Source organism: Chenopodium album, chromosome 13 (genome assembly GCF_948465745.1).
Source record: "Chenopodium album chromosome 13, dcCheAlbu1.1, whole genome shotgun sequence".
Taxonomy (NCBI): Eukaryota; Viridiplantae; Streptophyta; class Magnoliopsida; order Caryophyllales; family Amaranthaceae; genus Chenopodium; species Chenopodium album.
In genome coordinates this window covers 48,138,165-48,196,926 of record NC_137846.1, presented here as the reverse complement: position 1 = coordinate 48,196,926, position 58,762 = coordinate 48,138,165, and the positions used below count along the sequence as shown (strand labels likewise).

The window sequence follows — 58,762 nt, the reverse complement described above, 5'->3', positions numbered from 1 at the left end:
AAAAAAAGAAAAAATCGATAATAAACTTCTAACATTGAAATGTTTTGATCTAATAATATTATATCTATAATGAAGCTAATAAAAATCTTCCTAGCTCTTCAATAATTGAATTTCGGGCCACAGCAATTTTAAACAACATTTCTATATATACTAAGTAAAGGCAGCCCAAGGGTATAATGATTGATAATTTTAACTTATCCTAATGAATCGATCAATATAATAATTAATGAATAATTTACATTATGTAATTTTAGTTGTAATATAAGCTAGAATAATTTTTTTTCTTCTTCCTTTTTCCACTAATAATATTAATAATTGCCAACTAGAATTCTTTGTTTGTTTGTTTTATTTTTTATATTTATATATAAATTAAAAAAAAACAATGGTCGTTCTTTTTCTAAAACCCACTAAATCCCTTTGACACGTCAACATCTCCTACTTACAAGCTCTTTTGCTGTTTCTTCATTGCTTGTAACCTCATCAAATAAAAAAAAAAAAGAAAAAAAAAATAAAAATAAAAAACACCTCCTATTTACCATTACAGCTATTTTAGGAAAAATTCACTTTCCACCATTTTTATTACTTCTTCAAGAAAACAACTTAAAACAGAAATTAAAAATTATAACTCGTGACTAGTGAGCTAAATCAATAATGTAATGATCAAATATGGTTAAAAAAAACACAATAGGGTATATGTATGATAAGAAAAAAATAAAAATAAAATACTTCTCTCTATTGTTCATACTCATTTTCTCAACTCACATTAATGGCGTACAAGTCTAAAAATATAATCATTCAAGGAAATGCAATAAAGATGCTTGTAATTCATACACATAATAACAATAATAGATATATATAAACATTATCATACATATATTTGGAAGGGGTTGCAGGTTATTACCTCGTTCGTTCGCCGTTTGTTGTTCTTGAGCTACGAGGTATATATAACCTTCTGTAATTCAACAAATGTGAATTGGATAAGTGAATATATATACTTGGTAGATTACCGATATGATCTTATCACCAAATTTCTTTTGCGATGCCAAGAAAGACTAGTAGAAGTAAACAGTCCTGGTTCAAGGAGCTGTTTACTGATGGTTAGCAGCAGTTTTTTTTGTCTGTTTTCTGTCTTTTCTGTTTAGTGCTGTTTATGTTTCTTGGTTGTATTTTCTGAGGGCTGGTTTTGCCTTGTGCTGTACTTACTTTCTTTGGTGATTAACAAAATTTTTTAACTTTTTTCAAAAAAAAAAAAAAAAAAAAAATATTACTGGTATGATCGACTTGTGGAAGATGTGTACTGTTTCTGATACTGGACTACGAATATGCCGCCTTTATCTATGGAAGCTGTGTTTATGATGGACGTGGCAGAAAGGTAAACGATTGCGATTTTAATTAACTCATCATGTGACTATTGTACCGTAGAGTAGAGGCGAGAAAACAACTCAACATCTTTTTAGTTTTTGTAATATTGTCTAGTAATAATGGTAGTAATTTGGCTAAAGCTTGAACTTGAATCATGATATTCCATTTAACTATTTAAGGAATGTAATGAATTCAAAGGCAAATTCTTGTACTAAAATTGTAGTTAATAATTGTGGTTTGTATTTGTAAAATGATACTTGAATGTTACGAACGGTTGTAGTAGTTAGATATATTGACATCTAATGCTTTTCAAAAAAAAAAAAAAAAAATAAAAATTATTAACATCTAAATAATGTGCAATTATACAAAGTTGATGATCAAAAGCTTGAATAAGTTGTATGAATATATTTATTTATTTATTTTTGACGAAAAGAAAAAGGATTTCATTAATGAAATATAGCCAAACGGCACTTACAAACAATTTGTAAGTATATTAACACATCATTCAAAATTTGTATGGTATAAGATAATTTATAAAGCTGATTGTAACTTTAAGGAAAATTTGTGAAAAAGGTCCTTTTAATTAGGTCTTTTTGTTGTAAAGGTCCTTTTATAAGAAAGGTGTCACAAAAGAACCTTTTATTGCTCTTAGGTTGTGGCAAGGGTCCTTTGACCAAATTCCGACAATTGACTTTTTTTTTTCCCTGACAAAAAAAGTCACGTGCCTTGCACAAAAAATCTATTTTCCCCCCTTTTCCCTTTATTAAACCCTAATATCTTAATCATCAACCTCAACACGAACCCTATTTTGAGAGAAAAAAAATCATCAAACTTCGATTCTAGTTCCTCATATTAAAATTGAAGGCAATCGAAGACAAATTGAGCAAGGTAAAGGGGAAAAGTGGGGAAAGGAAAAAAAAAATTTAAGTGATCATGTGCAACAAACGTGACTATTTTTAGCTAATGATCGAAATTCGGTTAAAGGACCCTCGCCAGGTCACAACCTAGGTGCGATAAAAGGACCTTTTATGCCATCTTTTTTTTTTTATTATTATTTTTTTATATAAAAAAGGACTTTTACAACAAAAAGACCTACTTAGAAGGACCTTTCTCACAAATAATTATTCTAACTTTAAAAATTAAAAGAGATTATTGTGATGAAGTAGAAATTTAAACCAAAATGTAGAAATTGGACCTATAAATTATGAAGAACATTTTCTTGATTATATAGAATTTATGGACCACCACTTATCTTGTTTTATTCTGATTGTAGAAAATGAGTGAAAAACTACTTAAGAGTTAAGACATTAAACATCTAAAAGAATAGAAAGTAACAAATAAATTATGTACGTTCATAAATATTCCGTACCATTTTCATGCAATATTAGGTTACATCAACATGATTAGGCTTTTTTTTGTAAAGGACTATTTTAGGAGGCTAGCTAGGTTGCTTTGTATTTTTTTCAATGAGCTTTTTATGTGGCCCCCTTAATAATAAGCAAGTTATTAGTCTACTTCACTAATAATATTGTAACAATAACGGTCTAGGTCTCACACACCAAATTATTAGACAATATACAAAGTTTAAGGAAGTTCCACAATAAAACAAACTACTTATAGGGATAAATTGAGGTCAGTGACATTAATTTTTGGTTTATTATGCTTCCAATTTTGCATCTCATCTATGTTTATAGTATTTATAATTAAAAAAAAAATGGTTGTATGATAAGCAAGTCCATACTAGATGTTTCACTCACCCTCTGTCATTAGCTATTATTTCATGTGATCATACATACACTAAAAAGTTTAATACTTTTTAAAAGTTTTTACAAAAATTCATCTTATTAAATTTATATTTAATAAAAAAATTTCGTACAATGATAAACAATATATCACCCTCTTATAGTGTCCAAGTCCAACACTCTCTACTGGTCTTATGCTTGGAGAAAGTCAGACTGAAGCCAAAGTTCATATCATCAAATACTACTTGAATTATTGTTCAAATAATTGAGTATTTTAAGTCTTAAGAGCCTTTTATTAAATTAAATCCATCCTTTTTTTTTTCATTTTATTTGTTTGTTTTATCTTGACAGAAAGCATTTGCCAACTTTATGTGCCTAGCTAATTTAACTTTTGGCCAATCAAGGTAATTCAATCATAAAGTAAAGAGGCGAATGACAAACTATAAGGTGGGAAAGAAAGAACGTGATCAGAGTATATTTAAGACAAGTTTCTAAAAAATTGATTAACAATCAATTACAAATTAGTATTATTATTCACTATATAGAATTAATTAGTCAATAGGTTTTCAAAAAAAAAAAAAAAAATAATTAGTCAATAATAAACTTCTAATTACTTTGAAATGTTTCAATCTAATAACATTATATCAATTATTGAGCATGCATATTTACATACGTACTTACCCCTAGTTGGATTGGTGCGTAACGGGTTGAAATAGGAGCCAATTCTACCGCCGAAAGCTTAGCGCATGCACCGAGTTCATAACCCCCTTCATCTGGCTTCAAAACTAGCTACTTGTATTCTACAGATGAAAGAATGTAATTGATATGTTCTCGATTTGCCTCAGCTCTTACGATCACAGGGGTCGTCGATGCTGCGTCTAGTTAATTAACCATCCAGCAAAGATCGATCGATCACTGAAGCTGAAGGGAGAGAATGCACCAAGAATGTCTACTGATCAAGTTACAAACCACTCAGTAAAAATTCTCTTCGATGTATGGGGCTTGGAAGAAAATAATTAATAAAGGATAAAAAAGTAACCTAAGATTTTGATATATACAAGCTTAGCTTAATTACGCTCATTTGTATTTAAAAAAAAATGATAGATACTTGTAGTAGTAGTAGTATGTAGTTAGATATTATTAACCGTCGTCCAAATAATTTGAAACGAGGAGTAAGATCAAACTAACACAAGTAAGTGATAGGAAGACTTAAAAAAAAAAAAAAAAAAAATAGGAAGACAAGTTTCTTCAAGATTTTGTATGAAAGTTGTTTGATGATAGACTTGTATATAAATAGAGGGTAGAATAATAGACGTGTATGATATTGCATGCATTTAAGGTAACATTGTTGTTGCAACTTGGAGTACAGTAGTACAAATTTGGCTACAAGTTTGAATTCAATTCAAATAATTGTTGTTTATTAGTGATACTTAGCCACTAGACTCATTTGTAAAATGATAGTACGTAGTAGTTTTAGATATTGACATCCAAGTAATTTGCAATCACACATATACAAAGTTCAATTAGTGGTGTGTACTTTTTTTTTTTTTTTTTTTTTTTTTTTTTTGAGGAAACTTAGTGGTGTGTACTTAGCTAAGTAGTAAAAATTCTCTTTGATGGGGCTAAGTTACTGACCACCAAGATTATTACGGAGTAGTTCACAATTTTTGTTCCCTTTTTTTTTTATTTTTTTTATTTTGTACTTTTTTTTAGCTACATAACAGTTTTCCGTCAAACAAATATAAAAAAAAAAAAAAAAAACCTAAATATCAGTTTTTAAATCATGATGATAAAATTTAATGATTAATAATTTTTTATTCTTACTTATTTTTTAGGATCATGAGTGATAAGTTTGATCAACTTATTTTGATCATATAAAGTATATCCTATGACTTTCAAAACTAAAAAGTACACTTTTGAGAACTACAAAGATACAAAACGGGCCCAATTATTGCCTTTTGTTTTACTGTATTTACATGCATGAGTTAGTTTAATTTCCTCAAGTAAATCGGTGAATGCATGCAGTAAGCAAATATTTATTCGGATCCTATTTATTATTAGTCCTTCATTTATCTAAATTAACCACTCTATCTTTTTTCCTATATACTAAAATAAACAATTATAAATTTTCACATGCATCTAGTGCAATAGTGCATGCAATTTATATTACATCTTTATTATAATGTATTTAAAAGTGCATGTGATTTATATTGTTAAAAAGAAAGTTCATCCAAACCTGAATCAAGCTACTCTCCCAACAGCCTAATAAGAGTATATAATAATGTTATTAATGTATGCAAAGTAATGCATGCATGTGATTTATTTCACATGATTACCTTAATTAGAAACTTAAACTTTTAGATGAGCTAGCTCATTATAGTAAACTTTAAACTTTTATGTGAGTCATTATACAATTTTCTAGCTAGGACATAGGTAGCCTTTAATTTCTTTGTTCCGATCCACTAAATATATCAACTCCTTATTCCATCTAATTATGACAACATAAGTAATTTTTGTTGTTGTAATTAAACTAATTAATTATGATCTTAATGTTTTTTAAAAAATTGTATATGAGATGTCCCTAAATGAAAGAAGATGTATGACTAATAAGCTAGACTTATATTAACACCATCAATATGCCAATACGTATAACAGTATAAGTAATTTAAGTGGAAACGCATTAAGATATTGATCCTTTTTTAGATAGTAAAAGTTCTTTGTTATTAATTCAGATAGGTTGGGTTATAATCTTGAGAAAAGACTGACCTAACTTCTAATTGTATCTTTCCTTTAAAAAAAAAAATTAAATAATGGGTAATTTAAATCAAGTTGGTTGTTACTTGTTAGTATGTACACCTATTAGGTTATATTATCAAATATCAATTGGCATGGTTGTGAAATTGTTATTCTACAAGGATGTTGTCTTATATTTCCTCATAAGTAAGAATATAAATGTAAATATCTAACAAATCCCACATTGATCTCTACACTCCACCTTAATTATAAACAATAAAAATATATATAGTTGAAAGTAAGTGTATTTAATAGTTTCAAAATTGAAATAATGTATATGTCAACTAAAGTAAACTTGATGAATGTATAATCGTAATTCTTATAGATCGATTTTAAGTCATTATATAGTAGTTTGATCTTTTATGGATGATTTTTTTTGTAAAACAAGATACACTTTAAATGACAGAGAAAGTACAATGACTACGAAATATAGTGTGATGAAATGTGTCTACATTAGTCACTCTCGACAACAGAATTTAGAAAACTACAAATTACAAAGTAAACATATTCTTGACAAGGTAGGGGACAAATTATATGGAATTTGATTCTAATTGGCTAGGGAAACTTGATTTGTTTTATTCTTTTCATTGAAAAGAGGGGAATAAGTCATATTCATTTATTTACATCCATAAATTATATACTTATTCCATGCATAAAAGTACTAGGTTACATCAAAATTTAGATTTTTTTTTCAAAGTACTCCATTAGAATTTAGGAAGTTTACAAGTACTTCTTACACATGTGGTCCCTTTGTTTAATAAGTGCATACAAATAAAGTGTACCTATGTGTTTTTTAGTTCTTTTTTTTTTTTTTTTTTTTTTTTTGAAAACTCTTTTAGTTCTAATTTAATGTACATTATTTATTTAATCATCAACTTGTAAAGTGTAAAAGAAATTTTTAAAAAGAGTATACTTTGATTCATATTGGGTTAATCTTGAAATTATTATTGTTAGGATAATTAGAACTCCATTTGTTTATAAGGAAAAAGTCGATAATAATGCAGCTAAATGGAACAAGGCAATAGGAGCCTAGGAGGTAATTAATTTTCTTATTTGCCAAACCAAAAATTGATTATTTATGAAGACACTAAATACATATGCATCTTAAAGTGAATGCATAAAAATCCCGTAAATAAATTTAATGTTACAAGTAATAAATTGAGAACCCACATTAAACATTAGAATAGATAAATTCCCATTTTATATTTTATAATCTATTTTAGGAAGGTTAGTTTATTGTTAATCTTTGATGGTAATGCTTAAGATTATAAAGAATAGAGAAGTCCACTATAAAGAATGTCTACAATCATAACTGATATAAAATAAGAACTTGCACAAGAATATTTAATATTATTTAGGCTTGGCTATTCAAAGAAAAAAAATTATTGTTCAAAAAAAAGTGTTTGATAACATTTTTTTCTTTGTTTTTGGTGGAAATGAAAAGCTTAATTAACCAGTACTCCATGTTTCCAATATATAGCTGCTAGTAGTCACGCAAGAATATGTTGCATTTGGAAAATAAAGTGATGTACAAGCTTTACTCATATTACCCAATAATGTCACTTTTTTTTTCCTTACGAAACCCTAACGTTAGAATGTGAAAATATTTATGACTAAAAACCAAAGGACAAGTTGTCAAGTTAATATTGATTTTCTCTTAGAATTTTTTGGTAGTACTATATCGTCAACTTGTAAAGACTAAAGAGTACGTACTTGTTAATTTTGCAAGGACATTTGATGATTTTTAAACTCCCATAAAAAAAAAGGAGGGGCGCTTTTTTAAAATAACTTTTTTTTTTTATGGCTTTTTTAAAAAAACTAATCAAACATAAAAGGTTTGGAATAATAAATTTGGGCCTTTTTAAAAAAAAAAAACCAATCAAACTTAAAGGGCTTGGAATAATAAAGAAAGGATTCATATATTCTTCAATTTTCTTAATATTTTTTTTTTTTTTTTTTTTTTTTTTTTTTTTTTTTTTTTTTTTTCCTGATTTTTCTTCTAACCAAGGTTTCCTCTTCTATTTAATTCAAGAAATTAAATTGGGGTCTTATAAATTTAAATGATAAATATATTTAACTACTAATATATATAACTTACAATCATTAAAAGTTGATGATTAAAAGCTAAATTGAAACTTATTTTACTTACCTTAAATGAAAAGCTACTAGACAAGGGAGCGAAGAGCGCAGGAGATGGTGCTAGCTTACGACGCTGGGTTCGTGCAATGTGATCGAGCTGCTCCGGCACCGAAGATGAGTTCGGTAGTGTGGTAATATATATACTACGTAAAATTCCGCATTTGAAGTTGGATATATGACTTATATCGAATGATTGTTGTTCATAGTGATCAACAATGCAAGTAACTAGGGATGAATTGAATAATACATACACTATATGAATAATCGTACTATATATTTCGATATAATAAGATTGAAAAAGTTGAATGGGTGTTATAAATTTATAATAATTAGCTTATAGCTTGTATGAATCCATGCAAGTAAATAGAAAGTAAATGGAGTTGTAAAGGTTTTAAAATAGAGTTGGAAATTGGGGGAAAAAGAACTATGTTGCAACTAGACAAGAGTCCAAGGCGTACTCTTCTATTTATATGGCTAATAGGCCGGGAAACAAAAGTAGAGATAAAGAGAAAAGAAAAGGAAAAGGTTAGGCCAATGATTTATAATAAGATTGAAAAATATTGTCTCACAAAATTAAATGGTCAAAAAGAAGTACTATGTAAAACAAGCTAAGGATTTAATAAAATACACATTTGGAGTTTGAGATGCTTGAAATAAATTATACTCCGAATTTTTAAGAAAAATACTATAAGATGAATTAATTTTAAATAAAAAAAAGAAGATTATATATATTAACAACGTTTTATAAAGGGACAAAAATATGGGTTGCACTTTAAATTTTTTTGAAATGGCTCGGAATCGGACGTTTGTAACTTTATTGTTAAATATTTATTTTATAATGATGCACTCAACTAACTCAATATTAGGCCCCGTTCACTTTACGTTATTTTTGATGAACTGAAATTAATTTTACTGAATTGAAATTATTTTTGCTAAACTTAAATTATTTTAATTTACTAAACTGAAATTATTTTTACTGAACTGAAATTAGTTATGCTGAATTGATATTATTTTTACCGATTCTCTATTATATTTCTTCTTTAGAATTACTGATTTTTAGTGAACTGAAATTAATTTTACTGAACTGAAATTATTTTTACTGAAAATTATTGTGTTAAGGTGAATAGAATAGAGCCTTAGTCTTTGTTCTTTGTTAGATGATTAAACTAACAACAATCATAATAAGTGGAGGAGTTCCAACATCTTCCCTTTTCTTATCTTTGCTTTTCTATGTATATAAAAAAAAGAAGCCCAATATTCCAAAAAAAAAAAAAAAAAAAAAAAAAAAACCAATGCGGTGGATTACCTTCAAAATAGAAAATAATATTGTGACGAGGGAAGTTAGTTGAAAATAATGTCGTGACCAGGAGGTAACTTGTTGGAATTTTTTACATCTCATTCTATTCTCTAACACTCTACTTAGCTTTCACCACATGAGACTCTTACTTTTATCTCCTACGGAATACTAATTAATGTGCTTCAACTCATGCTTGATTTTTTTATAATATGTTCTACATTCGTACGTTGTTCGATTAATATAATCCGTATTTGAAGTTATATTGAAATGAATTGTATTAGAGCAAACAATATTGATTTATCCATGTAAATTATTAATGCATGTAAACATATTTAAAGAAGGAAGTATGTATTTTGATTATCAATAGAAATCACACTTCACATAGTCACATGTTACCCATAACACCCATATAACTCTTTAAAATTTGTAATTAACAACTAATTGAGTAATAATTCCAAATAATATGATGTAAATCACTTTCTTCCCATTCTTGTCTTTCACATGGTGACCAAATGTCTTTTCCCCAAAATAAACATACTCTCTTTGTTTTACATTTTCACCAAATTGGTATATGCATTATTCCATAATTATTTGTTCCACTTGAAAATTTGATATTAATTAAATGATAGTTGTGAATTGAAGGATGTGTATTTGAATTATTTACCGTTGCACATTATTTCTTGATTTTGAAGGAATTTTTTCTTCTATTGGATTTTTCTATACTCAACTCAAATCAATTGTGTTTTATGGAAATGTTTTTTTAATAAAAAAAAAAAAAGAGAACTAGAAAAATGTGGTATGAAAATACCCTAATTTAGCTCATTTGAGAAAAAAACGCCATTTTTTTCTTTCTATACAACGATTACTGTTACCAAAAAAAAATGCAAAAGTACAGTGATAAACTAGGTTAGTTCTTGCATCAAATTAAAATATCTTTTTCACGAAATGAACCTTCATTTTACATTTTCACCATTCTTCAATAAAAGCTAAACTTTGAAAAAAAATACACCCATAAATCTTAAAGCAAAATAGGTGAGTATGTAAACCATAATTGTAAAATTTTGACAGATTATGTTACTAAATTTAGCACCCAATAATTCTTCACTTATTCAATATGTTGACATATTTAGTGAGTATTTTGTCTTTTGTTAATAGTTGCTTTTCAATTTCATGTCCTTTAATTTAATGATTCAATAAACTGTTAATGATATTATGCTTGCTATTCTAATCATTGTAGAATAGGTTGGTAGTTGGATGAAAGATTAAGACAAATAATACAGAGCAGTGCTTTTCGGTTTTGAATTTCCAAAAAAAGTAAATAGTGCTTTTAGGTCTAACTAATTGTAGAATAGCCTCCGTTCAAAAAAAAAAAAAAAAAAAAAAAAAAAAAAACAATTGTAGAGTAGCCTGACATTATGTGTAGTAGTAATAATAATAATTTATAAGGGTTTTTTTTTTTTTTTTTTTTTTTTTTTTTGTTTGGTTGCATGTTGAAAGGATGATAATTTATCATGTTTAAGTTGAAGAGAATTCTATAGGGATTATGTGTGTTTCTGATTGACAAAGCAATTAACTAATTAGCACGCTATGATTAGAGTATAGGTTGTCTTTCAAGAAACTGATAGAGCCAACTGATCTGACGTAGTAGACGAAAATATATTAATTGTACAAAAGTTTTATTTTATTTTTTGCTAAATGGTTTGAATTGGAGGTATAATTTCTTAATTAAGTAAAATCACTCACACTTAATTGTGTTTGTTTATCATGTTATCATCTTAGACTCATTCATATAGATAACTCCATATGCTTAGATCTTTATACACTTTAACCCTCTAATACATCGTAAAATAAATATGAATTCTCGACTTCCTGTGATAAAATGCCTAAAAGTCGTCATTCTCTTGAACTTGATTAGTGTAAATGAATTACTGTTGTATCTTAATTAGGATGAATTTATTTAATTTTGGTATCATCTTGCTTATATCAATATACATCGTTCTTAATATCGTATTCTTCTTTTTATCGATAAGGTATTTTAGGATGTGATCAGCTGCGTAAGACTAGAAAATGAAGAGGTATAATCTATTGATTATGTATCAAAGGGCATAGAGTTTGATGTTTTGTGTGTTGATCACTTGATGATTATAAATTGGTTGTATTCACTTTGTATATCACAAGTTGCTCCAAAAAACAAAATGTTATGGCTCAAGAGCAATATTTTTGCAAATGAAATGCTTCATGTCATTATTGGGTAATGACTGCTATTTTTTTTTTAAGTATATGATTATATTGATCTTTTTTTCCAGCATTAAGAAAAGAAACTACCTACTTGAAGTAGGCTACTTATATTATCCCTCCCTTAGATTGGTTCATTCCAAATTTCTAGTCATCCACTTTTTTTAAGGTGGATAACGATTTCGCACATTATTATTCATGGATACAAATACAACAATGCAATTACCTTTTGTATGACAAAATTCGTTTTTTTAGTACAATATTAACAAAAAAAAAAAAAAAAAAACATTCGGCCTGACACGATTCAAAACCGACCTGAAAAATATCCAATTCAAATTTAGACTCGCGTAAACACAATTATTTAGTGTGACTCAACTTTAAAAATTGACCCGACCCTACCCGACCTTCTTAGACCCAATCTGATCATCCGAATTGATACCTCTAGTTGTATTAAATAGTGATAAATAAAGTAAAACATGTACAAGGACGGTAGAAGTAGTTGTGGCATTGAACTGTATATGATTTAATTCCTTCAACTGATCGGGAAAACAAGAATTAATAATGCAGACCATGATGATAGATAGATAGATAGATAGATACTCTTATTTTGATAAATGAGAAACGGAAATTCAAACTATAGATTACAAGGTTCAAACTCTTAGTCACCAATTGTTGGGCCCGTATTATAACACGACCCATTACGTTTAGGGCATCAGTCCAAGATCAACGATTCAATAAAAATAAGCAAACGGCTTGATTGGAACAAACAAGGAAAGCAGCGTCAAGGATATCAATCAAGGAGATACTTGCCAAAGATACACCTACAGAACAGGGAAGAAGATAAATCAAAAAGATCTTCCTCATTTTGAATATATTATGAAGATATTTGTAAACCCTAGAGATCCCTAGGTATAAATAAGTGTAATTAGACATTTTCAGCATTCATGTGCGCACATATACTCAAAATATAATAGAACTACTCTATATTTACCTACGAAGCTTCATCCCTACTGAAGAAGGAGGCTTGTCCTTACTCAGTATTGTATCTCTAAACTTATTCTCTTTTTATAATCGAATTCATTCTGTTTACTTATTGCTTGTTCATTGCTTATCTATTGCTTTGTTATTCATTTATAATTAATTAGTATGCCTTTGGTAGTATGATTGTTATTACCCCTCAAACCTAGCAGATTCTCATATGTCCTTGTTGAGATTTGCCTAAACAATTTGGCGCCCACCGTGGGGCTGATAATCAATTAACCTACCAATTCGCCAAAAAACCAATACAAACACCATGTCTGGGCACCAAGTACCCTTACCATGGCCGAAATCAATGAGGGAATGAACGCATTCCGTCAAAACTTAGACCAACAAAAGAGCCAGATTGAAACACTGTTGGCCCAAAAGGTTCAAATCGAAGCCAAACTTACCAGTCTCACCAAACAAAATGAAGCCCTCCGTAGCCAAATACAATCAGTCGCTTCTAAAACCGTTAATACCAGAAAGAACACTGAAAGTATAGCCATGCAGCTTGATATGTCAGGTACTTTTCATACCCCTAACGGGGAAAAAGGATCTAACACTAGGGAGACAACCCTAGATCTAGACTCTTTGAATGCAGGAACCCCTAAGCAGAATAGCCAAGAAGGATCTGAGGAAGGAAAGATAGAGAAGGTAGTCAAAGAGTACCTCAAAGCAATCGAAGCCAAGATCGCCAAGATCCCTGGAATGCCAAAGCCCATGGAGGAAGAGGCGTCAGATGGCTATATAGAGTCTCCTTTCTCAGAAGAGATCGCCATGGTAGAAGTGCCAAAGAGGTTCAGCACACCCAACATGGCCATGTATGATGGAACAACAGACCCTGATGAGCACGTGTCCCTCTACAAGCAGAAGATGATGACAAGCTCAATCCCTAGAGACATCAGAGAGGCTATCATGTGCAAAGGCTTTGGAGCCACATTATCAGGTCCAGCTTTAACTTGGTTCATTAATTTAGATAATGGGATAATTCGATCTTTTGCAGGAATGGTAAACCTATTCAAGGTCCAGTTCGCCAGCAGCAGGAAAATAGAGAAGCAGTCATCGAATTTATACCGTGTTGTGCAGAGGCATGGAGAATCCTTGAGGGATTATCTCAACAGGTTCAACAGGGAAAAGATTGGAATACACAAGTGTGATGCTCCTACAACCATTGAAGCGTTCAGAAGAGGGTTGCTAGATCACAGCGAGCTCTACAAGGAATTAACCAAATACCCCTGTACGACCTTTGAAGATGTACAAGCTAAAGCAATGGCCCAGGTCAGATTTGAGGAAGATGCATATGCAAGAAAGACTCCAGAGCTCAGAAAGGATGAAGATCGTCCGTCAAGAAGGAATAACAACTTCCCCAGGAGAGATCATCGATTCAAGCCGTATCAGCGTTCACGCTTTGATGAAGGATCAGTCAATGCTGTCGAAGGAGAGTTTTCTGATTGGAGGGAAGATCCTGAACTTCCACCCAAGTTGCATGAGTATTGCTTCAATGTCAACCCTGCAGGAGTAATAAGGACCTTAAACAAGATGGGAGATACTGTTCAATGGCCCAGAAGGAGTGATAAGCCTGGGGAGAAGAAAGATCCATCCAGATGGTGTGATTTCCATTCAGATATCGGTCACACTACTGATGAATGTGTCGCGCTCAGAAAGGAAGTTGCATACTTGCTAAAGAAGGGCTACCTCAAAGAACTCTTGTCAGATAGATCTAAGGCTTCAGGGAAGGATAGAGAGTCCAAGCAAGGAGGTCCTCCACCTCCACCTCCAATTGTCAAAACCATCTATTTCATATCTGGAGGGTCAGAAGTATGCGGTCTAACATATTCAGCAGCGAAGCGACATGCAAAAGAAAGAAACAAAGAGCAACCAGATAAGAGGGAAAATCCAAGATAGACATCCCTATCATGTTTGAAGAGAGTGATGCAGTTGAAGGTCATGACGACGGTCTAGTGATCTCACTCCCGGTTGGAAATTGCATGATCAAGCGAATCCTAGTTGACAATGGAAGCTCTGCAAATATCATCATGCTAGACACCCTGAGGCATATGAATATAGATGAGAAAAATATCGTCAACAAATCAACAATGCTAGTAGGATTCAGCGGGGAAACCAAAAGGACAAGTGGGGAGATTACATTGGCAACGTACGCAAAAGGGAACAACCTACAAGTCAAGTTCCTAGTAATCGACACTCTGCCTTCATACAACATGATTTTGGGAAGACCCTGGATACATGAGATGAAAGTCATCCCTTCTACATACCATCAAGTCATTAAGTTTCCTACTAGGTGGGGAATTCAAGAAATCAGAGGAGATCCTAGGGAAGCTAAAGAATGTTACAAGATAGCACTGAAGGCAACATCTGCAGAAAAGAGTTCAGCATAGCAATCAGAGGGTCAGCTGGGCCAAGAGAAATTGAGCATATCAGAGGAGCAAGAAGCTACAGAAGTCCAGCTGAACCCCATACATCCAGATCAGAAAGTCAGAATAGGATCAGAGCTGAAAGCAGAACTTAGACAACAAATTTACGATTTCCTAGAAGAAGAGAAAGATGTGTTCGCTTGGACCCATGAAGACATGAAAGACATTTCCCTAGAAGTTATCACCCACAAGCTAAACGTTGATCCAATGTATACACCAGTAAAGCAAAAAAGAAGGAAATTTGCGCCAAAAAGGAACAAGATCATCAATGAAGAACCTACTGAAGACTGGGAAGATCAGAGAAGTAAAGTACCCAGAATGGCTCGCCAACGTGGTGGTAGTCAGGAAGAAAAACGGAAAATGGCGAATCTGCATAGACTTTACAGACATCAACAAAGCTTGTCCAAAAGACCCATTCCCTTTACCTCATATCGACGCCATGGTAGACGCCACAGCAGGACACGAGTTGCTATCTTTTATGGACGCCTACAGTGGCTACAACCAGATCCTCATGCACATGGATGATCAAAAGAAAACCGCCTTCATTACCAGTCAAGGAATATACTGCTACAAGGTGATGCCTTTTAGATTGAAGAATGCAGGAGCAACGTACCAGAGGTTGGTAAACAAGATGTTTGAAGAACAGATTGGAAACACAATGGAAGTTTACATAGACGATATGGTAGTTAAATCCAAGAAGGCAGAAGACCACGTCAGAGACCTTAAAGAAGCATTCGCCATACTGAAACAATACGGCATGAAGCTAAATCCCACAAAGAGCACATTTGGAGTACAATCAGGAAAATTCCTGGGATACATGGTTACACAAAGAGGAATAGAAGCCAGTCCAGAACAAGTCAAAGCCATCCTAGATCTAGAGCGACCAAAATCCAAGAAGGATGTACAAAGCTTAACAGGAAAAATCGCGGCACTAAACAGGTTCATCTCAAAGTCTTCAGAAAAGAACAGAGCTTTCTACGAGGTACTGAAAAAGAACAAGGAGTTCAAGTGGGAACAAGAGCACGATGAAGCATTCCAGAAGCTGAAAGAATACCTAGCCAACCCGTTGATTCTCTCCAAGCCCAAAGAAGGAGAGCCACTCCAGCTATACCTTGCAGTATCTGAAGGGACGGTCAGTGCAGTTCTCACAAGAGAGGAAGAAAAGGAACAACTTCCAATTTACTATGTAAGCAAGACCCTGCTCAGTGCGGAAACAAGGTATGCATCACTAGAGAAAATCATTTTAGCTTTGTTCACTGCTTCAGTAAAGTTGTGTCCATACTTCGAGAGCCATTCCATACAAGTACGAACCAACTATCCCATCAGAGCTATCATGAGAAAGCCAGAAATGTTAGGAAGGATGGAGAAATGGGCCCTACATCTGAGCAGGTACGATATACAGTATGAGCCCAGGACGACAGTCAAGTCACAAGCCTTGGCAGACTTCGTGGCAGACTTCAGCCCTACCCTTGAAGAAGAAGCGCAGAAGGAAGTATTGGCACTACAAGAACCAAAAGCTGCGCAGAAATGGACACTCCATACAGATGGCGCAGCAAACATACGCGGAGTAGGCTTAGGAGTGGTACTGACATCACCTTAGGGAGACAAGATAGCACAGGCAATAAGGTGTAACTTCAAGGCCACCAATAATGAAGCTGAATACGAAGCACTAATTACAGGACTGACCGTTGCAAAAGACATGAAGATACAACACCTGGAAGTAATTTCTGATTCTTTACTCATGGTAAACCAAGTCAACGGGCAATATGCAGCAAAAGACACAAGGATGATAGCTTACCTAGAAGTCACAAAGAAGCTCATCAAAGAGTTCAAGGAATTCAAGATAGAACAAGTACCCAGAAACTTGAACACCGAAGCAGACGCACTGGCAAACTTAGGATCAAACATCAATCCAGAGGAATTTGGAGCTATCCCACTAGTACACGTACTTTCACCAGCCATAGAGAAAGAGTCAACCATGAGCGTCTACGAGATTCAAGCAAGCCCTACAGAAGGAGAAGGCAATAGTTGGACAACGCCTTTGAAGGAGTACCTCTTAGGCAACACGAAACTAACAGGGAAAGTAACAGCTCAAGCATTCGCTCAGAAAGCCTCCAAGTATTGTCTGATAAGCAACGTACTCTTCAAGAGATCTGCAGCAAGACCTTTCTTACGATGTCTGGAAAGAAAAGAAGCTAAGCAAGTCTTACAATCCCTACACAGCGGAGAATGCGGAAATCATTCCGGAGGAAGGAATCTAGCCAACAGAGCACTTAGAATGGGATACTACTGGCCCAGCATGAGGAAGGACACAGCAGAGTTCGCCAAGAAATGCCTAGCATGCCAAAAACATGCACCCTTGACACACAAGCCATCAGAAGAATTACACCCAACGTTGACACCTTGGCCATTCATGAAGTGGGGAATGGATATAGTAAAGCTGCCCCCGTCATCAGGACAGAGAGTGTACTTCCTAGCATGCCAAAAACATGCACCCTTGACACACAAGCCATCAGAAGAATTACACCCAACGTTGACACCTTGGCCATTCATGAAGTGGGGAATGGATATAGTAAAGCTGCCCCCGTCATCAGGACAGAGAGTGTACTTCTTAGCACTTCTCCAAATGGATTGAAGCAGAAGCATACAAGGAAATCAAGGATAAGCACGTCATCTCATTTATAAAGAGGAACATTCTAAGCAGGTTCGGGGTACCAGCAGAGATCATTACAGACAATGGGTCCCAGTTCATCAGCAACAAAACCACCAAGTTCTGTAAGGAATGGAACATCTCCCTTATCACATCTACACCAAGGTACCCACAGGCAAACGGGCAGGCAGAATCAAGCAACAAAGTTCTTATAGGCAACATGAAGAAAAGGCTGGAAGGAGCCAAAGGAAAATGGGCAGATGAGCTACCCAACATACTATGGGCAGACAGAACAACTCCTAAAGGCGCTACAGGTCATACCCTTTTCTCATTGGTATACGGATGTGAAGCAGTAATCCCAACAGAGGTAGAAGTACCTACAGCAAGGTACGGGTTAATGACAGAAGAAAAGAACCAAGCAGAACTAATTCACAACCTAGACACAGTGGAGGAACTCAGGGAAGACACACAAATGTGAATGGCAGCATATCAGCAGGAAGTAGCAAGATCCTTTAACAAGAATGTTAGAATCAAAGTCTTCAAGCTAGGAGATTGGGTTCTCAGGAAGGTATACGAAAACACCAGGGAAGTCAATGCAGGAAAGCTAGCACCCAACTGGGAAGGACCCTATGAAATCACTAAGGTAGTAGGTAATGGAGCATACAGACTCAGGAATGCAGAAGGAAAAGACGTGCAGCGAAGCTGGAACACATCACATTTAAAACTATATCATTTCTGAAGAAAGGTACGTAGTTATTATTTCAATTTTGCCTTTTAATTTACAAAAAGAAAAAACAAAAAAACAGGAAAACAAGCAAAAATACAAAAAAAAGAAGAAAACACAAAAACACAAAAAATCTCCAACAGCCAAAATTAGCAAGAAAGGTACTCATCTCTCCCTATTCTTTGTCAATTTGATTTATGATCATTACGAGTACTGACTTTGGCATCGGAGGGCCGTTGGGGAAACCCACGGCCACCCCTCACCTTCTTCTGTTTTGCAAGGAGCATTACTGACATCGCAACAATGAAACAAGTCCCTTCACCGCAGAACGATGATCAGTCATTCTTGAACAGAACAGACCTACTATCCTTACAAGGCATGCAAACACATGTAAGTAGCAGTACAACTGTAATACAACTGTAATACAATCGTAATACAACTGCAATACAATCACAACACACTATATAGAAACAAAATCAACACAGCAAGAAGGACAGAAATACTTAGTTGCATTGCAACAAAATTAAACAAATTATCCAGCTACAGAAGTGTAGCACAAAAGACAAATTATCCAACTGCACTAAGGCAGTAAACATAAACATCATTCAAAAGCTTTACATTTTTTTAAAAGGTGACGCAACACCAGCTAAACTAATTCTCCCCCATGTTGTCAGCAGGGACCACTTCTTCAGCAACAGGCTTCATTACTTCTGGAGCATCCTTGACTTCTTCATTATGAGGAGAGTTCACTTCCTCATCAGCAAAGCTTAACAGCAGTGAGCCAGGAGCAGCAGTCCCTTCAGGAAACGCCTTCTCGAAGGAAGCCTTATCACCATCATAATCCCAAGCATCATGCTGTCCTTGCTGAAACTCCTCCATCGTCAATGGCTTCGTTAGCAGCAGTAGTAGTACGTAGCAGTAGTAGTACGTAGCAGAATCAATGGCTTCGTTAGCAGCTTCCTTCAGGGTACCCTTCAGCCCATCCCGCTCAGCAATGCAGTCCCTATGCTTAGTCCGTTCAGCCTTCAGAGCCTCAGTAGCAGCCTTGTACTTGTCAGATAGAGCATCACGTTCCTTCTTCATAGCCTCATACACCCGAGTGAATTCTGACACCTTGCCTAAAACACCAAGGCAGGATTGAAGGCTCTACAAAACAAAGATGAAGTGTAAGAAGCATAATTCAATAATGTTGATTTTATTAAAAAAATTTTGGAGTATACTATACCTGGAAAGACTGTACGGCCGCCTCTTGTGAAAGGTCAGCAAAGGTCATCGAGGATTGACGATCCTTGAAAGAAGGAAACAGCAGGGTATCCACATGCGGAGCCAGAGAATCAAAAGAAAACTCAGCAGCGTCAACATCAATAGGCATCTCCAACTTCCTATTGAGACTAGCACAAGGCGGAGGTGGAGGAGGGGCACCCTTGGGAGCAACCATCTTGATAGGAACAGTTTCAGAAGTCTGGGGGGACGAGCGAGACTTGAGACGACCCAAGATGGAAGATGAACTAAGAAGATCATGAGACCTTAGTGACCTCGATGTATCTACAAGGAACATAGAGGAATTCAAAAGTAGCACAACAAGGAACGCAACAAGTGTATACAGCAAGGATGCTAATTGAATCAAATAGATTAACAATTGTATGCAAGTACATTCAGCAAGGATACAACTGATTTAAAACAAATTAAAACCCACAAATTAAGTCAATCAAAAGCGAAACAAATTGGCATCAACCACACATCCACAAAATTACTAGTACAGCAAAACATCAAAACGCACAAGAAAGAAAGAAAACAAACCTTGAGACATAGTTGGGGCAACTTTCTGTTCAGAATCGGATTCGTCCAAAGACTTAATTTGAATAACTGCTTCAGGCTGAGTCAACTTGATGAAAGATCTCTCGTCTGCACTCAACTCATACAACTTGTCTATCAAGGATGGAGACTAAGAGTGCTGCTTCAGTTTACTCACTGCAACTAACAAGCAAATAAGCCCAAATCAACAAAGAAGGAGAGAAGAACATAAAAGAATAAGAAAACAAAATACCTTCAGCCTCAACAGTGTCAATCAAAAAATCACAGTCATCACCCAACGAGTCAATCCTCACAAAGAAGAACTTGTGATACCACTTCTTGTCAAACGCCTTCTCCAAGTCAGTCACCAAAGGACCAACACCATCCTTCAGGCGAAGACCAACTCGACCCTTACCACTGGTCCTAATAGTATAAGGGTAACACAAATCCCTCACATCAAGTTCTATACCCAATTTTGCACTCAGCAAATCCAGAATTCTCAACACCCTCCAAGTTTGGGGCAGTAATTGACAAGGTGAAACCCTAACTCTAGAAAGAAATTGGCGAACAAGAGCAGAAAAAGGGAAAGTATGCCCAATTACAAAGGGATACTCAAAGAAACACACCCAACCAAGAGCAGTCCAGTCAGCCCTTTCCCTAGAAGATGGAATTTTCACCAGAACCCCATTAGGAAATCGCGCAATAGCAGCGATGTTCTGAACCTCCTTCTTCGTAATTGTGGAAGGATAGACATCTTTGGCAGGAAAGACGTTCTGCGCCACCAAGTTTGGCCTTTTCACACCCTCATCCACCCCAGCAAACATCACTCTCACATGATCATCCATCTCAAAAACAAGAGAAAAACACAAAGTGAAAAACAGAGCAAACAGAGAGGAGAGAGAAAATACCTGATGAAATTGAAATTGGGGCAAAGCAATTGAAGTGATTAGACAAGAGCCTGCACACCCAATAAATACCAAAGACGGAAATAAACCGCCTTTCACAGTTATCGAAGAAGTTGCCTTAAAACCGCCACCACTTTCTATTTTGCTAACCGTTGGAACAATTTCTGAAATTCAAAATATTTTCTAGGCATTTTCTTTAGGTAATTTTCACTTCCAATACTTGGAAATAAAAATTAGGAGCAATTGTTGGGCCCGTATTATAATACGACCCATTACATTTAGGGCATCAGTCCAAGATCAACGATTCAGCAAAAATAAGCAAACGGCTTGATTGGAACAAACAAGGAAAGCAGCGTCAAGGATATCAATCAAGGAGATACTTGCCAAAGATACACCTACAGAACAGGGAAGAAGATAATAAAAAAGATCTTCCTCATTTTGAATATATTCTGAAGATATTTGTAAACCCTAGAGATCCCTAGGTATAAATAAGTGTAATTAGACATTTTCAGCATTCATGTGCGCACATATACTCAAAATATAATAGAACTACTCTATATTTACCTACGAAGCTTCATCCCTACTGAAGAAGGAGGCTTGTCCTTACTCAGTATTGTATCTCTAAACTTATTCTCTTTTTATAATCGAATTCATTCTGTTTACTTATTGCTTGTTCATTGCTTATCTATTGCTTTGTTATTCATTTATAATTAATTAGTTTGCCTTTGGTAGTATGATTGTTATTACCCCTTAAACCTAGCAGATTCTCATATGTCCTTGTTGAGATTTTCCTAAACACCAATAAGTTGCAACTAAAATAAATTACAGACATCACATTAAACTAAAAAAACAGTACATGGGAAAAATGAAGACAGATTATTGCAATTACTTATTTTGGATGGTGGTCTAAAGAAGCTCTAATCCTCATTGGCAACTAAGTGAATCTTATTCATCAATCAACCAAAGAATCAGTGCTGACTCCATGATGAATATTATCAACTGTGTAATCGTTTCTAAAAACCTGATACCCTGGGCCATTAATAGGATGAGGCCTATAATAGGGAGGTCTGTGTTTGAAGGGCAAGTCCATGAAGCTTATTTGAGCATTGGCACGAGCTGGGCAGTGCCATTTAAGCCAAGGTGGTGGCGGGAAGAATATAGAGTTATACTCATCATCTGATAATTGAACGAAATGGTGACAGACACGATAGGATTTACCTTCCTGTTTGATCAGTTGACACTTGTTTAAGCATGTAAAATAGAGAGGGTAGCCCATGCTGTCCAGCGCCTCAAGACCTTGGGTAGAGCTTGGTGTAGCAATAATCTGGACAATGACTTGCATAACAAACCCAACCCCCACTGCCACCCCCAAAACCCAAGTCAGACGTGGGAGCAGAGAAAGGTGGTCCGTTGAGGATGAAAAACGCTTGGTCTTCCAACTCAATGCATTTGTCGTCCACGCGATCCCAGCAGTAGTGATTGTCCTTGTCCTCATTAAGGACAAATGTGCCAGTCCCATAATCGCTAGAATTAGGGACATCCATGGAAGGCCATTCATCAATGACATAATACAATTGTCCTTTACACTCCACCAAGAACCTATACCATGGTCGTCCATCATAGGGTTCTTTCTGGAGATGCGGCGGGGGCAGCGGCAAATTCAATTTTAAATAGATCTCATTGATGTCTTCCTCTTCATGGACTTGGGGCAGCGGCATAATAATACTAGGCTTAAATATCATAGGATCAGAGGCTGCTGCTGCTAGCATGTGAGGTTCGATTACACATACTATACCACTAGTACAATCGATGACGTAGAATCTACCCTTGTGGGTGGTAATGTGAAGCCATTTGGTTTGAGTGGAATTATCTCCATAAGGAAAAGGAGCAAAATACCAATAATTAGAATCACTGGGCCAGGTAAGTGTATCATAAGTAGGGGTATAACATGAAGAATCAACAGATTCAATCCTTAACTTGGTCCACTTGGTGTCACCAAGCTTCCAAACCAGTAGCTGGCCTTGATTATTTATAAGCAGAACAGTTAATTGCTGATGATTATTGTTGAGCAATTAGGTTTTGATGATTATAAACTAATGATGATTATCTATCTAACGTGTATGTTAAGTTGTGCATAGAAAGAGCAAGTTATGTTTGGAACAGGATACAAGGAACCTAAGCAATGACAAGTATATATATAAGGAACTTGAGCAATATAGGATAAGCAATAGAGGAACAAGAACAATGATAAGTGTTATGGTTGATAAGCATGATGATGGCTAAGGAACCATGAAGGTAACTATGTAAATAGGTGTTTACATATGTTAGCTTCACGAGGTAAGTATCCTATACATATATATGTCATGTATGTGTAGAAGTCTTTTAATTTAGTTTAGTTTTCTTTATTGTTTTTATAAATGAAAAAACTAACCTTCTGAGTTACTTTGTTATCCTCAAAAGTTTGCTCAGTTTGTCATCATTAAAAAGGGGCAACTTGTTGACCCTTATGAGGTTTTGATGATGATGTTAAGAATTGAGCAAACTTCCATTTAATAAGGATTTTCTAGTGTTGTGATGTTTGCAGGTTCAGTAAGCGTTGAGGGCTGAAGTAGGAACTGAAACAGAGGAACTTTAGAAGATCCATGAGGATACAAGTAAAGTTAGAAGAAGAGTTCCAGAAATGGAACTTCCAGAAGTTTCTTAACAGGAACTTCAAAACGGGTTGTAACGACCTGGTTCCGGTGTAATGCTGGGGCAAACCCTAAGATCCAGAATATATCAAGACTACAGGATTCCAGAACTAGAGTTTCAGAGAAGCAACATGAAGACAGAGAAATAGAAGTATATTGCTCTAGGATTCATGTAAGTATGTTGGACATAAAATTCGGTCTAGAACAAGTCTTTATAGAACCAAGGTGAACACCAAACAGTCAATGAAATTAGAGTAATTGACTTGTCAGGAACTCGGAGACTGTCAGAGTTCAGGAACCTAATAGGAACTTAAGTGTGCACGTTGTTAAAAGTCGGTTTTAATGATATATATATTTACCTTATACGTGCATATCTTTTAGGGATTTGGTTTTACTAAATAAAGATATTTATCTTCTAATAAATCCCTTTTGGAAAAAGATAAATTTTGTTTAAAAAGTATTTTTAAACTAAAAGATAAGATTGAAATAAAATCTGATTTTATGTTAAATTTATCTTATTATTATTGACAGATTTTATTCTTAACAAAAAGATATATTTTCGGAAAACTTGTTTTTAGAAAATTTCTTTTAAACTTATCTTTTCAGAAAATCTATCTTTTTCAAGATGAAATAAATAATTCGAGTGTACTATAAATATGCTCATATGTATTCATTCAAAGTTGAGGCTGACGAAGTGAGGTGGTCGTGCTTAATAGTTTTATCCTTCACCACGAAGCTAAGTCAGTTCTCCTGGTCAAAGTTCCTACCAGGTTTTGGTCACAGTACGTCCAGTGAGTTCCAGACAGGTCTCGAGTGTCCAACATATTAGTTTTATCTCTTTATTCATAGATATGTATTTAGGGATATAATGAGATCTTGTAATGGGAAAAAGGGTTTTGAGTGTTTTGTATTTTGGGGTGAGATTGTGAATTCTCTTAAATTCACGCAAGTGATGAGTTTGAAATCTCGTAAAATTCGAGTGGTAGCTGTGAGTGCACAGTGAGTGAAAGGAACCTGAGAGGTGTCTTGGGTCACCTAGCAAGTGTCCTGGGTTAAGGGAGAAAAAGGGTCCTGAGAGGTGTCTTAGGTCTGGTAGGAGGTGTCCTATCATATAGTCAAGTGTCCGTTGTGGAACTTGCGAAGCAAATGTCTGTGTAATAGGTTGTACTAGGAGAGTTGCCTATTATAGTGGAATTTGTTTATAAGTCCCAATAGGGCCGAGGTTTTACTTCCAGTTGGGCACTGGATGGTTTCCTCGTAAAACTTGCTATGTGCTTTAAGTTCCTTTACGTTTTAATTGTTTATTTCCGCTTAAGTTTCGCGATTGGAACCTACTACCATTCACTCCCCTCTTATAGTAGTTCATCTACACTAACAATTATACGAGGCAGACACAACCACATCCCTACAAAGCCTCCTCTTGTTACTGTAAGTTCCGTCTCCGGATACACTTGCTAAATCATATGACCGCATGACTTGACGGATTTGATAATCCAACAAATTATTGATTTCGCACCTGATAGGTGGAGTACATTCAAACAATTTGTCTGTGCTCGACATGGGTCGTAGCAGGCGCCATGTGTTGGGCTTGATTTCTGTCACATGAATTAGTCATCCCTTGTTATTCAAATTCAAATTCAAATCCAAAGGAGACATAATATAGTAGCTACTTTCAAACAGCATCACTTGTTCTTCATCATCTTCACTAAAGCTAGGGACTCGAACAGGAAGTAGCCCAATGGGTAGGGGAACAACAGATCGCCACCAACTACAGACTGCTCGGACCCGACGCCGGAAATCACTCTGCAATTCACCTTCTACATGTTGTTCGCAAATTTTAACTAAGATGTCACTGTTAATCTTATTCCACTGGCTATGGCTTCTTGACTCCTCCTCTTCCATTATTTCCTCTATCAATAATTCAATAATATAAAACTACTTTGTATTTCTCTATCTATCTATGAATGAATTAATTATATCATGCGAAAATAAATAAATAAATACCTGGAGATAGGATCTACTTTCACCGGCATAGATACATCTACCCAACTACTTCTCTGACAAGTGAAACAGCATCGGAGTACTTTTTATGGAACTCTGACACAAATTTATTTTCTTTTTAATTAAAGGGTAGATGAGAGCTGCTTGTATATCTTAACCTACCGCAACAGGGGCGGCCCAAATTATAAGAGCTTGCAAATTTAGTCTCTCCGTGGGATCGACTCTTTTTTAATCATTTTATTACTTATTAATATTTTTGAGGGTTTATAATAGGTTTTTAATTTAAAACGATAAATGACTCATATCAATTTTGGTGTTGTTGTCGGGGACTCAGATTTTATCTATTTTTCTGTTTTTCTATATTATCATTAAAAGTGTCTTATTTACTGTACTAAGCTTAACTGCTTAGCTAAATTCTAAACAACCACATTTTTAGTTCATTATTCCTCCCTTATATTAGTTCATTACATTACCGTTGCCCAAACTTCCAGTCTTTCACCTTTTTCTCAAGATGGCTAATAATTGGCACATGATTTTTCGACCCTTGCACTGTGATTCTAATTGACACATATACAACAATATATGGAGTACAAATTTTGTATGATAATTTGTTTTTACTATGTTAATACATAAACAGTGAATAAACTAACATGTAAATTACGTACAATTACTTCTCGAGGCTATTTATAGAATACGGAAACCCCTAAGGTTTTAGATGTGCAATGGACTTTGAAATTTGGGCTTGACAATGATAACCCAAAAAGAGTTTAACCCATCTTGTTGGGTTTTTAACACACAATTTTTTAGATGGACATAACCCAAATCTCACTTTTGAACTATTCTCATTCCCTCAAATGTCAAACCAGTTCAAGGATACAAGTTTGAACACTATTCCAAAGTTCAATTCTTTTATCCAATTTTTTTAGTCACCAACCCATCGTACTTCCGATACTAGCCAATTTCAAGTTCCACTACTATTTTTCATTAATCAAGCCATTAATGGAAACTTAACACCCTTACTGATGAGGAGGTTCCAGAGAAAGTGGTTTGAACTCAGGTCCCTTGCGATCGAGTGTCCCCTGCCACAACCAAATAAAACTGATTGCTTTAGAACAATAATGCTCTGTTTTTGTTCCACAACCAAATAAAACAATTTTTTTAACATATATATAAGAAACGATAATAATAATGATAATATCTAAACAATTCATATTATAAGAAACAATTCATATATATAAGAAAACCGAAAAAATATATACAAATTATACAAGGTCTGGGTTTTGATTCCTCGGTTCAAAGGAACATATGATCACTTTCTTTGTTATTTTATTTTTTTAAAAAAAATAACTTTGTATAGTTAAGGTATACATCTACTCGTACTATAAATGCTAGATGTTTTCGTTCGTAGGTTTCTCTAAAGACAATATATGCCCTTTGTTTCGGGTAAAAACTTTATATCATCGTCTATAGTTAGTCACCGGATTGCTTTGTCAATTTGTGTGGGAGTTTTATTGAAAAGAAAAAAAAAAAACAAATAAATTATGTGGGGTTTAGCTTTTAGAGAATATTTTCTAGTTTCTACATATCAAGAAAAGAAAATTGGTGGAGTTCAAGTAAATGGTGGCCTTGGTGGGGATGGGTCCTTTCAAACTAAAGTTTAGTATTGTTGGAACTTTGGGTTTTCTGTGGCTCTTCAATCTTTGTATTGATAGATAAGAGTGAGATTATTATTATTATTACTACCTTTATTTGATCCCATCATATTGTAGTTGCGTTCTTTATTAGAGTTCTAAGTTTTTATGCATGCTTTTTTAATAATAAGTTTTGTATAAGATATTTCTTTTATAATTCTATTAAAATACGATCAAGGGTAAATTTTACGGTTATTCTAATTCATATAAAGGTAACATTTGATTTGTAAGGAACTTAATTGTTTCTTAGGGTAAAAATTATAGTAAAAACAATGGTAACTTATTAAAAAAAAAAATTTTAAAAAATCAACATATATCTTCAAATATGTTATTCTGAAGCAATCATTATTATGCATGCCATGAACTTACACGTGACCCTATCTAGGATTCTAGGTTAAAAGAAAAGGCATCCATCTCAACATGACAACAGACAATCAGAAATGAGTTGGACAATGTAGGATTGTAGTCCAAATAAGAAAAAAAGCATCCAAGCACATTAGTAGATAAAGTAGTCATATTAACAATTAACAAGTCTTTGTCAAAAAAAAAAAAAAAAAAAAAAAAAAAAAAACAATTAACAAGTAAAATGAAACACTGATCGTTGAAAGAATATAAAAGAAACACTGATCGACTTTATTGTTTTTAAAATGTGGTGGAAATTACTCCTATTGTAATTCTTATAAAGCATTGAAACAAATGTTACGTTAAAAAGGGTATCATTTATGTGAAAGTTTTGATAACATATTTTTCTTTGTTTTTGGTGGAAATGAGAAGCTTAATTAACTAGTACTCCATCTATATAGCTGCTAGTAGTCACGTACTCACGCAAGAATATGTTGCATTTGGAAAATAAAGTGATGTACAAGCTTTACTCGTATTACCTAATAATGTCACTTTTTTTTTTTCCTTACGAAACCCTAACATTAGAATGTGAAAATATTTATGGCTAAAAACCAAAGGACAAGTTCACATATTGATATTAATTTTCTTTTAGGATTTTTTGGTTACTATATCGTCAACTTGTAAAGAGTACTTGTTAGTTTCATAAGGACATCTTATTGTTTTTAAACTCCCCTAAAAAAATGGCCTCTTTTTTTAAAACCAATCAAACATAAAAGGTTTGGAATAAAAAACATGGTTTTATTTATTTTTTTTAAGCCAATCAAACTTAAAAGGCTTGGAATAATAAAAGAAAGTGTTGGAATATAGAGTTTAGCTCTAAGTTTTACTAGTAAGCCTTATAATTAGTACAGTAGTATAAAAGCTAATTTGTAATTCATTTGGAATAATAATACACTACTTCCTTTTCTCTCTCCTCTCTTTCACTCTTTCTTCCTCATCTCTCTATACTGACCAAAACTCAAGCTCTACTTTAATGGCTTCCCTCTCTCTCTTCTCTTTTCTTCCTCCTTAGATTCACAAAATTAACATGATATCAGAGCCCAGGTTACGGGTCTCTTCTAAACTGGGTATTTAATCGCTACTGGATAAGGATTTACCTCGACAGGATGTCCAGCCCCTAAGAGGATTATTGATCTGGCCTTATCCAGTTATCTCTTAAGTTCTAAGGACACTCATAAGTGAGGGGGAGTGTTGAAACCCATTGTAGCCCACTTATGAGTGTCCCACATTGGAGAAAGAGGAAAGATGGTTTCACTTTATAAAGTAGAGGAGTACCTCCTACTATTGCCAATTGGTTTTAGTATGGAAGCTCCAAAACCTTGTTTGTGGACCAAACTCTCCTCCTCCTTGTTCGGGTTGCCCAGGCCCATTTCACATTGTTTCGAAATTTAACATCCAGTTTTGAAGTCAAATATTTGAATGGCCAAGATTGAGTTATTTTACTTCTTCATCTGTTTATTACTTGTATCCGTTAGAGGTATTTTCTTTTATAATTTTGCAATCTTATCTTACATATTGTTACTTGTAGTTCGTTTATTATAATTTTTTTTTTAAAAATTAATAAATTAAATGTGTAGGTGAACTCCAACTGATCAACTTCACACAGACATTAGATCACTTCGGATACTACCGAAGCACAATTGACCGGACATTCCAGCAGAGGGTCTACGTGAACGACACTCTGGGGTCGGGGGCCAAGGCCGGTGGCTCAATCTTCGTGTTGTTCGGAAGGGAGGTCGTCGATAACGGTGACCTCGGAGTATACGACCTCCTAAACGAATGTGCCAATGAGTTCAAGGCAATGTTGGTTCATATTCAGGTAACTTATTTACCCTAAGAATGTAGTTTATTTTGTTTAGTCAATTATTCTTTTGATTACGATCGTGTAAAATATATAAGAACAAAAGGAACTTATCTTGAGAAAGTAGAAAGAAATAATAGGTTAACTCGTTAAAGTAGAATGGTTAGAAAAGCTTTAAAAAGGGGAAAGGGACAGAAAGAAAAACAGTAAAAATAAAATTAATAATAATAATAATAAAATTAAAAATAAAAACTGATGAGATGAAGAATCGAAATTGGGATGAATGTGAAAACTCGTTAAATCAACATGCATACACTAATACAGTGTAGCATACTTGCAATAATTTAAGTTAACATAATAAATTTTGGGGCCCCTTTTATGATTGGGCCTAAGGGCCGGGCCGGCCCTGCCCACACACATGGTCCATTTTCCACTTCTTTAAAAAATTTGTGTAGCTACTAAGTCCTATGAAAACAGAGATAGCATGTTAATTACATAATTTGACTTTTGTAGCACCCAAAAATCAAGCTTATTTATAATCTACATGTTTAGTTGTTTACTTAATTTAATGTTTGCCATTTTTTTTTTTCCTGTCTTGATTGATTTAGCATCGCTTCTATGGTGGTTCCGTACCGTTGGGGAAGATCGAATTAGCCATGGCTGATCACCAAGTACGAGGGTGCCTAACAACGGAACAGGCCCTCCAGGACTTTGCGATAATAATACAAAGTCTGAAGGCCAACTTCTCTGCCTTTGCATCACCTGTTATCGTTGTCGGGAGTGGCTATGGTGGAGGTGATATTTTTTTTTTTTTTTATTGTTAATTGATCAATAATAAAACATATAAATAAATAATAAAAATTACAGAGTAATAATATTGCTTTATAAAAATTCCGGGCCGGGCCAGGCTATATATGGAATGGGCCGGGCTTTATATGGAATGGACTTTATATGGAATTTTACTTTCAATGTTAGCACTTAGCAACAAGGGTTTAGAATCTGGGAAATTTTTTTTAATAGGGTTCATAATTTGGGATAAATTGGGAATTTTACTTTCAAGGTTTCATAATTAGGATAAATAAAAAAAAAAAAGAAAAAAAAAAAGCTTTATAAGAGTTATCTCATTTCAGCCCTTTTAAAATTAGACCCAACCCTTTAAAAGCCTATTATTTCATAGCTCTTTAAAAGCCCGCCCCATTTAAATGTTGGATGGGTAAAACCCTTTTATAAAAGGGTTGGGCCAGGGTTTTAAATGGGCTCCTAACCCATTGAACAGGTCTAGTTTCTAATAAAGGATTTAGACATCACTTGTCAAAAATGTCAATGGGTTAGGCCGGGAAACCAATTTCCTTTGCTCTTCTCAAATCCCACAAGTTTTTTTTTTACCTCTTTTTGCATGAATTTTTTCTTAAAAAATTACTTCTAATCTGTGAATTAAAAACTACCGTATTAATTTGAAATATTTTTTCACCTTCTAAAAAAAAATAAAAAAAATTCCATCTTAATATATGATTGTTATAGTTTAAACATAGTTAGATCAATAACACCTATATACTTTTTTTTTTTTTTTTTTAATGTAGCATTAGCAGCATGGTTCCGTGTCAAGTACAACAACATCGCAGTTGGAGCCCTTGCCTCGTCGTCACCAATGTACCTTTACGGCAACAACACACCAAGCGATGGATTCTGTGACATCATTAGTAAGGATTTTGAGGTATATCTACTCGACCTCTAATATTAATACTTTGTGCAACAATAGTTCTTTACGTATAACAAATTGGATAATTAACTATCAAAGTATTAAACATACCTGTAATTTGTTCTTAAATTTAATTTTATTTTTGGATTGTTTTCGACTTTATATTATGGGCCTAGGCCATAGAAATTAGGAAATATCAAATATGAAATGTAATACTCGTATTAGTAAGTTTGGAACTATTATTATTTCTTGAAAAGAAACATGTTAGGACGTTAATTACATATTCTCTTCAACAACTCATAACTATTGCTAACTTTATTAATTAAATTGAAGAAGGTCACTAATCACTACACACGGTATAAATATGCTAACCAGTCCAAGCCATGATCGGGCTAAGAATATACAAACGGGCTTAGAAAATCAGGAGCTAGTACACCATTGGTTAGCCCAGGCCTAATCTCATATGAAAACCTTGTTAGATTTAAGATGAAAGACATTACATGATAGTCAGGTCATTAATTATAAAAGGTAGCTGTTATGTAAACTTTATTAATTCATAATATTGTGTTGAGATTTCAGTATAATCAATTTAGTTAGTTACAAATTATTTTCTTGGGATTCATATTATACATGAATATGTGAGTACACTAATAACTAATTTTGTGTGGCAATTTACAATTTTCAGGACGTTTTTAAAAAATGCTACCAGTTGATTAAGAAATCTTGGCAAAAAATCGATGAAATAGCTTCACGACCAAATGGCTTGAACCAACTAAGCCAGGCTTTCAACACATGCACGTAAGTATACCTTAAATCATTTTTGTTTCTATATACATATCGGATACATATTGACATTAGGCTTTAATGGATGTTTAGTATTTCGAATTTGGCCCAAACACGGGTCAAGTTAAACTCAACGGTTTTCTTAATTTTAACATTGAATTTTTCTAAATGGATTGTTTTAAAATAGCTAAATTAAAATTGTGATTTGTGGCTAATTATAAAAAATTGATTTATAACCATTGATCTAAAAGAAAAGGATAATAACTGTTCATTAGTTTGACCACTAAAATTATTATCTATCCACAATTTAAAAACTAAAGGAAAAAAGATGATTAGATGGCTAACAATTTAAAAAAAAAAAATAATAATAAAAGAAAACATTATATCTAGTTGTCTTGGACTCTTGGTTAGTCGGTCCTAATATATACATACAATTAGTGGACACTTTTGGCTTTTAATTTATACTAGTAATATATTTATGATGACAGTTTTTTTTTTTTTTTTTTTTTTTTTTTTTTTTTTTTTTTTTTTTTTTAAAAAAAAAAAAAACATTACTATTAATATTATGTAATCTAGTAGAACTTCAATCCTTGATGGTTCTTTCGGCACAAATTTATTTCATAATACTCAGTGGCGGATTTAGAAATTTATAAATGGGAGTCCAAAATAAACTTTCAACTTAATCATCCCAACGTACGGAGTACAAAGTAATACGTTGTCAAAGACGTATCACCAAAAATTAAAAATCGTTTTTAATAACACAAAACAAATAATAGGGTTTGTACTCATGAAAAAGATCCATGATTATTTATAAGGGAAAACAAAGCAACACATAATTTAAAAGAAATTACAATTATTCTTGTTGATTTTAATTTCTTGGAAACGCAATATTTGTCTCTATGAAAGAAACCAAACAATCATTTAAAAATGATCATCTATATTATTTCGTAACTTATAAAAATGTTGTTTCTAGTTTCTACACTTGCGGTTGCCACGAGAAGAATTATCACCAACTTGATGAGCAAATAAACTTGTTGGTACACTTGAATATTTGATACGAGTACTTCTTTGTTTCAGACTTTGAGGTGGAAAGAGAAATTAGAAAATTGTATAGGTGTTTGAGACTTTGGGTTGGAGAGAGAAAATTAGAAAATTGTATGGGTGTTTGAGACTTTGGGTTGGAGAGAGAAAATTAGAAAGGGGTAAAATAGGTTTTGTGAAATTAAAAGAATTTTATTTCTTTCCCCTAATTGCTCACCTCACGTGAGTGATCAAAATTTTTTTGAAAAATAAAATAAAATTAAATAGCTGTCATATCTTCACGTAAAGAAGCATGAAGATAGGAAGTAAAGAAGTAGGTGTGTTTGTCAGCTTATTATGAGATAAAGATATTTGGAATAGAAATCCAAATTTTTGGGCTTTTTATTTTTGAAAACTAACTTGAGTCTAAGGACTTGGTTTTTTTTTTTTTCACAAAATGGGGATGCAGGTGCTCCTATGTGGGCTTAATAGGTCCGCCATTGATAGCACTATTAACATTTATAAATTTTGTAACATAATTTCGTAGCATTCGTATTTACAATCTTCCTTTTAGGTTTTTTTTTTTTTTTTTTTTTTTTTTTTTTTTTTTTTTTTTTTTTTTTGAAGAGTCTTCTTTTAAGCTATGTGAATTGAATAATGATTATTGTAGTGATTGCAACATAAAAATAATTTGCTTGTATTATATTCGTAGTTTGCAATTTACCTAAATGAAATAAAAGGGCAAGTAGGCTCTTAAATATTGACTAACAAAAGTGGTCAGAGTAGGAAAAGTTTCAGCCTAAATTGAAATTGCTACGAGTATATAATGGTGAATATAGGGGTACGTAATGGAGGATTAGGAGTTGACATTGCTTGCTTATATATTGGTAAAAATGGTGAAAAGAGAGGTAATGAATAATCAAGGTTGGGTCAACATCATCTTTGGATATTAAAAAAGTCAAACAAAAGTCAACTAAAAGGTTGATTAACAGAGTTTTTGACACCGTTAATTTTGATTTACTAGTATAAGAATCTTTAATACTTCGTTAGGATTAAATGAGTAATTATGTTAAGTTGGAATTGTTTTTGTAAAAGACTAGTAATAGTTCGGATTATTAATGTTAAATTTGCCTAAAATATGGTGAATAATGTTTTGATGCACTTTTTTTTGACCAGATGACACAAATTATAATTACATGCTTATGGGCCATTGGCCCATTTATATGATCTGTTGTTGTTAATTGAAAATTGTAGTTTTGCTATCATAGAGATCACCTAACTTTAAAAATGAAAGTTAAAACTAGTAGAAACCCTAATTTTTTTAATCTTTGGAGATTGACCGAAGATTGTGGATGGATGTATTCCCCTCTCATGAATCGGAGTTTGCTTCAATTAATTTATCAAATTAGTAGCCCTCTTTGGGTGAAGAAAAAATGACGTGTCCATCAAAAGAAAAAACAATTAAAAAAAATATAATGAAATGTCAATATTTTATTGAAGATACTATTTGTAAACATTGCAGGCATAAATTTAAATTGCTAATTGTGAATGCATGTTAATATAATCCATATAATTTATTTTCAATAAAGAAAAGATATAGATAAAAATAAATAAATTTTTTTTTTAAAAAAACTTAATTTTATTCCTTTAATTATTTGGATCTACGTAACATTAATTTGTTTCTGGAGGAGCTGGTTGTGGTGGTACACAACAACAAGCATTCCGACGGCAAACTGGAGTATATGTTGGGTAATTAGCGCATGCATCTATGCATCTGTAGCACAAGGATTTGCAAGGCAAACGTCTCCTTGATTTGGCGTAATAACTCCATTGCTACCTATTTAATTAATCCAACAATAATTCACAAGAATTTAGTCATATGTAATTATGTATATATAAACAAACAACAATAATATAAATTGATAATGCACAAAATTTTTAAATGTGAAATTTAAATTTACCTTGATACATAAAGACAAGCATTAGTATTACAAAAAATGGGACTACAGAAGACTTTCCTGCCATGTTATAAAAAATGTATAAGATTGTTTAAAAAGCGTTGTACAACCTTAATCTCAATGATTTAAGAAATTAAATTTTTAGTTGTGAATAAAATTGTTATTGACTTGGTGACTTATATAATAGAAGGATGCATGTTTATTATGGAAATGTTTTATTATTCCATATAAATTATTAAATATTGAAGATTTCTGTATTGGAAACAAATCATAAATGATTATAATCACAAGAGTTTTTTTTTTTTGGAAGTATGATCACTAGAGATTTGTTTTTTTTTTTTTTTTTTTTTTTAAGCATCAAAAGGCTTAATTACTAGAGATTTTATTACGAGTAATTTTTTTATGGAAGCGTAATAATCAGAGATTTTATTAAATTACAGTATTGTATTTTATAAAAGTATAATAACCAGAGATCTTATTAATTTATTTTAGGGAAACATTAACTAAGCGTAATCAAGGGAATTTTTTTTTTTTTTTTTTTCGAAGCATGATCATCACTAGAGATTTTTTTTAAAAAAAAAATAATAAAAAACTTATGAAAGTTTAATATTTTTTTTATGGAAGTGTAATAACTAGAGATCTTATTATTAGTACGTTTTATACGGCTTACCTTGTATGATAATCACAACATAATATATATTATTCCCTCCATTTTCATATGATAGTCCCTTAAGAATATTTGGAATCTAACATTAACGTACAAAAATAATCCACATTTAATTTTGTCTTATTTCAGTTTTTTGATTTATTTTGTTTGGAAAGCATAAACCATAATTGCATAATTCAAGTGAGAAATTTCCTTAGTTAGAAGCTTAGAGTCATGTCATCAATCCACAATCAATTAAGTTAACCAATCAAAATTCTTTGACATTTTATTAACTAATCTACCTTCAATTTACAAGCTTTGAATATATTCAATATGGGTAAGATAGAAAAGGAAAAAAAAAAAAAAGTTAAAAATGAAATATATTCAATATGGGTAAATCTTTTTGAAACTCTCAAAATAGGATATGTGACTAACAAATAGGATTGGACGGAGTACAACTTAAGCTAAGGTAACCTAACTTGCCTAAAACTTCTAAACGATATCCCTATCTCTATCTTCCCTACCTTATAAAATGTATAAGATTATTCTTATAAATAGTATATAAACGTTTATACCCCTAAAAATATTTGATTACATATTTACCCCTCTTTACAAGTTTAAAAAGTACGAGAGAGCTTAGTATGAGAGAGCTCTTATGTGTAGACGTTTATTTCTTTGTTTTGTTTAGTTTTTGGTATGCCTTTTGAATTAGCATACTTAAGTGTTCAACTTTTCAATCTATGTTTATGAAGATAATTCCGATTGTTTTTTTTTTTTTCAAAAGAACTGACAAACAAACTAAAAACGGAAACAAAGTAAATCACGCCGATGCGCCATCTCTGCCAAACAGTGCGCTTGAGCAACCGTATACCTTGGAACCTTCTGAATATGACACACAACCAAAGCACCAATAACTTCCAAAATCTCCTGCTGAATCCAACATGCAGAAATATCCTTGGGAAACTAGGATCGAAGCAGATCCACCACCGAAGAACAATCAGTAAGAATCTGTAAAGAGGAATACCCATGCTACCTGGCATGGTGTAAAGCAAATAGACAAGCCATCAATTCAGTCTGTAACGCAGAATTAGAGTTACAAGCCTGCGCCCCACCCCCGAGTGTTGATATTTTTAGAATATACAGTACTACGTACTTGGGTAGTATAGGAGTAGATTATACTATAGAGTTACAATGAAACATCGTTCATTATTTACTCCATTAGTTATACCTAGACTAATGGCTAAGCATTTGAAATAAACTAAACTAATGTACTTATCAATACTAATATAGAGTATGCTTTTTGTACTATATACAAAGTATATGTTACATTATTTCATAATAATTCTCTTCCAAGGGCCCTTATTTCTAATTTTCTCTATGACCCATAAAAAGTTAGGAATGATCCTTTATGTAAATAATTATAATAAAATACCATGCAATAATATTAGGGTTAATTGTAAAAACTCTTTTCAAAGGATAGTCATAGCGCACACCATGCGCGCAGGAATCCCTAGTATATATAAAATATATCAATATATACAATAAGATATTAACATAACCAACCGTCTTCTAATAGGAAGTTTAATAACTAGAGGTTTTTAATTTTTTTTGCAGTGTAATCAGTTAATCACTAGAGAATTATTTTTTAAGAGCATTATCACTAGAGATTTGGGCCTAATTGATAACAGTTTAGGTGGGTAGTGATAGGGGTCTGTTCACATTTACTGAACTGAAATGAATATTTTATGAGAGAAGGAAATTAGGAGCTGAATTAAACTGAACTGATTGGAGCTGAACTGAAATGAAATTAAGCTGAAGTGAATGAGCCCTAAGTGTTAAGAGTGGGAACATTCGAACATTGATAGTTTTCAATGTTAAGACTTAAGAGAGGGAGTTGCGCTAGTGTTTGGTAAGTGTAAAAAAATATATAATCACCAATAAATAACTATATACTAAAAGACATAGCAGCAATGACACATGTCATCTTTTGGTGTGTATTTTTTTTTTTTTTTTTTTTTTTTGTGAAAAAAGAAATTAGAAAAAAATATTATACGGAGTAGAAATGTAATGATTACCTTTTCTAAAAATACGGTAAAGAGTATTACTTAAAAAAAAAAAAAAGACTTGGCCATGGTTTGGAAAAGGATTGGGCTTGTTAAACTTTGTATTAAGCAAAATGACTTGGCCATTGATATGCTAGAAAGACATGGTTAAGCAGAATACGTAGAATAGCAAGTTAGTGCATCATATGGTCATTGACTCATTGCATTACAATTTACAAAAGATAAAAGTGGCATTTCTAAGAAACATGCAACAAGTTCCACGTTCCCCAAAGTATCGGGGAGTCGAACCCCTAAACTAATTAATATGTAGTATTTAAACAAATGTTTGATAGGACTGTTAAACAAATCTAGTCACTGTTAAAATGTTTGATAGTGATAATCAGTTAATCATTTTTTTTTTTTTTTTACAAAAGCATGATTGATTCGTAGGAAAAAAAATCCTAAGATAATTCGATTAGTAATAAAGGGTTAATTTTCTCTAACATTTAATTATCAAAATTTTGTTCAGTTGCAATAATGGCCGATACGTAAATAAATTAAAGAATATATGATTTGAATAGTATTTTATATCATTTGCAATTCTTTTCTTTTATTCCCTATTATTTTTTATAATGTTATTTATTATAGTTGAAAAATAAATTAATTATTTTGCCTCACATAACTATATAAGAGAAGTAGAGGAAAACTAAATTTACTCGTCATACCATCCGCACATAACTATAGAAGAACAGTAGAAGAAATACTAAAATTTACCTGTCATACCATATGTTCAGTACCTATACAATCTAAAACCTGTTTTACCCGTCGCATTCTCTAAATATACAAACACGATAATAGTCTTATATCCTATTCACCGCATTTTACAATTATCTAGCTAAGCATTGTGTCAAAAACTATTACATCATATCCATATAACTAATCAACAACTGATGATTGAATATACAACACAAATATATAGATATGGTTATTGATAAATTTTATATGATTAAAAAATATTTATTAAAATAATAAGAATAAAAGACATAATTTATCAAAATATTTATTAAAAATAAGAATAAAAGATATAATACGATCTAAGTAGTAATTTAACAAAAGCAAGAGACCATGGGAAAGACACCATATTAGTAATTAGTTATTATATCGATCCTATAATATCTCACTTGATTACAAAAAACAAAGAAAATATAAATTACGTAGACAGCTCTTTTTAGAGTATAATGTAGTCTTAGGGCATGTTACTCCAACTTAATTTCAATTCAACTCCAATCAGTTCAATTCAGTTCAGCTCCTAATTTCCAGCTTACTTTAGGGTTATATCACAATGTTGTTTCGTTTTATGAATTTGTATTGGTTTTTCTGTAATAATTCCGTTGCTTTTGCTTAGGTTCTTGGGAGGTTAGCATCTCAAATTTCTACTGTGATTCAAGGGAAAGATAAACCTACATATGCTCCTAATCATGATGATGGAGATATGTACATTGTTCTCAATGCAAAAGACATTTGCGTTACAGGAAAGAAACTTACAGATAAATATTATCGATGGCACACTAGGTAAGCTCCTTGGACAACTAGGGTATGAATATGATGGAAACTATGTTTGGTGGAGTGATTCTTTCCAGAAGTTCTATTTGCATAACGTAGAAAGTTTTGTAGATGGCAATGGCTTTGTTTGATGCTTTGCCTTACAAGTTTAGTAGATTACTGCGTAATAGTGATCGTACAAAGATAGTTTCAAAGGCCAAACTACTTGTGCGGGGGAGGTCCTTTGGAGGTTGTATAAGATGCAGGAAGGGAAAATGAATATAGGTGTTAGATGTTAGTAAACATGGGCAACGGGCCGTGCCATGCCGCCACGGGCCGTGCCTGGCCGTGCCGCGGTGGGGGCGTGCCGTGCCGTGCCGGCGCCGCGGTGGGCCGTGCCGTGCTGTGCCTAATTTTGGCACACCCCAGCCCACGGCACGGCCCACGTGCCTGGCGGGCCGTGCCGTGCCGGGCCGCGGGCCAAACCGTGCCAATTTTATTTTATTTTATTTTATTTTTTTTAATAATAAATGTAAATAAAAAACGATATATATATATATATATATATATATATATATATATATATATATATATATATATATATATATATATATATATAGTACAACTTAATTTTATATAAATAATGTGATTAATTTATGTTTATGTTAATGTTAATATATTTTGTTTTGAACAACTTTATTTAAATTAAGGTTATATAAATTATTTATCTAATTATGTTTAAGTTTAAATAAACAAAGAAAAACAATTTTATTAATTTAGCAAAAAACAACAATGCATATAATAAAAAAAAAAAATTACGAGTGCGATAATTCGAAAACACAAAAAATTGAAGAATAACTTAGTTTATTATATGCCGGTAGCCGGTACGATAAATCGATAATACAAATAATTAATGTTAATTAAAAATCGTACAATATTTGGTGAATAACTTCATTTATTATACGGAATACGAAGTTCGATAATACAAAAATTGTACGATAGTGTATAATGTAAATATATAATAATGTAATTATTATTGTTCGTCTTCGTCTTCGTCTTCTTGTGGTTCAAGGTCATCGGCCAATTGAGTTGATTGAGAAGTATGAGAACTAAAAGAAGTCGACGTTCCTTCATCGTCGTCGTTTTGCGCATAAGTACGATCTTGAGAACGAGTTTCGGCATCTAACCAATCCTTGAAGCAAACACACATTTCAAGTGTTTCGGGTTTTAGTCTTGTTCTTCTATCGTCTAAAACCCGTCCCGACGCACTAAAAGCTCTTTCGGAGGCAACGGAGGAGACTTGGATAGCAAAAATATCACGAGCCATTGCCGGCAAAATTGGATGTTTCATGGTTTGTGATTTCCACCAATCAAGGATGTCGAGGCCAAACTTCTCTTCATCGTCCATGCCTTTCATGAAGTCGTAACTTAGGTACATTTGCAACTCCGAAACATCGCTTTGTGTTCTCCTAGTTGATGTTGATTCCGTACCTGAAAACTTGGACATCATGTTAGCAGCTTGTGCAAATAAACCTTTGGCCCGTTTACTTACGCTTTTGGATGTTTGAGAAGGGGCAAATCGAGACACGGTTCCATATTTACTTTCATAAACTCTATATAAAGAGAAAAACTCATTAGTCACCTTATTTTTAAAAGTTTCAACATCATCTTCCAAATTCATGTTACTATAATAAATATCAATTAATAAAAAAAAGTGCCATCATATTTCTGCCTAGGATCTAAAATAGAAGCAAAAATATAAATCATAGGAATATCAGTGTAATATTTACGCCATTTTTCCTCCATAGATGGAAGATATCCATGATATTCATATTGTAATCGATGTTCGGCAAAAAGTTGTGCAAGTAAACATGCATTGCTAAGAAAAGAATGGGGACAAGGATTATATACAGAAGAAAAACAACGTGTCATACTATATAGTAATTGTAAAAAATTCATATATTTTTCACAATTAGCCCAATCATCTTCTAGTAAACAACATTGTGGAAATTTCATATTATAAAAAAGTGTTAAATCAACCTTGTACTCGATTGCCCGACTCAACATTTCATAGGTGGAGTTCCACCTAGTTGGACAATCCGGTGCTATTTTTATAGTCTTTCTCCTTTGTTTCTTGCAAAAACCTTTCCATTCTTGATATCTTAAGTTAGATCTATTAATAGACATAATAGCATTCCTTGTTTTGTGATAAAATGAACCAATTGCTTGTGTTCCATCCTTCATACACAAGTTAAGAACATGACAAATGCATCTAATATGAAGTGCTTCTCCATCTAATACTAAATCGGTCAATTGGGGTTTAACCAAATTCGCACTATATGTCATAGAAGTTGCATTATCGAAAGTCATAGACATGATTTTATCCCTAAGACTATATGCATCAATGGCTTCCATTAAATGATGAGAAATGTTAAGACCGGTATGAGGGTATTCAAGCATTTTAAAATGAATGATGCGTTTTTGTAACAACCAATAATTATCCAACCAATGACAAGTAACACATAAATAGTGAAGTCCGTATCCACTATCCCATGCATCGGCAGTTAAAGAAACTCTACTAGGAAGATTAGCCAATTCATTTACTAATTTCAATTTATACTCTTGATAATTATTCATGGCAGCAGATCGAACGGTTTTTCGGGAGATTTTTTTGTGTTTGGGTTGTAGTGCTCGGTTAATGTAGTTGTTAAAGGCATCATTTTCGGCGAAAAGAAAAGGTTGTTCGGCATGTACAATCATTCTCCCAAGTTCATCCCTATCTCTCTCATAACTATAAGTGAAGCCTTGTGGATGGAAATGAGAAATTTTGGGTTGGGTTGGATCATTATATGGTCCACCACATCTTTTTGAATGTCTACTAAGGTGTCCCGTCCCTCCCTTGGTATCGGCCGAGAAAATTTTACTACAAGTCCGACACCGGGCTTTGGTTCCATTTTTACTCAATTGATAATGTGCCCAAACTTCACTCTTTCGGTTGGTTTGAGCAAATTCCTCTTCGGTACACCACTCTAATATGTTAGGATTTTGGGTGTTAGGCATTTGGGTGGATTGTACACTCGACCCGGAGGCTTGTGTTTGGCTACCTTGGTTACTAGGAATAGGAAATTCATGTTGTGATCCGTATAAATGAGGTGAAAAATGGGTTTGTTGAAATCCCGAAATAGTCCAAGGAGCCATATCATCCATTTGTTCTTGCCCTCCCGTGGTTTGGGGATGAAAGAAAGGGGTGGAAGTGTTTGGAAAGGGCATGTTAGGGGAGTGAAAGGGCATGTTAGGGGAGGGAAAGGTGTTAGGGGGGGCATTGAAGTGTTAGGGTTTGGTGATTCCCTACGTTTTGACTTGGCTTTTCTAGAGGAGGAGGAAGTGTTCGGGTTTGATGCCATGATATTTAATAATAATAACAACAACAATAATAATACAAATAACAAATTAACAATAACAATAATAATAACAATTGACAACAATAATGATAACGATAGCAATAAGAATTAGTAAGTAGTTTTTATATAAATTAAGTTTTCAAAAATAATTATAATAATAGTAGATTATTTAGGTCAATGAGATCCCAGGTAGGAGAGGTTAGGAACGACGTTGTGCAGAGCCCAAGTCCCGCCTTAGACAGATTTCACTAACAATCTAAATTATCCACAATAAAAATAGAAAGTAGTTTTTATATAATTAAGTTGTTCCAACTTCCAAGAAAACAATAACAACAATAACAACAACAACAACAACAACAACAACAACAACAACAATAATAATAATAATAATAACAACAATAACAAATTAAAATAAAGTTGAGTTAGATCTTACAATGACGCTTCAATTGCTTTCCCAAATTTATAATTTCCCGATCCCGAATTTATAATTTACCGAGTGTAAATATAAGAATTTTTTTTTTTAATATAATTTTGGTAGTAGACTAATAAAAGTAAAAATGTAAAATTTATAAGAGAGTAGGAATTTTTTTTTCTTTGCACAAAAGAGAAAGAGAGTAAGATTGTAGGAATTAGAGAATAAGAAAATTAGAGAATAAGAGAGAAGAGATGAGTTGATGAATTGTGAAAATTTTGGAGGAAGAAATGAGGTATTTATAGGGATTTTGGGTGGGAAAAATAGCCGTTTTATAGCTGTTGGAAAACGACTACTTCCAACGGCTAGGCACGGGCCGTGCCGTGCTGTTCCCGTGCCGTGCCTCCGTGCCCGTGCCGTGCCGGCGTGCCGAGTCTCGTGCCGCCCGCTGTGCCCGTGCCGTTTTCCAAATTTTGTGTTCACGGCATGGCCCACGGCCCACTGGTGGGCCGCCGTGCCGGTGGCCGTGCCATGCCGGGCCGTGCCGGCGTCGTGCCGGGCCCGTGCCGGCACGGCCCGTGCCCACCTTTAGATGTTAGCTAAACTGGTCTGCAAAGTGCGGAATTTGAGATCATAGTTTGTCTGATTTTGTGCTTTACGGATGTACTTCCGTTTTTTTTAAAAAAACCCTTTCATGCTAATGTTTGTCTATATTAGTTTTAAATGCATGTGGGCCATCTCAAGGAAAGAAGTTTAAAGGATCAGATGTCCAAGGATCCTACTGAAGTTATTCGTAAAGCTTTCCTGTACATGCTTCCTAGGAATAAATTACGTGATGTAAGTATAACTTCTTGATCCTAAACACTTATTTTATGAAGTCCGTTGGGAGATTGTATGTTACAACTGTTTATTTTCTTGTCTGTTAACACTTTCCCTTCTAGTGTCTTTATGTTCTATTGTTTACCTTCTTATTACTTCGTATTTGCCTTGTATTCTACCAGTTTATGTAGTTATATTCTGTGTGACATGATGCCTATTTGGTATGTATAGCTAATCAACCATTTTGCTGATCTATGAAGTAATCAATTAGAAAAACTTGATATGAGTAAGACTTATGACAGGGTGGAATGGTCTTTTCTAAAAGGACTGTTATTGAGACTTGGTTTTGTAGATAATTGGGTTCAGCTGGTGATGAAGTGTGTGTCCACGGTCACCTACTCTTTCATTGTGAATGGACAAGTGTGTTGTAATGTTGTTCCTTCCAGGTTATAGGAATAGTGTCCTTCGAACAAGTGTATTATTCCGATAGAGGGTTTGGAGCTATTGAAAAGCTATTTATTCAGTAACTTTAAGTGATCGGAATGCCTAGGTGGAGGCCGCTTCCGATCAGTAATATTAACGTATAATTTATATTACAGCTTAATCTTGACTGAATCATTCAGGTCACACCCAAGCAACTAACGATCCAACACGACGAATTAATTCGGAAGGAATTAATGAGTCACCCGAGTAATAAATATTTAGATGTGGGAAATCGAGCTAGGAGCGTCGAAACCGAGCGTCGCATGTTGAGTCGAATTAATTAAACACGAGATGGTAAACTCACTTCTCTCATAAAATATTCATTTAAGCTCTATTTAGTTCAGTTTAGTTCAGCTCTAATCAGTTCAGTTCAGTTCACTAAATGTGTAAGGGCCTGTTCACTTCAGCTTAATTTCAGTTCAGTTCAGTTCAGCTCCAATCAGTTCAGTTCAGCTCCTAATTTCCTTCTCTCATAAAATATTCATTTCAGCTCTATTCAATTCAGTTGAGCTCCAATCAGTTCAGTTCAGTTCACCTCAGCTCAGTAAATGTGAACAGACCCTTAGTCGCATCGATTATACTGCACAACTATCTTGACGTACAAAATTTAATTTTAAAAGGTCCTTTCTAATCTAACATTGTGAGTCCACATTAAAACAGATATTGTATATGATATACATCAACAATTAATAATGTCAAGTATTATAGGCTGATTCGAATTCCTTGCTGCAAGTCTTCTAGCTCAAAAAATATTAGTTGATAGTTTAAAAAAAATACAATTTATGTAAAAAAAGGTTAATAAATCGATATAAACCTACTAAAATCAAATCCATGTTGATCGAGGAAGTTGTACATCTTTACAAATCACAATCCCTAACAATAGTCCTAAAGTTCACTTTATTGACATGGTTAGTAGTGAAATGTTTGCCAGTATTATTAATCACTTTGAAGCTAGAGATAATACGGGAAGTGCCCGCTTTCCATCAACTAAAAATTGACTCAAGTGAGCTAATTTTTGAAACTATTATGGTGTACCTTTCCATCAACTAAAATTGACTCAAGTGAGCTAATTTTTTTAGATTGGAATATTAAGGTTGGTACCATATAGCCTCACAATTCATACTTTTATTCTCCATGATTTTTTAAGAGGGGTGAGGTCAGATATCATAGTGCATGCGATTAGAGCTGTCAAAAGCTAACCTGACCCGAACCCGATTATTAACCGACCCATCTGAACCCGAAAAATGGTGACCCGAATCCGACCTGAAACCAACCCTAGACCCGAGTATTTGAGACCCGAACCCGAACATGAATCGACCCGAAAATGACCCGACCCGAATGTAACCCGTAAACTATTGACCTAAACCGGACCCGACCTGAACCGAATTTGACCCAAACCCATTTCAACCCGTCAGAACCCGAATTTAAACCGACTTGTTACTAACACGACCTGAATTCAACCCGACCCCGACCCGAATTTACTACTAACCCAACTCAAAATTCAACCCGACCTGTTACAAACCCAACCCGACTTGTTATTGATCTGACCCAAATTCAACCCTACTTGTTATTGACCCGACCCGAATTTTACCCGACTTATTACTTACCCGACTCAAAATTCAACCCGATCTGTTACTAACCCTACCCGAAATCAATACAACTTGTAATTGACCCGACCTAAGTTCAACCCAAATTGTTCCTGACCCAATTTCAAATCACCTTAAATTCAATTTAGACCACCTTTTTTATTATTGATCAAAGTATTTTGTCTAGGGAGACCAAGTTGGTCCAAGTCAACAAAAGAAAGAAGCATCATCTCCAAATTTAAGAGTTAAATATAGTATATATTTGTTGTATGGTCAAAGGAGATAATTACCTTCCTAAATTATAGGCTACAGTTCCCTATTATGTTGCCATACATATTTTGGTATATAGTCAAAGGAAATAATTAGCTTGATAAATATAATAATTATTTATTTATAGTTAGTTAGAGTCTAGCTATAATGATTGACAAAAGCATGTACATTTTATATATGCAGTTATTTTCTTAATGATAAGGAATGAAGATATTCCCTCAATCTTTCAAAGGATATATATATATATATATATATATATATATATATATATATATAAACATAGATACAAAAAATTAGAACTTATTGTGCTAAATTTCTGTGGTCTATAAGATGATTAGGATCAATGTTTGGTTATTCCTACCACACAATGTTTTCAGGATCGGGATTCTAAGTTGGATCGGAAAGGCCTAGCAGGATCGGATCGTGGGATCGGATCGTAGGATCGCACGATCCTACCAATTTTCAATTCTAAGACATAGTAGATGTATAAAATTGTTGTGGGATCATATTTTATGTAAAAACAACACTAATAATGCTAATACTTAGTGATTTACTCATTGAAAAGGCGATACTTCATTAAAAAGCTAATTATAGCGAATATTTCGACATCTTTCTCAATAAATTTGTACATAAAAATCTTGAGAACAAGGCAATAGTTATGAGTTCAATACTTCAATGACAAAATAATACACATAATGACATAAAATAGTTTTAATTACAAAAATCTTAGTTTTAATTAAAGTATATTCATCAATCATCATATCCAAAACTCAAATTGCCATACTCAACATCATCACTTCTAACATTAGTTTCTCCTGTACTAGTTGGCTCATTTTCAAAGTTGTTGCCATCACCAAAATCGTCATCATCATTAAATTCATTTGAGCCCATATAAGTTGCTGCAATGTCATCATCATTGTCGGTCAAATTTGTTACTTCAACGATTTCATCTACACAATATGTGGCAAAAATAATTAAAAAGGTGAAATAGGAGAAGATAAGATTTTTATAAGTAATGAATATGAATGAAAAGGAAAATAAAAAGCTCACCATCATGGTCTTCATGATTTTCATCTCCATTTCTTGTAACTTCTCTAGCAATCCTCCTTGCTGCTCTATCAAGATTAGTGAACCATGCATCATTTGTTGGAAGAACAGGTTCTTCTTCCTCTGCTATCCACTCATCATCAGACGGCAACTCTTCCAAAACTATTGGTTCTGTGATTGACTTGCTTGCTCGTTTCTCATGCCTTCGCTTCAATTTCAAATTATACATCACAAAAACTAAATCGTTCATTTTTTGTTGATGTAATCGATTTCTTTTCTTTGTATGAACCTGTTTAAATTACATATAGAAAAAAAATTTAGAAGACATCAAATGACCCAAATTTGTATAATATAAAGTAAAAAAAAAAATTAGATAGTAGTTTTACCATTTCAAATGCACTCCAATTTCGTTCACAACCCGAGGAACTACAAGTGAGGCTTAAAATTCTTATGGCAAAGTTTTTAAGCTCTGGACATTCATCCCCATATGAATCCCACCAGTCAGCTTTATGAATTAAGGCACATTCAGAATAGTATGTTAGTATTCGATTTGTTGTAATAAAAAATAAGATGTAATTTTATACCCAAAATCCAAACCTGGAGTTTTTTTTGTTCTTGTCATCACAGCAGTAGGCAACCCAAAAAGCCCTCTGGCATTTTTAAAGGCATCCATTTGTAAATCAATCATCATTCTTTCGTCCGGATCAGAAACCATTCTTTGAAGACAATTATATAAGCCTATTTTAATGTCAGCATTGGCTTGAAAATCAGGCTTATATTGAAATTGTGGATTTAAAAAATAAGCTGCTGCATGGAGGGGCCTATGAAGTTGATCCTCCCAACGCTCATCAATGATATCCAAGATTGGTTTATAGCTACATTATAAGAAAAAGATTATACGCAAGTATATATCTATAATTATGTTCTAACAAGTAACAACATAAAACAAAATAAATTATATGCTTAACAGCTTACTTTCTTTCAACATTGTTAAAATTCTCCTTGATTTGGTTTTTAGCTTGGGCCATAGCTGCATAGATAAATCCCATAGCTGGGTTCTCATCGGAATCTACCATTCGTAAAACTTTTACAAGTGGCAATGCTGCTTTCAAACACATTATAACACTCTGCCAAAATCCCCTGGTATCCAAGATAATTCTTTGAACTTTTTTCCCTTCAACAGATTTAGAAAACTTACTTGATGTCCATTTATTAGATGAAAACAAAGCAAGTAATGATCCTTTATGCTCATTTAAGCACCTCAATGTCAGGTAAGATGTAGCAAATCGCGTGATACCAGGTCTAATAAGCTCTCTATCTTTGGTAAACTCTTTCATCCAAGTGAGGAGTATGGTTCTAGAGTATATGTAAGTTGTTATCTTCCTAGCCTTAGCGATGGTAGCACTATGGACCTTAATCTTCTTATCAAAATCCTCCAGCATTAGATCAATACAGTGAGCAGCACATGGCGTCCAAAATAATTTAGTCCTTTTCTCCATCAATTTTTCTCCAGCAGCTTTGTAGTTTGCAGCATTATCTGTGACAACTTGAACAACATTCTCTTCACCAACCTTTTCTACAACCGCATCCAACATTTCAAGAACTTTGTCAGCTGTTTTAGAGATCTCAGATGTATCAATTGAAGATAGGAACACAGACCCCTTAGGGCTATTCACTAAGAAATTACAAATGGAGCGTCTTTTTCTATCACTCCATCCATCTGACATAATGGTGCAACCTGTTTTTTTCCATTCTTCTTTGAACTCCTCAAGCATGGTCACTACATTTTTCACTTCTTTACTCAAAAATCTCACCCTTATTTCATGATAGCTTGGTGGTTTAAGTCCAATCCCATACTTTGCGATTTTTTCAACCATGATAGGAAATTCAGGATTGTTAACGGCATTGAATGGAATCGCACTAGTGTAAAAAAAACGAGCTATTTGTTGACAAACTTCTTCTCTTTCTTCCTTTTTATATTTCTGATTAAGTGTTGTTTGTACTCCAGGTTTGCTTCTACTCACAAAAGCATCCATTCCCCCCCTCTTGTTCAAATTATTACTTTGTTGATATTCATGATTATCATCATCCTCACCTATATCATTGAATTTTTTCTTTTTTCTACTAGATTGTTCTGCACTAGCTTGTAATAGGTCTCTAAATTTATGTTTCACATCATCCGGAACTTGCAAACATCTTTCAACATTACAACCAGTCCCAGCAAGGTGATGTTTAAGCCTATAAACACCACCAGCACGCACAACACCACAATAGTTACATCTTACTTTCTTAGTTTCACTATCTACCTCACTACCATGTTCCCAGCCTGGGTCAGTCCTACTACCAGGAAAATTTTTCCTTTTTTTTTTAACAGAGCTTGCTGAGGCTGACATAATTTGAAGTTCGAATGATCAATTTCAACAGAGTCGCATAAATAATACCTACCTACATATAGACAGGGAATTTCAATTTGAGGAAAAAAAATTGAGCACTTCAATCTTCAAATATCAATTTAAACTTAATAATATTTCTAGATTATCAACATAATTTACTAGTCCTAACATAAATTCTAAAAACTAAAGTTAAATTAACAAAATCTGAAGTCTAAACAAAATCCCAAAATTGAATAACAGTAGAAAACGAACAAAAACATGCAAATTTACCAAAACAATCCCTAAATTACTAAGCAAATAAAGAAAAATTGAAAATTTCATAATAAAAGAACATACCTTTGCAAGCTTGGAGCAAAAAAATGGAGTTTATGCATCATGCATGTGTCGATTTGCGTGAATAAGATAATGGTAAAATGGAGATTTGGAGTTGAATGAATTGAATCTTGAATGTCGGTGAAATGGATAGGAAAAAGTGATAAAAAGGGTTTTTTTTACGAATAAGATAACGATATCTTGGATCCCTAAGGCTAGAATATTAATGGGCCAGCCCATAATATGTTTGGCTGACTAAATTTTCACAAATTAAGCTTTAATGTAGGATCGTTGGATCGACATAGGATCGCGATCCCACCCGATCCTATACGATCCCAACGATCCTATGCCCGATTCTGTGCATGACCGATCTTAAGGACGATCCAAGTCGTTTGATGAGATTAGGATCGTAGGATCGTACGATCCTACGATCCGGATCGCGATCCTGATAACATTGCTACCACATATACATGACGCGACTTGGAAACGACCCAACCTAATCATAACCCGCAAATTATTGACTTGAACCAAATTCGAGTTGAACCCGAACACGACCTGACCTGATTGTAACCCGCAAATTATTGTCTTGAACCAAACCCGAGTTGATCCCGAGAATGACCCTACTTGGAAATGACTCAACCTGATTATAACCCGTAAATTATTGACTTGAACCGAACCCGACTTGAACTCGAGAATGACCCGACCTGATTATAACCCGCAAAATATTGACTTGAACTGAACCCGACTCAAACCCGAGAATGACCCGACCTGATTCTGACCCGCAAATTATTGACTTGAACCGAACCCGAGTTGTTCCCGAGAATGACCTGACATGGAAATGACTCAATCTGATTGTAACACGCAAATTATTGACTTGAACCGAACCCGACTTGAACCCGAAAAATAACCCGACCTGATTATAACTCGCAAATTATAGACTTGAACCGAACTCGACTCAAACCCAAGAATGACCCAACCTGAGTGTAACCCGTAAATTATTGACTTGAACCGAACCCAACTCGAACCCCAGAATTACCCTAACTCGATTTAACCCGTGAAAACCCGAATTAAACCCGACCTATGATTCACCTGACCCGAATGTAACCCGACTTGTTATTAACCTGACTTAAACCCGACCCAAATCCAATAAAATGTATGACCCGACGTGACCCGACTCAAGCATGACCCAACCCCAACCCCAACCCCAACCCGACCGGCATAGGTTACGGCATTAACCTGAATTGACCCGACCCGAGTTGACCTGACCCACTCTTACCCGACCCGTTTACCCGAATTGATAGCTCTACATGCCATAATCAATAACATTGTTATATTAACATGTATAAATGATATGACCTTAAAATGAAAATTGTATTGTAAAGACTTATATGACTATATATGACTATTATTTATGTTAACCTAACGTATTATATAGATTATAATACAAAAAATATTGTATCTTATTTTATTATTTGAATATTATGATTTGATTTTACGTGTTAACTATATTTTATTTTTGCCATATTTTTGTACGAAATATGTGACAAAATATTATGTTTGACTAATTTGTGTAAATCATTATTTATATAGATGCTTGTATCATGTTACCATAATATTTCTAGACTTCACAAATAAGATATGAAATTGCATTTTACTAATTAAGGTATTAGTAATTAAGGAAGTATATATATACACGACAGCACGAGTCCTATGTTACCATAATATTACTAAAAGAATTAAGGAAGTAAACTTTTAACAGAATTAAGAAATATGTTTACTACTAAAATCAAATCCATGTTGATCGAGGAAGTTGTACATCTTTACAAATCACAATCCCTAACAATAGTCCTAAAGTTCACTTTATTGACATGGTTAGTAGTCATATGTTTTCCAGTATTATTAATCACTTCGAAGCTAGAGATAATACGAGAAGTAGCCGTTTTCCATCAACAAAAATTGACTCAAGTGAGCTAATTTTTGAAACTATTATGGTGTACCTTTCCATCAACTAAAATTGACTCAAGTGAGCTAATTTTTTTGGATTGGAATATTAAGGTTGGTACCATATAGCCTCACAATTCATACTTTTATTCTCCATGATTTTTTAAGAGGGGTGAGGTCAGATATCATAGTGCATGCCATGATCAATAATAATATATTAACATGTATAAATGATATGACCTTAAAAAGAAAATTGTAAAGACTTATATGACTTTGACTATCATTTATATTAACCTAACGTATTATATAGATGATAATACTAAAAATATTGTATCTTGTTATAAAGTATGTTTATTGTAGATGGTCATTATAGCTTGTAATGACTATATTAATGTAGACACTTAAAAATGTCTCCCAAAACCAAACCCGATGATGAACAACCTTTCACCGCCATTATTGGCCGGGTTGAGTATTTAATCTTTGGAGTGCTTAAATCCATGTTCACTCCCAATACATTTCGTAAACCAATCCAATTCCTAGCTCATTTCCCTAAACCATAACTTACTTTTCACTTTTCGTGTCCACATCACAAAACCGAGAGAAACTGATTTTGTGGCCCTATAATTTTGATCCATTTATTACTTGGTTGGATAGGCCTTGAAATAAGCTTTACAAAAATATATCATAAGCCCAATTCAGATTTAAAACGAAGAAGATATGAGCAAAATACTAAACTCGACCCAAAACCGACACCCTTTCACTAAAATAGCCATATATTAAAATATAAAAATTATTTTGACCCGATTCCAATTAGGTTGAAAATTAGAATTGATAAGCTTTCCAATGATATATTATATGCCTTATTCCGAGTTACGGATAAAAAGTTATCGTAGTTTTAAAAACGCGTAAAAAATGTAATTTGCCGCGCAACAGCAAAATTGCCGCGTCGCGCAATATCTGACATGACATGGAAGCTAGTACCGTGTGACGGGAATATGTACCATGTCGCGGTACACATACCGTGACACGGTGCTTTTCCGTGTCATTTCCGCATTTTACTCACGCGCTTTTTTTTACCGTGACACGGTGTACTGTACCGTGCCACGGTGGACATGTATCAGACTTCACGCGTTTTATCTTTTAGGCCTGCTTCTGTCCCGCGTCATGATATATCCAATTTATATAGTGTTTTACCCCCATCCCACGGTCATAATTAGTGGTGTTTTTGGCTCTTTAGAGCCACTATTATTACTAATTTGTGTTTTCTAGTGTTTGCGTAGTTTTAGTTGTATTTTACAGGAAATTGCACTTTTGGAGCATTTTCCCGGATTTTTATGGATCAACTACGGAGGCTAGAAGGACACGGCCACTCTTGAAGCCCGGGATCAGTAGGAGCCGATGATTAAGGGCTTGGTATGAGACACCGGGGCTATTGGATCGATTAATCAAGACCCGATGAGGAAACTTAGATTGGGCCGAGGAATTTAGCCCAATCGAAATCCAAGCCTCGAAGAAGAAAGCCGGGCCCGATCGGGCAAGCATACGCCCGATCGGGCGGCTGCGCGCATAAACACCCTCAAGGGAGAGACGCACCCGATCGGGTAAGCGTAAGCTCGATCGGGCGCAGCATACCAGCAGCGGGCAAGGCAAAAAAGGCAGGCCCGATCGGGCGCGTGTTTTTCTCAAAGCTGATTAGATTAGTTTTAATTTTTGTTTTGAGGGATGTTTTAAGTACGAATTATGTACGTAATTTTGGGGACTTTTCTTCTTGAGATTTTCTCTTTCTACTTAGGATATTTCTCTCTCTTAAATTCTCTCTCAACTTTTGTTCTCAATTACTTTCATTAATCCAGATTTCTTTTGGTAACAATTTCTTCTCTTTTAATTTCAGCTATTTTATTTACTTCTTTGATTATGCTTTGCTTTATTCATTTGATTAGTTTGGCTATTATGTGTGAGTAGTTCTATTTCTAGGGTTCGTGGGGATCCATAAATAATATGAAGGGGTAAATTATTGTTGTTAATTATGAATGCTAGATTAATTTCCTATTGATTGATTTAATGCTCTGTGACTAGATTAGGCCTGATCTTTTATGCATGAGTTTGACAATATTGATTCGAGATTCGACAGATGAGAATTAATGTTTAGGTCTAGTTTCAATAGGCAGGTTAATTTATAAATGGTTAAGTCGAGATTCGAAAGATGAGATTTAATACCGGTAAATTAATTGTGTGATTATAATACGTAGCGAAAGTCCTTTATGATCTGCTTAATTATGCATTGATGAATGATTATTATATTCAACCCTGGAATATTATTTATTGGTGAACCTATGCCCTAGGTCTTTTATTATTTGATTTCCTCCTACTTTTATTCCTTCCCACTTTCACTCTTAGTAGTTTAGTTCCCTTTTATAATAACAAATTGGTTACTTGATAATTTAGATTATAATAATTAATTAGGAATAGAAAGACTCGTTTCCCTGTGGATTCGACCCTTCTTCCCTATCGACATAGTTAGTGGATTTAGGTATTATTTTTTATTAGGTTATTACGACTTTAACGTGTCAAAATTTGGCGCCGTTGCCGGGGAAACGGTTTTATTTTTATTTCTAATTGTTTTTGTAGTCTAGATTATTTTTTTCTTTTGCCTCAAAGGACATTAGTTATTTGAGGAAGTTCTCATATTTGTCTTTTTAGTTCTCTGTTTATGCCCAGGTGTTCCAGATCAGGTTACATTCCATTCGATCCTGAGATCGAGTGCTCTTTCCATAGACAGAAGAATCTTTATAGACAAATCCTGGCGGGTTCTGGGAGTAACGACATTCCTAGAGATTCGCCACCTGATTCTAGTGATTCGGAAATTCCTTCATATTCAGAATCAGAGATGACTGCACCTAAGAAGCTCAGCGATTATTCGCAACCGTGCCTGACGGATTTTCCACACCTTTCCCCCAGACCAGACATCGCGGGAGTCCAGTTCGAAATCAAGCCCCAGTTCATAACGATGATAGAAATAAAGCAATTCAGTGGAGCTAAGGGTGAAGATCCTAATCTTCACATTGCAGATTTCTGTCAATACTGCAATACTATTCGGCAGAATGGGGTAACGCAGGACCAGATCAGGGAGATTCTCTTTCCCTTTTCTTTATGTGGAAAAGCTAAATTTTGGTTTAATGGTTTGAATAGAACTGCACTTGGTATTACTAACTGGGAGACTCTTACTTTAAATTTTTATAACAAATATTACCCTGCAGAGAAAACAGCTTTACTAAGAAGTGCCATTCAGAACTTTGCCCAGGAGCCAGATGAAGCATTATATGAGGCTTGGGAGAGGTTCAAGGATCTGCAAAGGGAGTGTCCCCACCATAACTTGGCAAAGTGGCAGTTAATTCAAGCTTTTTACAACGGATTAGGGAATGCATCTAGAACAATTCTAGACTCCGCAGCTAGTGGTAGATTTATGAATCTTAATGTTGATGATGCAGGTCAGGTTATTGAAGATATGGCGATACATAATTCCCAATATGGGAATTCTAGAGGCTATGCAAATAAGGGCAAACATCACGTTGATTCAGTATCCCTTTTGCAGGCTCAGCTTACTTCTATTTGCCAGAAATTAGATAACCTTAGTACTAATATCCCTAACTCTGTTGCTAATGTTTCTGCTGTTGCTAATAACTCTAATGATGCTTTTTGTGAAAATTGTGGAAGTGTAGGACATTATGAGCAAGATTGCAGGAGCTCGATGGAGCAAGTTAATGCTTTTCAAACCTATAAGCAGAATAACCCATACTCCAACACCTACAATCCTGGCTACCGAAATCATCCATACTTATCATATCGGAGCACCAATGTTCAAAATCCTCCACCTCCACAACAACCACAACAAGCACCCCCTCCATAGCAGAAATATTACCACCCTCACTCTAACCAGAAAGCCCCAGCACAAACCCCTACTACATCTTCCGACCCTACCTTGTCAGAAATTAGAGCGATGCTAACTAGTATGCAAAATCATATGGAGAATAAAGACCAACAGATTAACTCAATTATAGCCCATAATAAAGTCATGGACACACAAATTGCCCAATTGTCCTCTACCCTACAAGCTCGCCAGCAGGGAGCTTTACCATCGCAGGGAATTCAACCAACGGATCATGCAAATGCAATCACCCTAAGGAGTGGTTCACACTACGATGGGCCTCCTATGCCCAAGGAGGATGAACCTGATTTAATTAATATTACTAATCCTGATTCCGTTACACCTAATGTTCCTGCAGGGCTCCAGGGTAATACTAACATTTCTGATAATTCATTGCAGGGTACTACCTCAGGGAAGGATGCACCCCAGGAGAAGAGTAGGGAAGCACAACAACCTACAATCAAACTACCATTCCCAAATCGCCAATTGAAGACTAAGTTGGATAAACAGTTTGGTAAGTTTTTGGAGGTTGTGAAAAATTTGCAGGTAACGGTTCCTATCACAGAACTTATTACACAGGTTCCTGCATATGCTAAATTTATGAAAGATATTTTGACTAGGAAAAAGGCCTTTAATGAAGTAGAAACTGTAGCTTTTACAGAGGAATGTAGTGCACTATTACAGAATAAATCCCCTCCTAAATTAAAGGATCCTGGTAGTTTTTCTATCCCTTGTCATATTGGTAATGTCTTCATAGATAAAACATTGTGTGATTTGGGTGCTTCTGTTAGCGTTATGCCATCGTCTATCTATTCTAAATTAAATATGGGTGATTTAAAAATTACTAATATTACTTTGCAAATGGCAGATCGTTCTGTTAAATATCCCCTAGGTATTTTAGAGGACGTCCCTGTCAGAGTTGGTAAATTTTTCGTCCCTGTAGATTTTGTTGTTTTAGACATGGCTGAGGATACACAAATCCCCATTATATTAGGTAGACCTTTTCTCCATACTGTAGGAGCCATTATAGATGTTAAAAATGGTAAACTAACCCTATCTGTTGGTGATGATAATATTACATTCAATTTAGGGAAAGTTTTAAAAGGTCCTATGCTAGAGGAAAATTGTTGTCTAATTGATGTCATTGATATAATGGATGATATTTGTGAAGATAGCTTAACACAGGTTCTTGCAAGGGATCCCTTGGAAGAAATACTTTGTGGAGATTTGTCTGCAGGTGATGCGAGTATCTGGAGTAAAGAGGTGGATATCATTGAAAAAGCTCTTGCCATAGAAGAACTTGATCCTAACGAGAATAAGAAGGTAGTAAAATTGGTTCAGGAATCAAAACCTACAGAGGTGAAGAAACCTGAATTAAAACCTCTCCCTTCTCACTTAAAATATATTTTTCTTGATGAGCAGGAAATGTACCTTGTGATCATTAGTACTGCACTTGATGACCCACAAACTTCCCAACTTCTAGAGGTTCTTAGAACCCACAAAAGGGAAATAGGGTACAGTATTGATGATCTCAAGGGTATAAGCCCTGGTTTTTGTATGCACAGGATACACTTAGAGGACAATTACAAGCCATGTATTCAACCCCAGAGGAGGTTGAATCCAAATATGCAAGAAGTAGTCAAGAAAGAGGTTATGAAATTACTTGATGCAGGTATTATATATCCTATTTCTGACTCTAAATGGGTAAGTCCTGTACAGGTGGTTCCTAAGAAGGGTGGGATGACTGTTATAAAAAATGATAAAAATGAATTGATTCCCACTAGAACTGTTACAGGGTGGCGTATGTGCATTGATTATCGTAGATTAAATATCGCCACTAAAAAGGACCATTTCCCTCTCCCCTTTATTGATCAAATGCTTGAGAGGTTAGCTAATCATAAGTTCTTTTGCTATCTGGATGGGTATTCGGGATTTTTCCAAATTCCGATCCACCCTGAAGATCAGGAAAAGACTACATTTACATGTCCCTATGGTACTTTTGCATATCGTAGAATGCCTTTTGGTTTATGTAATGCACCTGCTACTTTTCAACATTGCATGATGAGTATCTTTTCTGATTTCATTATGGAAGTTTTATGGATGATTTTAGCGTGTATGGCTCTTCATTTGATGCATGTTTAGTTAATCTCGCTAAAATTTTGAAAAGATGCGAAGACTGTAATTTGGTTTTAAATTGGGAGAAATGTCACTTTATGGTGACAGAGGGAGTAGTTCTTGGCCACATTGTATCTGATAAGGGTATACAGGTAGATAAGGCTAAGATTTCAGTTATTGAGAAACTACCTGTAGACACCCAAATTGTGTCTCCCCAAAACCAAACCCAGTGATGAATACCTTTTACGTCGAACCATAATCGAATGAGGTGAAAATGTGAAAAGTCAAGTGTTGCGGTTAGTTTTTGTTAAAATCTTTCTTTCTGTTTTCGAAAACCCACTCTATTTTATAAAAACGTCCAATTCAGTTTATTTTGGTCCATGATAAGGGTCTAATAATGGTGTAGTTGGATGGGGCTTTAAAATACCTTTCCAACGATATATTATAAGCCCAATTCCGATGAATAATGAGGAAGTTATGGCCAAAATACTAAACTGGGCCCAAACCGGATTTTACCTACGACCCAATGATCATGAGGAGGGTCCAAAGGTTTAATCCTATTCCTAAAATAATTAGGATTGATTAGAATCTTATATAAGTTTCTAAAATATCTTAATTATCCTTTTTTGAAAAGATAAGATTATGGAATTTGATTTGAATTTAAAACTTTCCTTTTTTAAAACTTTCCTA

The 58,762-nt window shown here is 34.0% G+C and overlaps 4 protein-coding genes and 1 non-coding gene across 5 annotated transcripts; 2 read left to right on the top strand and 3 right to left on the bottom strand.

Moving 5' to 3' along the window:
• The first annotated feature begins 14,504 nt into the window (after window positions 1–14,504).
• Window positions 14,505–14,984, top strand: LOC145575622 (uncharacterized). The gene has a single exon (XM_081633461.1). It carries the CDS (start codon window positions 14,505–14,507, stop codon window positions 14,982–14,984), a length of 480 nt encoding a protein of 159 aa, XP_081489587.1.
• A 14,312-nt stretch (window positions 14,985–29,296) lies between these two features.
• LOC145575621 (uncharacterized) lies at window positions 29,297–46,547 on the top strand. The gene is made up of 6 exons (XM_081633459.1): window positions 29,297–29,354; window positions 29,455–29,696; window positions 30,287–30,473; window positions 31,259–31,392; window positions 39,232–39,398; window positions 46,523–46,547. The coding sequence occupies exons 1-6, from the start codon at window positions 29,297–29,299 to the stop codon at window positions 46,545–46,547; spliced, it is 813 nt and encodes a 270-aa protein (XP_081489585.1).
• A 468-nt stretch (window positions 46,548–47,015) lies between these two features.
• Window positions 47,016–47,707, bottom strand: LOC145576768 (uncharacterized). Its single transcript, XM_081634479.1, has 2 exons — window positions 47,390–47,707; window positions 47,016–47,289 (listed from the first exon to the last, which is right to left on the bottom strand). Exons 1-2 carry the CDS (start codon window positions 47,634–47,636, stop codon window positions 47,090–47,092), a joined length of 447 nt encoding a protein of 148 aa, XP_081490605.1. The 5' UTR covers window positions 47,637–47,707; the 3' UTR covers window positions 47,016–47,089.
• A 127-nt stretch (window positions 47,708–47,834) lies between these two features.
• LOC145575620 (uncharacterized) lies at window positions 47,835–49,779 on the bottom strand. The gene is made up of 3 exons (XM_081633458.1): window positions 48,362–49,779; window positions 48,012–48,261; window positions 47,835–47,891 (listed from the first exon to the last, which is right to left on the bottom strand). Exons 1-3 carry the CDS (start codon window positions 49,777–49,779, stop codon window positions 47,835–47,837), a joined length of 1,725 nt encoding a protein of 574 aa, XP_081489584.1.
• A 5,521-nt stretch (window positions 49,780–55,300) lies between these two features.
• On the bottom strand, window positions 55,301–55,407 carry LOC145577234 (small nucleolar RNA R71). The gene has a single exon (XR_014098698.1). It is a non-coding gene; the product is annotated as a small nucleolar RNA R71 (small nucleolar RNA).
• Window positions 55,408–58,762: the final 3,355 nt, after the last annotated feature.

Bases quoted from the DNA above. Each gene is read 5' to 3' on its own strand.
- LOC145575622 (XM_081633461.1), top strand. From the start codon at position 14,505: ATGTTTGAAGAGAGTGATGCAGTTGAAGGTCATGACGACGGTCTAGTG.
- LOC145575621 (XM_081633459.1), top strand. From the start codon at position 29,297: ATGGCCAAGATTGAGTTATTTTACTTCTTCATCTGTTTATTACTTGTA. The intron at 29,355-29,454 runs GTATTTTCTTTT...TTAAATGTGTAG, and splicing joins ATTACTTGTATCCGTTAGAG to GTGAACTCCAACTGATCAAC. The intron at 30,474-31,258 runs GTGATATTTTTT...TTTTTAATGTAG, and splicing joins CGGGAGTGGCTATGGTGGAG to CATTAGCAGCATGGTTCCGT.
- LOC145576768 (XM_081634479.1), bottom strand. From the start codon at position 47,636: ATGAACGATTTAGTTTTTGTGATGTATAATTTGAAATTGAAGCGAAGG. The intron at 47,290-47,389 runs GTGAGCTTTTTA...CATATTGTGTAG, and splicing joins AAATCATGAAGACCATGATG to ATGAAATCGTTGAAGTAACA.
- LOC145575620 (XM_081633458.1), bottom strand. From the start codon at position 49,779: ATGTCAGCCTCAGCAAGCTCTGTTAAAAAAAAAAGGAAAAATTTTCCT. The intron at 48,262-48,361 runs GTAAGCTGTTAA...CTTATAATGTAG, and splicing joins TTTAACAATGTTGAAAGAAA to CTATAAACCAATCTTGGATA. The intron at 47,892-48,011 runs GTGATGACAAGA...TAATTCATAAAG, and splicing joins TTTTTGGGTTGCCTACTGCT to CTGACTGGTGGGATTCATAT.